A 72,089-nucleotide genomic window follows, 5' to 3' on the forward strand; every position below is an offset into this window, starting at 1 on the left:
TATTTAAAAATTTAATTTTGAATATTATAATCGAAGAGAGAAATTTGAATCATAAAAAAAAAAAAATCGGGTGTCATTGTCTAGGGTTAATATCCCGGTTATGCATTTTCAGATGTGTATTTGTATTTACCTCTCTCCATATCTGTGAGGTCGATTTTAAAAAGATCGTTGATGTGACGGTTACATATTTTTTTTAATTAACTTAATCCCTAAATCTTAAAATTTTAAATCTTAAATATATATAATATATTCCATTATTATCTATAATTTTTAATTTTGAATATTATAAGTTAAAAGGGAAGTCTGAACTCAGGAAAAAAATTTAATTGACCCAAATTTATTATAATCCAACTTTTAAATATTAAAATTTTAAATTTTAAATATATATAATATATCTAAAATAATAAAAAAATATCTTTGAGAGAGATTCATTTTAGGCACTGGACCAATTTACACACGGACGTCTGAATAAATTTCAAGCTCTCTAAGTTCAGTCCGGACAAAATTGCAAGCTACGTTCTGTGTCATATTATATATATATATATATATAAAATATGGTAAAGTAAGAGAAGTTTAATGGTAAGTTTAAAAGGTTTCCTTAATGAAATTTCCTTGCAATATGGTACTTCAACTTTACAAATTCTTTGAAAACAGCCTTGGAGTATCTTTTTCTACTTCTCATTTCATTAGTGGAAAAGAACGTGATTAAGAAATAGTAGTCCAATCGAATTCCCTCCCTTCCTCTAGTTCGGATCCTCGTCTCCAAGATTGTTTTTTTTTTTTCACTCCCTCTCTCGGAGGTTTCTAGCGTGTCAGTCGTAGCGGGAGGACGCTGCCGGCAGCGGTCGGCCGTGGGGGCGTTGGAGCGGTCTTCTTTGGGTTCGGATTTATTGTTTGCGTTTCGTTGGAGAATGAGGAGCGGCTCTCGTGAGATCCTCGGCGTCCCCGCGAAGTACTGTTTATGACGATAGAGGGTTGATTTTGTCTTAGAGTTTGGGGATTGTTTGATCATTGCAGGACGAGGAACAACGCATTGCTCCTTGTTTCTTGGACGCCAGTTTCATGGCGACCACCAAAAGGGCCTACAAACTACGTATCCTTTGTCCTCCTCGTATCTTTTGATTTGTTTTGGAACTAGGGTTTTTTCCCCTCCCTCTTTCTTTTTAACCTTGTGGGCTTCAATAAGAAATGCGAAACTATTTATTTATTTTTTAAATTTTGTTTGATGAGAAAGAAGAATATTTTGGGTAACGCATATGGACCAATCTTTCTTTTTTTGGTCTGCGTAACTTGATATGTTTTTGTCCCATGGGAAAAACGCGACTTTGATATCTTACCATGCCTGTAATTTGAAAGTGGGATTTACAAAACTTAACGATTAAATCTAGAGGAGTTTGTCGCTCATTCTTCCAATGTGAATTGCCTAAAGATTGGGAGGAAAACTTCAAGGGTTCTTGTGACGGGAGGGGAGGACCGCAAGGTCAATGTTTGGGCTATTGGAAAGCCCAATGCCATTTTGGTGTGCATCTCTTTTGCCCGTCGTATATTTGTAGTACATATTACATTTTTTTTTTAACTTTTGATTGATGGATATATAACTGCTTCGCACCTATTAAATGCTTTGTAGAGCCTAAGTGGTCATATGAGTGCAGTTGAATCGGTAAATTTTGATTCATCCGAGGTATTGGTTGCTGCTGGTGCAACTAGCGGGTCAATAAAATTATGGAATTTGGAAGAAGCAAAGAGTAAAGCACTTATTATATCTACAGTCTAAACCATCACATAATGAATAAAAAGCTACTTGTCATCTTTGGTTCTTTTGTTTTACTCTATGCAGTTGTTCGCACTCTAACGGGTCATAGGTCAAACTGTATAGCAGTTGATTTTCATCCCTTTGGCGAATTCTTTGCTTCTGGGTCACTAGATACAAATCTGAAAATATGGGATATCAGAAGAAAGGGATGCATCCATACCTACAAGGGCCATACAAGGGGGGTTAATGCTGTTAAGTTCACCCCTGATGGCCGATGGGTAGTTTCAGGCGGGGAAGACAATATTATAAAGGTTTGCCTCCATCTCTTGTTTGTGTTTTATTGTTCTCATATGATTAGGGATTGTTAATTTAAACTTCTTTCTTTGCTCTTGATTTACTGGAGAAGTTTTTCCTTTTTTAAACACGTTATTTTACCTGTTTAGCCATGCATAGCCCTAGTAAGTCAATCTAATATGCCTTTTTTATATTTTGTCAACAGCTATGGGATCTTACTGCTGGAAAACTTTTACATGAATTTAAGATCCATGAGGGTCAAATTCAGTGTATTGATTTCCATCCGCATGAGTTTCTTCTGGCATCAGGTTAGTGTCAATGTTAATTATGTTGCTGAGTTTACTTACAGGGGAGGGAATAGGAGAGAAAATAATTTAATAGAGGATTAAACTTACTTTCCCTCAGCTTTCATCTCATTTAGGTGAAACTAAAGTTGAGGAATTGGAGAAAATGAAATTCCTCACTCTTTGCATCTTCCAAGTAAATATAAGTAATTTAAATAAATTGATAAACACACTAGTACTAAGGACTGGGCATAATATAATATCTAAATGATTTTGACATGTTGGAAGTTTTTTCTCGGAAATTGTCATTCTAGGAATTAGAATGTTGCTATGTGCTTCGAGACTCGTTTTATATAAAGACTTGTTAGCTTAGTCATGTTGTGCATATCATATTTTCTTATTGAATGAGACATATGTCTATCTTCTTAGAATCTTTCATTTTTTACTATACTTTTATTTGGCACATCTTTTTGTTCCATGTTACTATGTTAAGTAGGACTTGTTTGATGATGCTTCTGTGTATCTGGTTGCTTTGAGTTCATCTGGATTCAGAAAGCAACAATGTGAGAGATGATCTATTGAGATAAACTGTGAATTAAGCATCACCAATAGGATAAGAATAGGTTGGTTAATGTGCAAATAGGTCTTTGTTCTGGGCAAGCAATAGTAGATGAAGGGGTTCTGTGGTTGGCTAGTCTTTCTTTCATGACAGGAGTAGGTAGAATTCATTTTCACAGATGTAGCTGCTTGACACAGTTTGCTGGACATGCAAATCTCTCAAACTCTCTACTTTACTGTTGAAACATTGCTGTGTTGTTAACAAGACACTCCTAGAAGAGAAGCATATATTCATATAGGGTGATTATCTTCTAAGTAATGGTGTTCATGCAGATTCTCATTCAAAATCACAAGCTTAAATTTGATTTCTGAAAAAAAAGGATCTTTGGGAACTAATTTTTACAGATGCTAACTTTCAAAGATGAAAAAGTATTCAACATAACATGTTGACAAATATGCAGCATTCTTTTTTAGATGCACATGAATGGAAAAGATAATTAAAATTCTAATAAGTTAACATTCCCTATTGTTCTGCAAACAGTTTTGAATGATGGGAACTCATCTTGCTGAGTAGTTACTATTATTGATGATCTCAGTATTATTTATCTATAAAGAATATTTCAAAGAAAAAGTTCAAGCATTGGCGTCACTGTTGATAGTTTGAAGTATATTATGCCAAAACAAAGAAAAAAGAAAAAAAAGGGAATTTTGACTTGTGTTAGTAGAGGCCGAATTTTTCTCACCCAATCTAGATACTGACACGTTCAATATCCAGTGTCTAACATTTCTATTTGGAGAGTTTGGATATGCCAAATCTTGATTGTTTGGTCCTTGATATATTTTGATGTCTTCTATGGGGTTATGCCCATTGGACACGGGGTGTTTTAGCTAGTAGGCCGGTGATATCTTGCAAAACTGTAGAAGCATTCCAACACTTGTTTCAGTTACTACAGCAAAGTCAGTCATGTAGTTGAATATGCTTTTTATTCAATAGAAAGCCTGCTCTTCAGTGGTTCTATATGGAAATATACAAAATTGATTTGCATACAAGTACAGGTAGAATATTTTTTTCATATGCATAGAGTAGCTTGCTAGGATGTCTTTTGCTCATGCATGCCTTGAATAAAATATAATTTGATCTTATTTTTTGGTGCAGATGTCCTCAGTTATCATGAACTAACATTGATTAATGATTTCCAGGTTCAGCTGATAAGACTGTCAAATTCTGGGATATTGAGACATTTGAGTTTATAGGGTCTTCTGGACCTGAGGTTTTTCCTACATATTGAAATTCTTTTGTTCATTTATATCTTCCCGTCTCCAATATTTGGTGTTGAACTCTTAAATAACATGTTAAATTGTTTCTCTTTAGTAGGCTACTTGTGTACATTTAATATATGGGTTTAGTGGTTCTTGTCAATAGTAGGAAGCATGCATTCATTTTTGTGGGAGTAGTGTCGATTTGGTTTGAAAAATCATCCAACTTTGGCTTTCATTGTTTTACTGTTTGCTTGAACTTTCTTTGAATAAGGTGAGATTTACCTCCTTCACATTAGCTAGAACAAGAAATTGCCATATGCTCAAGGACAATAGATTTCCTTGATGCATGGGAAGAGTCGGAAGAGTCGACTAAATTAGCTTGAACATCCCCTTGAAGAGCTGAAAGTGCACACATGCACTGTTAGTCTAGCTAAAACAGGGACTTGACATCTGCCCATCTGTGAAAAGAGCACAGGATGCCATTGATCATGGGCCGAATCCAAGAGTTGCCAACTAAGTTTAAGCTGGACCACCTCTTTGAAGATCTCAATTATGAAACTAGGTAGTTTTGGTTTCTTCCATGCCTTTATAATGGTGCAATTAAAAAATTGAAGATTAAAAATCTCCTTTTAAATTTTAGGGTTTAAAATTTTACATGTTTTTTAATTTCTATGAGTTAAAAGTTTTTTCTTATACTTTTTAAGGATAACTCAGGCCTTCTAAAAGTTGGTTATAGTTTTTAGAGATGAGATAAGTTTTTTTAGACTACTTAATCTTATTTTGAGTGTGCAAAAGATGTTAGCATGCCAAGTATAGTGTAATAATATTGTTCCTTTTTGGTGAGTTGAGTTGCTTAAGATTTTTATAACACAATTTTCATGCTACATCAATTGATATCAAAGCTTAAATTCCTATTTGGTTAGTGAATGAATTGCATCCTTATTGGATATGAGTTATGTTTCTAAATAACACATCACATCCACATCCACATCCGCTCCTTTTGTAGATCTCTAATCTTCAATCTTTAATCTTAAAAAATGTGGAATCGCCACTGATCCGGTGGTAAGGACGGGGAACCCTCGTTGGTGGAAGGTCAACGGCACGTGGAGGTCAAAGGTCAAGAGATTCAACCCTGAGATCCGACCGACTGGACTTAGAGGGCCAACCGGCCGTGAATCCCCTGAGCCGAATGAAAGACAACCCGACTAGGGGTCGGGTTTCCGATGCTCAAGGTAAAAAGATTTTAGGGCCGAGCGGGCTGTCCGTTCGGCCGGGGCACAAGGCAACAAAGACAGGCAGGAGCAATCTCATCCGAGCATACGACCGGGAGTCCTCCCAGTCGGACCGATACCTACAACCGGGGCAGAAGTGATATGCTTGTCGAGCGGCCGAACCGCTCGGCCTGGAACAGACAGGAGGTGCAAGAGGACAAAGGAGACAGGGGATAACATCATCCTCGAGACGTCTGCCGCCGACAGGTAACAGGGTTGGCGGCCGAGCTTCCACCGTCACATCCGGGATATGCTCGGACGATTGCGGAATGATGTCAGGGGTACTTTTCTGACATGGGCTCGTTAAGGTATGTTTGGGGAAGCGTGCACGCATCGAGAAGCGTGCCCACGCCTCCCCGGGGTCCTATATAAGGACCCCCAGATGTCGACGAAGGTATGCGCAATCCTCACTGTAGCCATAGTTACGCTGCCTCTCTCATTTCTCGTTGTTTAACTTGAGCGTCGGAGGGCCGCCGCCGAGAAACCCCTCCCGGCTCGGCTTCTTTGCAGGTTCGCCGGAGATCTACACCAATAGTCGGAGACAGCGGAGAGTGTCACATTCCCAGCGTCCGTCGACTCAGCGCTCGGATAGGATCAGCCACATTAATAGCCCCCTACAACGGCCCCATGTCTTATGAAGGGAGGTTCAACAGGAGCACAGGCTACAAGTGCATGACGGGTTTCAGGCGGTGAAACCCTGGGATCTACCCCTGTTCGATTCAAACAGAATACCATGCGCTTATCATCTGTGCCAAGCCCTGGGAGCTTCAATCTCTAATCTTAGCTTTAGTGCAAGTTGACAATCCTTGTCATTGATTGACTCCTATGAGTTCACAACTATACTACTTCAATGATGAGCATGGCTTGTAGCCCACCATCTACCTTCACTCGTGTGCTCTGCCCCTTGGAACTGACAAAGACATATTCACTGGTTGGCCTCCCAGCGCTGCCACTAAGGTGATGCTCGTCGACCACCCCCTCTTATCTTGGCTCTGCGTTCCACATCCATTTCCCTCGGTGAGAATACCATAAAAACCTCTCTCTTCATCTCTTCATCCTTACACACATATTGCTAATATTGCAATCATCCACAACTACACGGATACCCCTTTTAACACTAGATCTCTATTAAAAGCTTGCTCAGTGTCCTCCTTGAGCTTTGTCATCAATTGCTACTTCTCCAATATTTCCACATCACCATCGATTGTTAGGAACCACATAATTGATGTCCTGATTATCATTGATCCTTCGCTATGGGATTGGATGAACCTAGTGCTAATTTGTTGTTGCAGGAAAGCAACATTCGAGTAGTAAGGGCTTAGTCTTGAGATCAAGAACATTATTTTTGTGTTCCTAGACCTCTTCCTATTGAGAGCCAAATTCAGATTCTAAAATTTCATTGGATTCTAATTAATTTAGACTCAAATTCATTTTTTTTTCAAAAAATAACTGTATTTTTTTTAAAAAGAGAAAAATTTAAATTGTAGGCCTTTTGTTAGATGTGCTAGGAGACATTTTATCTGCCCCGAGGGCAGGATGTCATGGTTAGACCCTTCAGTGATAGATCAGTGATCTAGAGTTTGAGACTCAACTACATATTATTGGGAATTTTTCTTCTTAATGGGTAGCGGACTTGAGAATGTGGGTCTCTATATTTATTTCTCTGATTTACCCTGGTAGCCGGTGGGAAACTTCCGTGGAGCTGTCTCAGGTTCAACGTTACCTGGCCTGGTTAATCATTTTTGCCCCCGAGGGCAGGGTGCTAGGGGTAGGCCCTCCGATGAGTTCGAGACTCAGCTGCGGTATATTATTGGGAATATTTCTTCTTAATGGGTTGTGAACCTGAGAATGCTAGCTGTCAGGATGAGCTTCCATATGCACTTCCCCGATTTACCCTGGCGGCCAATGGAAAACTTCCGTGGGGTCGAGCCCGTCGCCTCAGGTTCGATGTTACCTGATCTGGTTAATCATTTTTTTTTATAGGACATTTTATTTAAGGCAAACCACAAAGTATCTAACTTAGACCTGGTACATGGTCATTGCAAAGAGAAATTTATAAGAATTTTTCCATAAAGTCATTACAATATTTCAAAGGAGCCACCATCTTATCCCAACTTCAGCATTGGAGAAGGCTTGTATAATTGTTTTACTATTTAGAAATTACTTTTATTTATTTAGTTAATAGTTTAAATTTATTGTATTTAATTAATTTCTTTCATTGGACTTTTTAAATATTTGTATTCTTTAAATTTTAAAAAAAAATACCATCATGCACTATTTTTTTGCACTAGTTTAACCAATATCTATTAAAAATGATATAGGTAGTTTAGCTTAATTATTATCCATAAAAAACAACTGTGCACACAATTCCTTTATTTGCATCATAATTAGATGTACACATTGTTATCCATCTGTTTTTTTACATTATATTTAATTTATCACACTATATTTTTTGTAAGCATCATTACTTTTTGATATGCATATTCAACATGATAAGAGGAAATGCTACTACCCTGAATACATAAGGTAGATTTTAGGAGTGGACCTTATAAAATTACATGTAGGATGAGTTCAAATTCATGGAAATAAAATGTACCATATGAATAGTTTTAATGAAGATTACCCTTTTTACACAGCTTTATAAATAATAAGAACCATCGTGGACAATCACATTAAGTCTTTTTTCTTAAAAATAATAATCACATACCTAATATAATGGCAAAGATATCGAACATAATATATTTCTTTGTTAGGTAATTGAAATAGAAAAGATTACTTTGATTATCTGGCATGACATGACAGATGAGCATAATTTACCAAATATAAAATGATTGGATGCAGTAGTTCTTTTATGTGCATCCTAATTAGACTTTATTGCCAATTCATTATTTTTTTTTTGTAAGGATAATGAGTTGTTGATATGCTCATGATGAGAGAAAACACTACTACTACTATTAATTATATAAGAGATTTTAGAAATTAGTATAACAAAAACTTCACTCACATGAAGATGAGCTTAAATTCATGGAAACTAAAGGAGACGAATAATTTGAATGGACATCCTTTGTGCATATATAACTCTATAAATAATAGGAATTATATCTAGTGAAATATTAAGGAAAAATAATAAAAATGATGGTCTATATAGGCCTAGACATAGTAGAGAAGAAGTTTCTTTGTTTGGAATTTCTTGATTAATTGAAATTGTTTGATAGAGCTTTATCGAACCATCATGATTTGCCAAATATAAATTTATTGGAGTTGCTAAAAAATTTTAACAAAGTATGTAGGCTAATTTGGATTAACATGGAAAATCACCTATTAAACATCTGCTTTAAATAAAAAAGTAAACTTAAAGAAAAATATGTGCTAAAAGGATTTGATAAGGAACTACTAAAGCTTATAAGGCTAAAACAATTATAGTTAAGTATAGAAGAATATTGATCATAATTTGAAAATTTATGTAGATGTATAATATTAAAAAGGAATTCAGATTGGCCTTTTCGTTTTGTAATGGACTTATGCCATAAATAAAAAGAATCTAGGTTGACCTTCTAATTAAATAATGGACTTGGACCATAAAAATTGACTTAGAGTAGAAATTTAAAGGGAGTGCAATTTATTTTCATTTACCTTATTAGAGATGTCAATTATATATAAAGCCAAAGGGACAATCTTGAGCATAAGAAAACTTTAGAGAATGATTACTATTCTATAGCTAGAACTTTGTAATTAAAAAAATAGCCTTAAGTTGAAAGGGAATTAGATATGCATGAACCTCCCTTTATATAGTGCCCCAATGGGCGACGTGTATGCTCCTCAAGGCACGAGCACGCTTTCCCAACTTTCCTATGAAAGGGCATGTCAGAAAAGTGTCTCTGACACTATACCTTAATAAGGCATGCGAATCCCGATTAGACAGTTAGAAGCTTTCGTCGTACAATTCGTCTATTGACCATGCCCTGTTGTCAGCAACATTATCTCCTAAAGGGATATTAAGAGATACAGGAATGGTTCCACTGTTCGACCGAGTGGGGTAGCCGCTGGACAGGGACTCCTCTCGGTCGACCTCTGCCGCTTTTCCCTGTAGTGACTTAGTTCAGTAGATTGTTTCCGCTCTGGTCACCTTAATGTTCCTTCAATCCGTAATGAGCATCTGATGTTTTTGCCGTAGTGCTTCTGGTCGGACGAACATTCTGCTCAAACAAGCCCATGGCTGATCGGACACTTCATGCCCGATCGGTAGTTGACGTCGATTTCCACTCGACCATCTTTGGTGGAACCGTTGACCATGCTGACCACCGTTGACTATCTTGACTTTGACTTCCACGTCGGCTGATGTCTCCGCCTTTGACCCACGATTGGTGGGCTCCCTTTATCGCCACATCAAGTCTAGTCGAAGGAGGCTATAAGTTCGACTGACTGGACAAGTAAGTAGTGTCTTCAATGACTTTCCCTTGATCGGGCATTCTATGTTTCCGAGCTTTCGATCGGCTCATATCATCTTTATAGTCGCCGTTCTGCTTTATCTTACTGACTTGAGCTTAGAGCCGCAACTCGGATATGGTGAACATTGAAGCCGATTTAAAGTCGTCGCTCGGCTAATTAATTTCGCACCTGACTTTAGAGCCGTTGCTCGGCTATCATTTATATCCCTAGGTTTCGGCTATCATTATATACACCTGGGTTTAGAGCCGCTGCTCGGCTATCATTTACATTCCTAGGTTTAGAGCTGTCGCTCAGCTATCCTTTACACACCTGAGTTTAAAGCTGCCGCTCGGCTATCCTTTACACACCTAAGTTTAAAGTCGCCGCTCGGCTATACTTTACATACCTGAGTTTAAAGCTATCGCTCGACTATTAATTAGTTAGAGATATGTGCCGGTTGGGATAGTTGGCGGCGACGCTTAACAATTTTTCCATTTCTCTTCGTTTCCGTAGATGCACGCCTTTTATTGGTTGCTGACGCCCTCCCGATTTCTGGAAGACTGTGCAAATCTCTAGTCATTATGGCTGAGCACGCTGCCCATGACTTTTAATTAAGCCCCATTAATGCTTCCCTATCGCCAGTTGCCATGTGTCTCGATCTCTGCCACTGCACGCTTGATGTGACAGACGGATATCTGCGACTGATGTGACAAGCGTCGCTTTGAATTCAACTATCAGATCTCGGCCTTGTTTTGCGTAACCCTTCATCGGACAGCCCAGAGCGACCTTCCCCTAGGTTTATAAGCCCTTTTTCACCGTCGTACTTCTCTTGCACCGCATCTCCTCTCCATCGCACAAGCTCTTTGTCGTCCTCCTTCTTCCTCGTTTTTCGCCATCGATATTCCGCAGTAAGCTCTTTCTCCCCCCTCCGTTTGCTCCTTGATTTTCGTCGACATTCTGTTTTTATTTCTTGCTTTTCTCCATGGCCGCCACTTCTCCTCCTCCGCCAGTCATCGGACTGTAGTATACATCCACCGAGTCCGACTTTAATGGTGACGAGATATTGCAAATGTAAATATCCTACCACATTCCTGATGACCATCAGATAATCATCCTCACTGCACATGATCGACCATATATGTCGCCGGATGACTACCTTACTTTTTTTAAGGACCAGTTTTTGGTCGATTTGCGCTTCTCGATCCACCCCTTCTTTTGTTTGTACCCTAGTTAGTGCCTAACTCCTTTAGGCTCCTATGTGGGGTAGTAATCTTATTTCGCCTATACGGCATCCCGCTCGTCCCTCGTATTTTTCATTATTTTTATTACCCCAAACTTTCCGAGGTGGGGACTTTTTGTTATAGGCCCGAGTGGGCTCTGTGTTCTTTGATAAGATATCTTCTTCTAACAAACACTTGAAGGAGCATTGCTTTTTTTTGTTCGCCTTCCCAAGCGACCATCATTCCAGACCGGCTGGCAGATGGAGCTGATGAGGCCTCCCGCTCTGCGCAAGTATCGCTAGGAGCCGACTTACCTAGAGGCGGTCGCTCATCTAGCTGATCAGAAATATCATATACACAAGCTACTACATGAAGGCGTTCTATACGTTTTTGGATTGAGTCCCCATCTCTTAAGGCTGCTTGGCTTACTAGGTAAACTGTTTCTTCCTCTGTCGCCTTAAAATCTAACTGATTTTACTTCTGTTTTTACAGCCGAAGTCATGTTGAAGTCCTTACTCAACGGCAAGAGCAAACTCTCTACCACTGAGATCAACGCTCGTGGCGTCGCTGAGCTAGAAAATCATGGGCTCGCGCCGATCGGCAGCTCAGCGGATCGGACTAATGAGACGAGCCGAGCGGCTGGAAGTAGTGCGGTCGCTAATACTGGTGAGCTTCCATTTGTGCAACCCACCATGGTCCCGGTGGCCGTGCCTGCCTCCTGAGTCGCAACCGACAGACTCGGTAGGTTCAGGCAAATCGCTGCTTTAGAGACAGAGGAGGAAAAGGCTCCGCTCAGAGGGGACCTCCTGCTCGGGCACCTCGACACCTGCGCCGATGGAAGTGCCTACTTCTCGGTCTCCGTCTGAGCGGGGCGAGAGCTTGTCTTCCGCCGTTCCCGAGAGGACGACCGTCTTACCAACACCCTCGTCATCCGATCGGACTCCATCAATTTTGGAACTGCCGACCGACCCCATTTTGGCATATCCGGTATCCTTCTTTCCACCACCTGCAAGTCTGGAGACCCTAGTTTCCACCATTCGTCCCTCGAAGTCCAACTCGTAGGGCCAGGCAACTTTAGAGCCCCACGATCCGGTTGACCAACGACACATCTCCGCTTTGATCCGCCTGCCCACTGACACTTGGCATTCCCCTGATGATGACATGCCCTGGGCGCTTGAGCACACGATCCACATTCAGGGTCCCTTGGCTTAAACTTGGTAGGACGCCCAACGCAGGGCATTGCCGATTAAGAAGCTGAGCTGAAGTCTCTGCAGGCTGAGCTGAAGGCGTCCAAGGTCCAACTGGCCAAGTATAAGGAGGATGAGCCTGCTCGACTTGAGGACTTCCGAGCCAAATACCTCCGCTCGGAGGGCTTCAACCAGCTCTTCTCCGATTGGATTCTGTGACTATTTGATTTGGGCATAGCGGGCACCGTCCAACAGCTAAAGGACGATGACCACTTATCGGCCGACATTTCCGTTAAATCCGTTTGAAAGGATGAGCTCGTGGCTTCACTCCTTGAGGAAGCTGTTGCAGATCTGGAGTAGTTTTTCTCCTATTTTTTGTCAGCTTTTCGCCCTCCTTTTGAGTTTTTGTAAAAATTTTGGAGTACGAGTCAATGTTCTTTCGTTCGGCTGGTAGGGTATGTTGCACTAATTGCTTAAGTTTGTCCAAGTCATTTTCCTCCCACTTGACTGTGTATAGAGTTTCCTTCCCGAGGTTTTCTGAGTACGATTCATTATGTCTTTGCTTGGGCGATTTATCGTGCTTTATTTAACACGGTTAACTCGTGCCATATTTCGAAACTCCCAAGCAGCGGCTGAACGACACATCGCTATAGAAGATAAGCATTGGCACTCGGCTCGATCGGGTCAGACGTCTTCTAATTCGGACGTTTTCATGCGAAGATCCCTCTTTCGCCCTCTTATGTTACACCCGGTCGGATTGTGAGCATCCAACATTTGTGTTTTTATGACGTTCAATAGGTTTTATAGCCGTCGCTCGACTGTTATGGTGCCAACTCTCGAGTTTTAGCCGCCGCTCAACTGGTGCATTCGTCGACTTATGGGTTTATAGTCGTCGCTCGACTTTTGATTCATAGACTCAAGGATTTATAGTCGCCTGTTGATTTGTAGACTCAAGGGTTTATAGTTGTCACTCGAGTGTTGTTGGCGTAGAGTCTCGGGTTTATAACCGCCGCTCGGCTGTTATTTTTGTGACTCAAGGATTTATAGTCGCCGCTTGACTGTTGTTGGTCTAGACTCTCGAGTGTATAGCCGCCGCTCGACTGTTGATTTTGTCGACTCAAGGGTTTATAGTCACCGGTTGACTGTAAATTGCATACACTCTCGGATTTATAGCCACCACTCGGTTGTTGATTTTGTCGACTCAAGGATTTATAGTCACCACTCGACTTTTGACCCAGGGTTTATAGTTGTCGCTCGATTGTTGATTCATTGACTCACAAGTTTATAGCTGCCACTCAACTTTTGACCTCGGGTTTATAGTCACCGCTCGACTGTTGATTGCGTAGACTTCCGGGTTTATAACTGCCGCTCGACTGTTGATTTCGTCGACTTAATGGTTTATAGTCGTCGCTCAACTGTTGATTGTATGGACTCCCTCGGTTTATAGCCCGCCGCTCGACTGTTGATTTCGTCGACTCAAGGGTTTATAGTCGTCGCTCGATTGTTGATTGCGTAGACTCTCATGTTTATAGCCGCTTCTGGCTGTTGATTTCGTTGACTCAAGGGAATATAGTCGCCGCTGGGAAGTCTTTGAAGTTGTGGATTGATCTGATCGACAGTCGCTTGAACCACCGTTGTGCTGATCAAGAAAGGGTGGTTAGAAAGACCCGACATTTTACTCCATCGGTGTACTGATAGAGCATGACTGTGTTGTCGAATGTGATCAGATCAGTCGTTCCATCATATTACTCGATCGTCAATGGGGTATAATGTCGCGGTAGTGGGTCGTCCTGAATCCCCTGAGAGAATTGCTGGTTGATCCGTTCGGGTGAATCATCGTTTCTTAGTGCTTTTCCTTTCCACGCATCCCGGACGGACGTGTCGTCTGAAGAGGATCCTGGCTCCCTGTTCGCTCGGCCTTGTTCCTCCGATGGAGTCTAGAACAACGCCTGATGAAAGGGGATCGACGCATTCGGCGCATCCTCGTACGTGCCGGTTGATTTCTTATTCTTCCCCCAAACGGATATGTTCTCCGCTCGATCTTTATATCCAGCTTGCTGTCCCGCTGCTAACGTCGCGAGTTTATTTACGTGTTGCTCGGCTATCGCCCGTTGTTGCTGCTCCAGCAATTTGGCCGCTCGACTTGTATCAGTATATCCAATTCCTCCTGCGTCAGTGTCACCATCGTGAGTTGTCCAGTGTCCTCTATCTCTACGTTTTGAATACAGGCTACGTTCCCACACGATGTCAATATGATTCTGTCCGAAAATCGTGAAGAAGGCTAATTGGGGATGTGGCTCCTTGGTTGACCGCTTGAAGACTCTGCCCCACTCTACAACTCAGGAAACGTCAATGTTGGGCTAGGTCCTCGGCGTTGGCCCTCCGATGCTCAAGTCAATCACCAGAATAGTAGAAAACGGAGCAACAGTGAAAGCACAAACGTGAATAGTGAATAGCACATACCTCTGCCGGTATATAGACGCCCTTTATATAATGGCCTAGTGAGCGATGTGCATGCTCCTCAAGGTGCGGGCACACTTTCCCAACCGTCCTATGAAAAGGCGTGTCAGAAAAGTATCTTTGACACCATACCTTAACAAGACATGCAAATCCCCGATGAGATAGTAGAAGCTTCAGTCATATGATTTGTCTATTGACCATGCCCTGTTGTCAGCGACATTACCTCCCAAAGAGATATTAAGAGATATGGGAATGACCCCACTGTTCGATAGCCGCTCGGTCGGGACTCCTCCGCTCGGTCGACCTCTGCTGCTTTTCCCCGCAGTGACTTGGTTCAGTAGATTGTTTCCGCCCAATCAAACAAGCGCTCCACTCACCTTAACATTCCTCCGATCCGTAATGAGCATCTGATGTTCTTGTCGTATTGCTCCTGGCCGGACGAGCGTTCTGCTCAGACAAGCCACATAGTCGATCAGACACTTCATGCCCGATCGACAGTTGGCGTCGATTTCTGTTCGGCCATCTTTGGTAGGATTGTTGACCACCACTGACCACCGTTGACCACCTTGACTTTCACTTCCACGTCGGTTGCTGTCTCCGCCTTTGACCTACGCTTGGTGGGCCCCCTTTATCGCCACATCACTATAATTGAACTACAAGATTTAACCTAAAAAAATTTCTTCAATTAATTTAACCAAAAAATTCTTCAATTAATTTAACATAAAAGATTCTCCCATTGATTTGACCATAAAAGACTTTGCTGATGACTTGATTATAGAAGATACTTTTTGACTTAAAGGTCCTCAACTGACACCTTAAGTGAGCCTTTTGATGTTGTAATTTTAGAACTTCTTGTTAATTTGTCTCCTTCAAAGGACATTCAACATACTGCTAATTAGAATAAATTCTCATAAATTGCAATACTGTCATACATCCTGAAAGACAAAACGAGGAAATGTAGCAAAACAAGAATAATGAAACAAGAATGCATAGCATCAATTTAAAATTTGAAAAATCAATTAAAACTTGAATTGAGTGTGAGAGCTGTACAAGTGTATGGGTGAACTTAAAGGTTATTATAACAATGGTTATAATACATGGATTAGCAAACTGAGAGCTATTTGCCTACTTTTATCCTCTAAACTGAGAGTTGTACTTATACTGTATGTATTTAATACATGGATTAGCAAAGAAATTGTATAAAATAACAATGGTTATTATAAAATAACTAACTAGATGATAGATTGCTCTCTTTCATGCATAAACTTAAATTTGGCTTATAGTTGCGTCCTAGAAGCACTCATTACACCATAAATGAGGAAATTTAATTTTAGTACTTATCTAATTTACCAAGTTATGTAAATTTTAGCTTAGATTTTAAACTAGAGAGTAAGTTAAACTAGTGAGAGATATTTGAGCCTTTATCATTACATCTTCATTTTGTCATAGAAGAGCCACAAAGTAGGTATTTAGTTCTAGATCACTCATACTATTTTATTACTCATTGGAAAAGGCCAACAATAACAACAACTAATCATTTATCCCATCGAGTGAATTCTCATTATATCATCATATATATTTAAATGAAATTTATCTTATTCTATCATTGCTAACTAAGCCTTTTTTGGTTTCTCTTCCTTGATGAAGGTGCATATTTGTCTCACCTCGCTCAATTGACATTTATTGGTCACCCAAGTACATGCCCATATTATCTTAAACATGTCTTCGAAGCTTTTCTTTAATAGGCGCAACCTTAATTTTCTTCTAATGTTCTCATTTCTTATGCTGTTTATTCTCGTATGTTTGCACATTTACCTTAACATCCCATTACTATGATTCTTATCTTTCACTCATGTGCTCGATTCATAGCCCAACATTTAACTCTATATAATATAGCAGGTATAACTGTCATTTTGTAAAACTTTGTTTTAAGTTTTAAAAATACCTTCAATCACGAAGAACACATGACACCCTTTATTTCAACCATCTTGCTTATATTCTATATACTACAACAACAACTAAGCCTTATCCCACTAGGTGGGGTTGGCTGTATGGATCCTTTTACGTCATTGACTTCTATCCCATACTATATCATCATCTATATTTAAATAAATTTTATCTTGTTTTATTATTGCTAACTAAGTCTTTTTTAGTCTTCCTCAGATGATGTGCGTATTTATCATAGTTTCACATCAGCTAAGTAGAGCATTTATTTGTGTCTAAGTATATATCCGTACCATCTTAAATGTGTCTTTTGGAATTTTCCTTAATAGATGCAACTCCGTCTTTCTCTCTAATGTTCTTATTTCTTATTCTGCGCATCCTCGCATATCCATACATTTACTTTAATATCCTCATCTTTGCAACTCTCATCTTCTGCTCTCGAGTCATAACCTAATATTCAATGTCATATAACATAGTAGATCTAACCGTAATTTTGTAAAACTAGTTTTAGAAGTACTTTATGATCATATAAAACACCCGACACTCTCATCCAAAGACATCTTTCTTAATCCCTCTATTATTTTGCAAAAATGATCTTAAATATTTAAAGCTCATTCTAGATAACTTGTCATCTCATATCTTAACAATTGTCTTATTACGCCTAATATTGCTAAATTTAAATTTCATATATTATGTATTAACCCTACTAAGCTTAAAATCTTTCACTTCTAGTGTTTTCCGTCAAGATTCTAGTTTAGCATTTACTCTTCACGTGTCTCATCTACCAAAACAATATCATCTGCAAACAACATATATTATGACACTGAATGTGTCTAGTGATTTTGCTCCCTTCACATAACCTGGGGACGACTGTGAGGGGCGCCTATTATGAGCATAATCACCTTTTGCTACAATGAATATGCCTAGTGAATTTGTCCATAATTAGTGTAAAAGATAGGACTTAGAACTGATCCTTGATGTAACCCTATTTTTATTGTAAATATTTCAGTTAATTCGCCTGAAGTCTTCACTCTGGTCATTACATTCTCAATACATATTCTTAATTAGTTCAATATATGTTATGCTAACACTTCTCTTTTTTAGAATTCTTCATATAATTTCTCTTGGACTCTATCATAAGCTTTTTCTAAGTCAAATACCATGTGCATATTTTGTTTTTGCTCCAATATTTTTCAATTAGATGCCAAAGAAGATGTATAGCTTCTATTATCGACCTTCCAAGCATAAATCCAAATTGATTTTCGTGGTCTCCTTTCTTAATTTTTTTCTATTACTCTTTCTTAAAGTTTTACGGTATGACAGTTTAATACACCTATAGTTTGTATATTTTGTATCCTTATTTTTTTATAAAGGAACTAGAGTTCTTGCATGCCATTGATCGAACATTTTTTTACGTTTTCAATATCATGTTAAATAATTGTTAGTTATTCAATACCTTATGTCTACTTCCATACCTTCATCGGAATATCATTTGGTCCAATAATTTTTCCATTGTGTTGAGTTATGGAGGGTTAGAGGCTGACTCCATATGCGACAGGAGATGTCCACTTTCAGATGGATCTCTTTCAGACGAGCTCTATGGGTGTTTGGGAGATGTTATTGTGGGAATAGGATATTAATGAAGGCTCAGTATTTGGCATTGTTTTCGTTAATACACATGTATGGAGAGCTAGAAATAAATGTATCTTTGAGAGTGAGCAATTGAATGTTGAGAGGATATTTAGGAGTGTGAGTATACATGTATACAAGTCTTTAGGGGTGTATTCTGATCTGATGTTGTGTTAGTCATAAGTAGCCACTATAGATCATTCTCTGTACTCTTGAACTATGATATGGAGTTAAAATTTCATATCCCTAACTGCGCCTACTTCTTTGTCCCTTAATAAACTATATACAATAATCCTTAGTCTATTTTTTGTTTTACTCTTTCCTATGTACCATAACTTAAAACTAGATTTTTTTTTTTTTTTTCATTTTTGTCTTCTCCCCTACTCATTTTGTCTTTTGTAAACACAAAATATTAATTTTTTTCATAATCATTGTATTCTTTACCTCTATTGCTTTGCTAGTGAGCGTTCTTTCCATACTCCAAATCTAAGACAATTGATATTAGTTATAATGTGTTCTTATCCTAACTAGGGTATGAAAATTCTTACATATATGACACTACACTCAAGTTTTCATGAAGATGTAGTGCTTCTTGTCGAGATGTTGTAGTCTGATCTAGCAATACGTTCCTTTTAGGGAACAACCAAGCATTAGTCCAAAGTTTGATTAATCCATAGATAATATTTGCCTATGTTGGCGAACAATCTAACACATTTCTTCTCCTTTATTCAGGCTTGGGATTGGATGTGCTAAAGTTTCTTTGCTATGAGCGGAGTTCTCATTGGAAAATGCCAATTGAAAAAAAAAAGAAAACTAAAATATAGTTTAATTCATCAAGAATTAGGATAAGATAGAAGATATAACTATTTCTTACTAGTTGGAAGGGGTGTTTGCATCTTGACAACAAAGAAAAGTTGAAGATTCACCAGTTCCTCACTCATTGGAGAGACAACCAAAGAAAATATATTGGACAATACCATGCTCAAAGTTCATCACAACTTATGCCTCAAAACAACTAAAGAAAATGGCATATAACTTGCTTGGAGTAAAATTTTTCTTGGTTGGAGAACGTGGCACAATTAAAAATCATGGATTAATTTAGAAATTGCATATCAAATTTTAGATTTTATTTTTTTTGATGTTTTTAAGTTTTTAAATGGTGTTAATAGTTTTTTAAAAATATTTTTTAAAGATAAATTAAGCCTTTTAATTGGTTATGATTTTTAGTATAACAACTTTTTTTGACAATTTGGTCTTGTTTTAAGTCTACAAAAGGCTATGATCCCATGTATTAGATTATTGTCTATTTTAATAATATTTTTTCTTGTTAGAGAGATGAGTTGTTCAAATATTTACGGTGTGATTTTTAGTGCTTCATTATAAAATTTCACCAATTTTGGGCTTGTCAATATTTGAATGTGACACTGCAACAGAAATTGCAATGAAATCTAGAATTGATACTGTAAGGCACAAATATGGAAACATTGCTGAAGTTGACCCATTTATTAATAAATTAACTTATTTTAGAATTAGCAACTTTTAACATCACATAGTTTGCCTTCTTCTAGAATTAAAAAAAAACAGGTCATATTTTTTTCATGATTTTATATTGATGTCGAATGGCATGGCTTGTTTATGACACAAGTAACATGATGTAACATTAATTGCTGACATCACATGTGATTGCAAGAATTCATCTTACAGGTTATTACTTTTTTACCTTTATTTTTTCCGAAACTGTTATGCTGTTTCTCACTTCTTCACTTTGATTACTGGAGTCATGAAGGAACATGAGCATTTCTCTCTTCTTAGTTGTTCTATGATCTTGACCAAACATGATGCTAGTTATAATTTTAAATCATTTTCTGCATTCTCTATTTCATTTGGTATCTCATTGTTTTGGTCATATTTGTTTCACCAGTCAACATACTCTAAGTTTGTCCAAATTTCCTTAAAGAAGTTTATTTGGATATTCAAAGACTTTTGACCTTGGTTTCTGACCGGATTATAATGAAGCTGGTGGAAGCTCCACATTGAGTTATGGTTCTGAATACTTGAACAGTTTTATTTTGTGTGGTTCACTTGTTCAAATTGCCTCCAGGCTTCCGGTATACGTTCGATGACATTTAATCCGGATGGGAGAACATTGCTATGTGGTTTGCATGAAAGTCTGAAGGTAGACTCAATTACTTCATTTTTCTAATGACACCTTTCACAAAAAGTACTAATACCAATTTTGTCTAGGTATTTTCCTGGGAACCAATAGTGTGCCATGATAATGTGGATGTGGGATGGTCTAGATTATCAGATATGAATATTCATGAGGGAAAACTTCTTGGATGTTCATACAATCAAAGTTGTGTTGGAGTATGGGTTGTGGACCTCTCTGTGCGTGTTCTAACTCATTCTATATGTCTAAGACTAGTTTTTTTTCTCATTGGAAAGACATTGAGCATGGCCACTAAATATGTCCATACAAAATTTAATATTAGCTGGTGTTATGAATTGCAGCGCATTGAACCATATGCTGTTGTTGCTAGCTCTAGATCAAATGGTAATTCAAGCCAAAAGTCTACATCGGTTGGTAATCCATCTATCCAAGCTGGTAACATAAAGTCTAGTATGAGGAGGCTATCAATATTACAGAGTTCTGAAACAAATTCTAAGGAGACGAATTTATTACCAGGTAGGTTATTAGAATAATTTTTACTGCATTTTTCATTTCATGCTTTTGAAAAAGTATGAGACTTGAAAAGTTTTCTGTTATGCTTTATATCTAAAGCAACAGCCAATCTTCCTGGTACCCCTCAAAGGAGCGGGGCATGTGCTAGCATGAGAGCACCTGTGACGGCACCAGAATTTGCTGCTTCATCTGTAAAAAGAAGTTTATCAAAAGTTCAGTCTACATCCAACCTTCAGACCAACAGAGCAGATTTAGTACCTGTGATTGTTCCAAGAACTAGCATGAGGATAGAGTTGCCTTCTGATTCTATCAATGACTCTGGGATTGGTAGAACAATGTCATTTGATATCCAAGCAAAATTTACTGAATTTTGGAAGGTATCAAACATCAGACAGAATTCTGATAAAATAGATATATCCATTCAATCTGGATTTTTGGGTAGTAGAAATATTGAACAAAATGAACTTTTGGACCAAACTTCTGTTTCTTCTGGCAATGCTGGAACTCATTTGACAGTCGAAGAAAAAAATCTGGATGGTGCTAAACACATGGTTAAAGGAAGGATCAGATCCAATTCATTCAGAGAGCCACATTTGCACTTTGATCAGGAAAACTGTAAGTCTGATTCTTTAAGTTTGTAGTTAAATCAGCTATCCATTTTTCGTTCTTAATTTTGCACTTTATAACCTCATCATGTTTTGTTGGATTATCAACTTATCGAGATTTGTTATTGGATGTGTTGTTCCTTATAGGATATTCTAACGCAACACATTGTCATTTGTCTGTATTATTTTGTATTTCCTCTTGGGATGAACTATACTACTAGTGTATTTGGTGATTATGAGTGTAAATAGTACTTTGTAAATCTTGGCATAGAGCTAAGTACTGAAGAGAATTTCAATGGTAAAAATTTAGCATTGATGATTTGCAATCTGGGTTGAATTGGTATGGAACTGTTGAGTTGGATCTAAACAAATTTTGACGCTCTCTTTTGTGTGAGATTAAGTGTTAAAGGGAGAATCTTTGAAGGTATAAGAAGCTTGACATTTAAAGAAACTGGTTAGATAAGGTGGATTTTATTGGACATGGGAGGAAATCAATTAAAAATTTGATCATATTGGTGTTTTTTTAGAAAAAATGGTCAAATCTAGTTAATATATGGCTGATTTGCACATTTGTAAGAAAGATGTCCATGCTGTTATTTTGGACAAATTCACCACATTAAACTTTGACCTTTTGGTAAAGGTCTATGACCTATTTTTTCAATTATCTAAATTAGTTAAAGAGCATAAACTCTGGGAATGTTTCACTATTATTACACTGATATATGATAAGTCAATCTAGGCTAATTATCAAATTGATATATCATAGGTTGATTATTGAACTAATGTATCAATGAACAAATGCAATTTTGATCAATGATCACTCAACCAAGGAAGCTATGAGCCTATGACACTCATGAATTTGTGCCAACAGCTAATCATCATGGAACTGCAAAAGCAGAATAATAAAATAGAACTTTGATCCAAATATCTTTTTAGACTTGAATCCAATGTATCATAATGCTTATACTGCAAATTTAGAAATTCCTAACATGTTTTATTGCTCAACAGATTCAGAAGCTAGAACAACGCAGCAAAACCACTGAATAACTTACAAAATAAAGCCCATGGATTAATGAATCCAACATTTATCTACAATACAACTCCAACAGTAGTGTTCTGAATATGGATCACTATATAGATTTGAGAAACAATAACAGATGATAAAGCCCTAACCAGATCAATACTGTGGTCTCCAAATTTGTAATAAGATCATTATTAATATAATTGAAAGAGATCAACAACTGAATTTAAACCATTTAGCAATGTTGTTACCTCCTTCCTTCAGATGCTTTCTCCTACTCCGTTTTAAACAAATAGAATTGAACTATAAATGCAATTTTACGGATACTTTAAGCTTATTCAACGAATTGAAACCTTATTTCAATTTGAGGTTATAACACTATTAGGTGGTGTTTGGTTTAAGGGTTTGGGAATGAGGGAATGAATTCATTTCCAAATCTTGTGTTTGGTTGATGGGAATGGAATCAAGATTTTAGAATGAAATCCAAAAACTTGAATATTGATGAAACCCACCTCTTCCCCTGGGTTTTGATAGGAATGGGAATGAAAATTAAGTTTTGGATAAAAATACTCTTAATATATTTGTTCAATTTTTCTTTCATATCACTTTCTCTCTCCTCATTCTCTCTCATCATACATTCTCTACCATTATCTCCTTGTATTCTCTCTCATCACCCACTCTCTTCTCATTTTCTCTCTCTTCATTCTCTTCCATCACACTTTCTCTCTCATCATACTTTCTCTCTTCTCAATCTCTCCTATCATACTCTCTCTCCTCATTTTCTCTCATCACACTTCCCCTCTCTTTATTCTCTCCATCACACTCTCTCTCCTCATTTTCTCTCATCACATTTTCCCTCTCAGCACACTTTCTCTATCATCATTCTCTCTCATCATACTTTCTCTCTTCTCAATCTTTCCTCATTTTCTCTTATCACACTTTCCTTCTCTTCTTTTTTTCCCATAATATTTTCTCTCTCAGCACACTTTCTCTCTCATCATACTTTTTCTCTTCTCAATCTCTCCTATCACGCTCTCTCTCCTCATTTTCTCTCACTATACTTTCTCTCTCTATATTTTTTCGCATCATACTTTCTCTCTCATCATACTCTCTCATATTTTTTTCTCACATTCAACTTTCTCTCACATCTAATTTTTTCTCTTATTTTCCTCTAAGGGTAAAAAAAGAAATTTAGGTTCATTTCGATTGAAAATATTCTAACTAACCAAACATTATTTTTAAGAATGATACTTAAGCTCATATCCATTCCCATTCCATAATATTATGATATCCATTCCCATTCCGATTCTTTGGAGTGAGCCAAACGCTACCTTAGTTTTTAACTACATATTTTTGTTAGTGTTGCTGACTAGTTATTTATTTATTTGGTATTAAATGATAAATAGTGCTTAACTAGGCAATAGAATTTTGAATTTGTTAATTATACTAACGTTTTTGAACTAATTAAAATTTATAATAGTAATTTTTGTTATCAATATTTTGAATGTCCTTATTTTTTTAGAGTTATACTTGATTATTGAATCATTTAATCCGTGGAAGTAATGCTCTTTCATGTCTTTGAGATGTCTTATATCAAACAAATTTATTTTTGTTTGTACCCTTTTTAATGTTTTTAAGTTTAGAATTATTGTTATCTCAATCCTGATCTTACGTATATGATACTATCAAAATTGAGGGTTTTGGCCTAGTTGATCAACTACTGATTATATAAATGTAGCATAGACATACAATACCTAAAAGAAGGCCAAATTAAGACTATTTTTTTCCCCCTCTATGAGAGAGGCCAAACCTACTCTTCTATCTAAATGATTTCAGCCAAGGTTTAATGCATCATTCCAAGTTAGGGTATCCTTCTCAATTGGAATGTTATAATGACATTGTTGTGCCAACATGCCACTAAAGGAAGGAATCAAGAAATAGGAGGAAGGCAGCTTACTTTATGAAGCTAGGGGAACACTCATCTTCTTCCTCTAGTGCGTGTCTCACAAGTCTTAAAATTTTGAGTTGGTTTCGATACTATCGTGCTATGCCAATATAGTTTTGGTTCTTTTTTTAATTTAAATATATTAATTAAAAAATATTTTTATTAATATTTGATTGTTATAGATGCTTACTATTAAGATATATTTGAGATGTTGAATGTTAAATTCAAGTTTTGATATTATCTAATGAAATGTTTGATGCTTATTGAATAAAAGTTAATTCAGCTGAAGTCTAACAAGTAACAAGTAGATATGGCAAGATCAAGTAGGTTTAAATTAGATTTAATTTGGATTTATTTTGATCAATTTAAAATGAAATCAAATTTATACATGCAATAATTTAATTCATAACAGTATATTTTATAAGATTAGAAATTGTATTATATTTATTTTTTAACGTTTCTAAAAGTTTATTTTCTCCATCTGTATGTGTTTTTCTTCCTTGTTTACCTCGTGAATATATGGAGGGAAAACAAAATCCTTTAAAACCTTTTTGTTTTATTTTTATTTATCTCGTGGATGGATGAAGGAGGGGAAAAAAATTAATCATCCTCTTTTAAAGAGGTAAAGAAGTTTTTTCTTTGTATTTTTACCCTCATGGTGGACAGATGGAGGAAAAAAAAATAATGTAGGAGGAAAAAAGTTAGCGGAAGGGAAAAAAATTAAGAAAGGGAAAGGAATAAGATAGAAATTGGAATTACTAATTTAAAAAATTTCAAAAACAAACAAAAAAAAGCTGCTGCGAGCTGCGAATTTGTGTTGTACCATGTCCATAAGCGGGTAGAATGGTAAATTCAATTGTGCCAACTGGCACAACTCGCTATTGTATACCATGGTGTCTAGATGTATCAATTGTGAAAAGTTGTGGACTGCAAAATCTCACATAAGTTGAAAAAGTTGTCAGAACCATTGTCAGGACTGTCAGTGGAGCTGTTTCCATTAAAATATCAGCAAGTGAAGATCTGCCAGGTATTGCATCCTGTATATTTGCCGCATCTTGTCTCCCAAGAAGTCGAGTTGCATAGATTTTAAGTTTCAACTTGCTGTTTCAGATTTTAATTGGTTACTTGGAACTTTCTCTGGATCAGCAGATCTAGCATGAAATTTCCTTATTTAACTGCTCAAAGTAGACACAAGTAGTATAGACAGTTCCATATGGCACACAGTTCTACCTTCATTTCCACGATCCCTGCTATAGTATATAATTTTCTGCTTTAATCACCAAGTTTAGACTTGAATCAAACTTCATCTTGGTATGTGATTCAACTGGTGAATGAGGATTTTGAAATTATTCACGTTTCTGCACAAATTATTCATGTCTGCAAGTGTTTGTGCTATGGCTGATTATAAAGTCCATAAGTGACTTCCTCTAGGAAAATGAGTGAATATAATAAATTTAGAAAAATTGCATTAATTTGTAAGTGAAACCTCCATGAATGCAGATTGATTATTTTCCTATTAATTGTGTATGGTGTTCTATTAATGGCAATGGTATTTGTGTTCAAGCACAAGATAGAGTTTAAAAACACGAACCATGTAAAATTAGTGGTTCTGGAATTAACAGTTTTGAATTTGTACATGCCTATTTGTCATGCAATCTTTGTACTTGCTGCTAATCAGCATGCTAGCTTTTTTTATTTCTTACTCTGTGATATGGAATCCTCACTAATTGGTTGAATATAAAATTATTGCACAGTTTGAAAAGTTTACTAAAACATTTAGTTCAAAAAAATTCTATGGAACAAGGAAAATTTTCCTTAAACTTTGATGTGGGTATGGGCTTACACTATGCAAAATAGAAAGGAAAGACATTGACATTATCAGAATATCAACATATGTGGGGGTATGAAGTGTTTAGTTATAATTCATTACAAAATTTAAGTAATCATCAAGAACATGTTGTGTACCGAATGCTATAAAAGAAAATTAAGGAAAGGAACTCAACGTTCTAATGGGTGAAGGTGATATTATTACTTTGGTTTGATAATTCTATAATTTGATCCTCAATTAGCTGCCTAAATAACATGTCTTGTTTATTTCTGTAATGCCCAGTATCAAATAGTAACAGGTGGGTTTACTAATGCTTTTGTGTTGCATTGGTGCCTCTGGATAATTCCTTCAGGGCAATTTTAGTTGCTTCCATAAATGGTAGTGTAATCTTTACTATGTTATGGCCTAGAATTTAATCAGGGCCTAATTGAATTGACCTGAGCTTATAAATAACATATTTCATTTACTGGCCATCTTAGTCAATCAGAGTTTTTGTCAACTAAAACATTATGATGATATTTCAATGTTTGCCAGTGTTTTACTCTTAATATAACATTGATGAAGTTCTTAACTTGTATTTTTTGTTCTTTATTTTGTTTTTTCATTATCAATAAGAAGTCATTATTTCTTTTGGATGCTGACATGTAATTCTGTTATGATAAGCAGTTTGTATGTTAAATTTGTACTGAGTGGCTCCAATATTATGATGCATACTGACAGTACTTCTTTGTGTTATTTAGTCCATAAACCAAAGGAAACATTCTCTTCTAGTGTTTCACGACGAGGTACATATTCCCTGCTTATCTTAAATGGTCCTTACAATAATAATGGTCCATAATAATTTTTCTAAGCATTTGCAGGAAGAACAAAGTCACTTATAAACTGGGAAGGAATGGAACCTTCTCCAAGCTATGATCATCCAACATCAAGCAGTGCTTCTGAGAAGACAGTTGTTTCTCGCTCCTCGTACTCTTTGGTGAATCCTTTTTTATAGAACAATAGATCACATTTAAATACCAAAAGTGACTATTATGAGTATTCATATAATAGTTATTATTACATTGTCATCATTGGTCTAGTTTTGGGTACTCTTTTGAAAATGGAACTATTATGATATCACTTGCCAATGATTTGTTGATATTCTTGATAAATTGAGCATCTTCATTAGCTAAAGATCTGAGTAGTACCCATCTCATTCACTATTGCTATAGCAATTTATTCCCTTTCTGTCTTTGATTATTTTTTTTACTGCTTGATTGTTTTCTTCTTACGATCATGTGCATTCTCTTCTAAATACCCCCTGATATTGTAGCTTCTATTTTATTGATCAGAGAAGTTACAAGAAGAATACTGAAATTGAAACTCTACCTGTTTCTGATGAGGATTCTATACAAATTATATTGAGGAGTCATGACCAATTCTTAAACTCAATGCAATCTCGATTAACCAAATTACAGGTAAAACTTGTATCATGTAATTGATTAATTCGTTGGCAGAGAATATCTTAACTGCAACAGTGATAAACAGTCTAAAAAGTACACTCTGTATTGAGACAAATGCAGTTCTTGAGTTTGTTTTGTACAATTGGAGTTTACTTGCTTAAGATTTAACATGCTTTTAGTTATAAAATTGATCTGTTTTTTCATAATGCCTAAGCCTCAGAAAATAGCAATCTATTATCATATTTATGTCAAAAAGGTCTATTTTTAGTCTCACATCTCGAGAATGAAGGTTTCTTAAATATACTTAACAGAAAGTAATCCTCCACCTAAGGAAACCTAAGTTTCTTGGCATTTAGGTTAATATTGATATCTCTCTTAGGCTTTGACACGGTATCAAAGTGAAACCTTCACCTCTAAGAAAAATGATGTTGAGCCTAAGGGGGCATGTTAAAAGGAGTAGATGTGAGAGGAGATAGATTTCACCCTTTAGTCTCACTTCCTGTAAACAAGGATTATTAAACATTAAGAGATTCTCCACCTAAGAGAGTGGCTTGACATTTTGAGTTGGATTGAGCTCTCTCTTGGTCTTCAATAGATAAATTCTGGCTTCTATAACAACTATTCCCCCTCCTTAATTTCTCAAATTAATTTGTATTGTAATCCTCCCTTTGCTAATAAGCCAAGTGGATAATGAGTGTTCTGACTAATAAAATGCAATTGATAATTGCCTTTTTTTGTCCATACAAGTAACAGCATTTACTTCAAATAGTTTTATTTTTTCTTGGTTATGCTGCTATTCTACTTTTAAGGTTCAGTTTTTCATTTTGTAGAAACTGAATTTGGTTTTGAGTTGCACTCAAGATTTTGGTATCTTGTCTATTACTTCAACTCTTTGGTTTCAGCTCTCATATTAGTGTCGACTCTACATAACCTTGCTGAGGATATGATGTGGCGGACACCCATGTTGGATATTTCTACTTGAATCCAAGAAACATAGCTGCCTCCAAGAGCAGCATGGAAAAAAATATAGGATCCTATTGCCTCACTGAATTTATATAAAGATTTTCTCATATGCGATTTTTTGAAAGGGGAAAACCCTGAATAATGTCCATGTTGTTTCTAAAACATCCAAACAAGACCCCCTACTCTAAAACTCTCTAGTAAAGGACCTTCTTGTGCATTGTTGTGGAGGTATTTTATTCATTTGATTTACTGGGGCCTTGGTAGGAAGCTTCTACAAAAGGACCTTGTTTTTTTTTAAAGGGTAGAGTCTTTGTTTGGGATTTTGTCCTTGTGAAATTTTACCAATCTGGTATATGGCGTTTTTCTACAATTCACAGGTAGTTCAGCGGCTATGGGAAAGAAATGATGTCAAAGGTGTCATCAGTGCACTTGAAAGAATGTCTGATCATGGTGTATGCTCCCAAATTCAGCACTTTCTGATAAGGAGGATCCAGTATCTTAACTATTGTGATAATAAATGCAGGTGTCTGCTGACGTATTGTGCTCTCTGAAAGATAAAAGTGATGTTATTACTCTGGATATCTTCACTTCTCTCCTGCCACTTTTAACAAGCCTTCTTGAAAGTAAGAGGGATAGGTAGGTTTTCTAGCAGTTCCAGTAATGTGTTCTGCCTTAAATTTTTTGCTTTGTTTCAAAGCATCATGAACCTCCTGAAAATTTTGGTAAAGCTGACATATTTCTAATCTTCAGTTCTCTTCTTCTGTTAATGAGTCAAGCGAAAATTGACTTCTCATGCAATTAAACTTCCCTTATCTTTGTGTTTCTCATACTTTGGCAATCTCTTATTGCAACTTATTCTTCTGTTTCTGTTTTCTTAAAATATTTGAGGGGTTATTGTTTGGTTGTTTCTTCTTTTTTTCTCTCAAAATATTTGAAGGGGTTATTTGAGAAGTTTGAGCTATCGAAAGATGATTATTACAATTTACTACCGCCATCATATTGTTGTCTCACGTAATATTGACATCATATTTATAACATTGTTTTGCATGCACATCCTTTTTTAGCAAAATTATCCAAGTGCCTTTCAACAGTATGTAAGCTTGTCATTTCATATACAATTGAGTGTGAGGATTCTCATTTCACATGATTTGACATTGCTTGCTCTTGCTCTCTACTATAGGCATTTAAGTGTCACTCTAGAAATGCTGCTGAAGCTTGTAAGGATTTTCAGTCCTGTAATCCATTCAACCATATCGGCAGGTCCATCTGTTGGTGTTGATCTTCAAGCAGAACAGAGGTTTACATTCGTTTTCAAGTTGCCTTTTCTTCTTACAACTTCTATAGCTATTCTACGACTACCCAGAGTTTTCGCCTTCTACTTCCATTTTCTTGGTTGATGCCAGGATGGAAAGGTGCAATCTCTGCTTCATTGAGCTGGAAAAGGTCAAGCATAGTATTTCTTCCCTGACGAGGTGAGTCTGCTTTTCTTTTCTTTGCTTTTTTGAATCAACGAAATGAAACTTTGGCTGGTTTTGCTTTTGATAGAAGAGGAGGGTCTATTGCAAAGGATGCAGGAGAGTTGAATCTTGCTCTCCAGGAAGTGCTGTGACTAACATATACCTCATTTATAGTGGAATTGCCATTCTTTTTCCTCCATAGAAAGCTGGTCATTTAGCTGCTCAATAGGGACCCAACCAGATGAGCATCGAAGCTAAACTCTCCAAGTCTCCGAAATCTTATCTTTAGTTATTAGCTAACCTAAGTATTGTCAGACTTCCGTTGGATTGCTGCAGCTGAGTTCATTTCCAGGATAACACTCCAGGAGTAAGAATTTCATTATCATTTCTTTGGAATCGAGTAGAATCCAACTGCTATGCTTCTGTTAGCTGAGTTGCTTTCCTCTGTTGCACAAGGCGCGGCGCTGCACTTGGCTTGGCTTGGTGAAATTACTGTTCATAGAATAAATACTATTATTTTTTTTAAAAAAAATGTTTAACTAGGTAATACTGATTTGACTCCTTGGAAATTTTCCACCGATCGTTAGGATAAATTAGAAAGTACTCGTGGTGAGTGGTTCAAAAGTTCAATATCCCGTGATTGTGTGTTCCATTTGGAAATTTTTTTTTAACAAATATGCTGTAATTGGGGACTACAGATGTCTGGGTGACACTCTTCTATTGCACCGTAGTCCTGGGACATAGATGCTATTATTTTAGAAATTAGATGATGTTCTAGCCGGTTATAACTTAATTTTTTATTTTATCCAAGAGTATTCTCTTGGTGTGTCATAAGACATTTGTATGAAACTTAAGCTAGGTTAAGTGTGTATATGCCTTTTTTCTTATCTCCTAATAAGGTCAAGTTTGGTTCTTCAATGACTCAGTTAAAAGACATTTTGTTTTATAGCTACTATTGCACAACTTATTCATGCTAAGTAAATTAGACCAAGAATTTTCAACATACAAAGTTTTCTAAATAAATAAATTCAAATTTAAAGGATGTTATTTGACTCAATTTCCTTTAACTTTCTTTGTTCGGATTCTAACTTAGGTTCGAGTTCTAATTTAGGCTCGGATTTTGACTTAGGTTGAGCTTCGTTTGTTGAGTCCTTGGAGTTTGGTTTAGCCATAAGAGCAGTGTAGTTTATTTGTTTTGATTTACCATCTTCATTTTTAGCACTTGGCTTTTCCCAAAACTCTTTTGTTCTTTAAATGGTTCAACTTTCTTAAGTTGAGCTTGAGTTAGACCATAAAGAATTATGGTACTTGCTTTTGCATTTGATTGGGCTGCTTCTTTCAAGCTGCTTATACATGATTCGAACTTGTATAGTACACCTTTTGTGTCCCTTGACAAGTTGGTTCCATTTAGATACTTTCTCAACATTCTGAATTAATTTTAAGAATGTCTTCCATCTTTTTCTTTTAATTGGAAAAATTTTTATAGTTGAAGAGTGCTGGGTGGGTTGTGCTACATCCTTCTTGCAAAGATGTATCTCAAGAGTAAATTTATTCAAGTTGTATTAAGGCTTAGGATAATATATGATTTTGATTTGAGTTTGGTATGATTGTAATTAGGGGTTGGATTTGGGTATGGGCAAGACTCAGATTATTAATTAATTTAATTGTTTGTCCCTAATTTGAGCGCAGATTTTGATCTAGATTAGATTCAGGTTTTGTTTTAGGTGAATTTAGCAAAAGTTTTAAAAATTGGCTTCTAGGTTGTTGTAAGACATATAATCTTCTTGAGTATCAGAGTAATGGTCGCTTCCTATACAAAGTTTTTTTTAAAAATCAAGAGTTAAATTAATTTTAATACAAAATCTTGGTCTAACTAATTTAGAGTGAGGTGAGATAATTTCTACTAGTTCCACTTGACTAGAAGCACTAAGTAACCAAGTAGGGAAACTCAGCTTAAACATATAATTATCTAAGCTTTCATAGTTTTTATCAGCTCAACTCGCTCTGATACCAAATGAATTAATCAGAGTTAGCACAACGAAAATAATAAATTAAGCTAAACTAATTCAATCAAGTAAGATAAAGGCTATATTGAAATCTAACAGTATAAATATGTAAATTGATCAATCAAGTCAGAAGTATAGATACGTAGTAGTTTAAAAAATTGATTCTTATTTCTAATTTCTCCTAAGTAGAGAAATCTTATAAAAAAAGAATTTAAAAATTAAGCACAATAAAAAAAAATTAAAGAAACATAAAATCTATGAAAATGTTATTCTAAGTGTGTTGTTGATAGTAATGTAGACTTCCATGTCGACGATGGTGCTACTCAGCCTCTTGGAGTCCAGCCAACTCATAGTCTTGGGCTACGGCAATTGGTGTGATGAGTCCATCAATAACAATGTTCCTCGCCAAGGTTTTTACCAAACCTTAGCGAGGTGTCTAGCTAGATGTGAACTAGTATCATGATTAACATTATGCAGCATGGTTCATAAAAACATCAACTCACTTTGACGGACTACACCGTTGCTATCTCTATGACAAAAAATAGTGTGTGCCATAATACAATAGAGATATCGAAAATAGAGGTTTCAAAGGGCGGTGGCTTGTGCTTCAGAAGGATCATACCTTCCTTCTTTAGTAATCTCTGGCCAAAAATAACGATCATTTAAAGTATTGGGTTCCCTCCTCTCCTTTCCCCATGGTAACTTAAAAATCGAGTTAAACTACTCGTTCAAGCGGTGTTCATTGTTAAACAGACTCAAGGTAATATGACCTTCATTGCATCCCTCCCCATTCAAGATATTATCTTCAATAGAACTTAAAAACTCTAGGGTGATTCTAAGGTAGGTAGGAAATTTCATGTTCAAGAATGCGGTCCATCCAATATACATCATCCCTAAAATCTAAGGCAGTTAAGACATGATCATCCATGTAGAGAGTATTAATAATCTTTCGTTTAGCAAGCATGCCATATCTAGTTTTGTGATTTCCATCTCGAAAATAATACCAAAGGGATTGGAATTGTTAATAAATAAATAAATTAAGGAGATTGAAATTAGATTTTTATTTGATATTGGAGATAATAGGAATTAAAACTATTAATATTGACCTAATTGAATTTAATTACAATATCTAAGTTTGGCGCTGCCAACCTCTTTGCACACTCACGATGCCCCTGTGGCCGTTGCTGTGGTGGCTGCTCATAAGCCCCACCACTGGCGCCTCGATTCCCCACTGCCGAATCCCACTACCTGACCATCCCTCCCCTCTCGGGCACCATTGTTGGGTGTCGAAGACTGCCATTCTGTTCAAACGGCTGAGATAGAAATCCTTCACTAATATGTTGCTCGAGTTTCCGCTAATCCAGACCTCCGTCGTTGGTTGACAACTCCTCATCGTTGCCAAGATCCGCCCGATTAGATGAGGAAGCAACTACCTTCCTCCTTCACCATTGACTGAGAACAGAGGTCGCAGGTTCTCTATTTCCCCACCTCAAGCTTCCATTGTAGTAGATGCCTCCGCTAGTAGCAATCGAAGCCGGTGTTCTGTCGATATCCAATCTTACCCCATGCCATTGTTGCTCGCGTGTCTTCACGAAGACCCGGCCGCCACTTAGAGTTGTTGCTGCTGTGCCGCCAAGAATGAAACACTGCCATCGTCACTATCCTCCCCACTACTCTCTCCTGTGGAGCTTGTTCTGTTAGCCGACTATCGTTGATAACAGATAGGTAATAGTAATATTGATTATCAAGTTAAGCATCATTCAAATTGAATAATTTGGATTACTAGTTATCAATTTGATAATTTGGTTTGGCTTGATTGATAAAGGTAAGTAGAGTCTGTTTCAACCCATTGTTAAAATGGATTAACTAATGAATGGGTGATTAATTAAGAGGATTAGGGTTCCATTAAATTAACTAAAATTGATTAGTTAATTGAATAATAGTTTGAATAAATTAATTGATTGATTAATAAGTTAGATAATAGATTGATCAAATGGATAGGTGGATTAATGGATTAATCTTTGAATTAAACAATAGATCGATTCAACTTTATTATTAGGATTACTTGAGTACTTAGATTGACTTCATGATCTATACGGGTAGGATTTGAACTCGAGTTAGATCCTCTAACTAGAAGACAGTAAGCACATTCTATAGTTGAGGTGGGTAATTCTTCTTTGACCTCTACAATTTCTTTAATCTTACTGTATGATTTTTCTTTTATTTATGTTGCTTAGGTAGCATTTACTTGTTTACCATGACTCCACTCTATTTGTTTCTTGAGTTGATACTTAGTTACTTGCCCTTATATTTATTCTATTTGATATGTATGTAGTCCTTTGTTCTTCATGCTTAATTGTTTACATACGTACAATATGATTATACCATAGTGTAACTAGCAGAATTTAATCTTAGATAGGATTGTTATTGTTTACTGGTCATTATTGGTTGATATGCTTATATATCACGACTACCCACAAGACATATGTGGTAGCGAGTTCGCATACAGTCTGTAGCTAGATAACTATCTATATACCCTGGCCGTTGATGATGGAGCAATCTATGTGACCCTAAGTTTGATGTTTGGGCAAATGTTTAAGTTAGGATTATTGTTGTATTTGATATGCGTTGTGAGTATGTAAGATATAGGTACAACAAAGGCAAAGTCCAAGTGTGATCTTGGCAATGACAAAGTCCAAGTGGGATCTTGGTAAAGGTGAACGTCCAAGTGGAGTCTTGGTGGTGTAAGTCCAACTATATAGTGTTGGTTCCTTGGAGGCCGACAAGAGGGGATGAATTTCCTTGCAAAAAAAATTAACACCGTTCTCGATCTTTATAGTTTGATTAAAACTAAAACTTGTATAAATAGAGTTAAATAGCTAATTAAAGAGAGAAAGTGGTATAGAGGTTTTACTTAGTTTGTAATAAGAGGATTGCTAATCCAAGACGAGTAAAACTCACTATCAAATCTCTTTTAAGTGGAGAAACCTCTTACAACAGTTGACACATTGAATTACAAAGCTAAACTCAAATATAATTGATTAAAAGTGTTGTATTTAGCTTCTGGGATTAGGGTTGTATTTATAGCCCTGATTTGGGTGCTTGGAAGGGTTCCAATGCTTGGACGTGGATAAAATTTTCTCCAGGTCGCAATAGATCACGACACATTGAATTGAGATTTGATAAACTTTCTATTCCGGGTGCCTAAAGGGTTTCGGGCTCCTGGACGATGTCGATATAGCCCCTGCTGGGTAAGGCGCTTCGGGGGCACCTAGGTGATCCGGGCGCCCGGACCAGGTTAGGGCACCCTAATCGTCCGGGCGCCTGGACTTGGTCCAAGCGCCCGGACTAAAGTCAACCTCCCTATTGACTTTTTGATCCGGGCTTTTGCTCAAGTTCCGCTCTCTTGGGTGATTTTGGCCATCTGGAATAGAGCTCACTTGAACCCATTTTTCGGCCTTCTCGAGCAATCTTCCGCTCCAGCTTCTCGTCCCTCGAAACCGTCGTGCATTTCCTTCTCATCCGCTAGTGTACCCGCAGCACCTCATCCCTTAGACGCACGAAACCCGTCGACTCTCTCCTATGCCGTCCTTCTCGCTAGCTGCGTCTTTCACTCGCCTTCCTGTGCTCCTAAGTTCCTGCATACTTAGACACAGGACATTAAAACATAACAAAACCTAACTTGACTTGGTTGATCACATCAAAACTACCACAAGGTACTTATAATCTCTCCCTTTTTGATGTGAGCAACCCAAGTTAAGTTAGGGTAAATCAAGAAACAAATAACAAGGTAATAAATTTTGCAAGTATAAAATGTGCAAAAAATTAGATAAATTACCCTCTCCCTAGACTTAATCTCCACTTCTTGTTAGGATGTATACTAAAAGCCTAGATTTTTGTATAAACATTTATTTTGAAATAAGATCACATTGGTCAAAGGTCTGTATTTATGTTAAATGTAGTTGTCCATTTAATTTATATTGTAGATAACATGGTGTGTGATGTCACACAGAAGATCATGTTATCAGTTTCTTCTAAATTATAAATAGTAGCTCACGACCAAAATGGATAGGGACAAACAATTGAAACGGTCGTAGTGTGATTTAGTATTAGTTTATCTTGACTATAAAATTACACTAGTACATTCTGAGTGTATTGAGCAGGACCATTTGAGGTTGTTCTTTTTATATTGATTGTATAAAAGAACAGGACCTCTGTTATTATGGGAGTGTGTACTCTTAATCCTGATATAATGACAAACACATATATTTAGTATTTATTTCTTTAATTTATCAATGGGTGAGATTTAGTTCATTAAATCAATAGGCCCGATAAGTTGGGAAATAATATTATTTATATGATGTATTGTTGATTATAAAAGGAAACTGTATCCTAGTTATCTAGGTTGATGATGTCCCCTCAAGGAACTCATAAGGATTGCCATGTAAACCTTGCAAGTGGACTTAGTCCGACATCACAATAAAGTTGAGTGGTACTACTCTTGGAGCTAGTTGTTAATTAAGTGAGTGTTAGTAACTCATTTAATTAATGGACATTCGATATTTTAAATATAGGGAGATTAACGCATTCATGATAAGAAGGAGCCCGTAATATAATTTGGGAAAAGTGCGGTAGTTCAATAATAACTCTTTAGTAGTATGAGTTATTATTGATGAACTTGAGTTAGGTGTTCGGGGCGAACACGGGAAGCTCAAAGCTCATCGGGAGACTAAAGCCAATTCCTCCTCTAGGTCCCTATTGTAGCCTCTTATATAAAACCTTATATCCACCCAAAGCCTAGCTTCATAAATCCTAAGTTAGGGTCGGCCAAGCCTTGCTTGGTGTCCAAGCAAGGGGCCGGCCAAGCCAACCTTGGAGCCCAAGCTAGGGCCGGCTATGCCTTGCTTGGTGCCCAAGCAAGGGGCCGACCACACATAGAAAAGAAAGTTTTGTTTTTTTGTAAAATATTTCCTTTTATAGAGATCCATAAAAAGGATTTAAAAGAATGATTTTAATTATAAAACTTTCATTTTTTAAATTGGTCACAAAAGGAAATAAAAGGAGTTTTTATCTTGTTAAATCTATTCTTTTATAGAGATCCACAAAAGAATTTAAAAGAGAGATTTTAATTATTGAACTCTTTTCTTTTATAGACATCCACAAAAGGATTTAAAAGAGAGATTTTAATTTTATAAAACATTCCTTTTATAGCTATTCACAAAAGGAATTTAAAAGATAGATTTTAATTTTTGTTTAAAATCTTTCCTTGTTTGATTAAGAGGGTATGACCGGCCATGATAAAGGAATTAAAGGAAATTTTAATTTTGTTTTTAAAACTTTCATTTTTTGCATTCACCAAGGATTATAAAAGAAGAGGAGGTGGTGCCTTATGATTTAACATATCTTCTATTCTCCTCTTCTCTTCCTTGGTGGCTGGCCCCTTTCATCATCTTCTTCCTTTCTTCTTTTTCCTTGTGGCCGACGACATCTAGCTTGGAGTTCTAATTGGTGGCCGGATACTTGGAGGTGAAGAAGAAGAGAAAGGAAGCTCTCTAGTTGTGACATCCCTTGGTGGCTGAAAGCTTGGAAGGAAGAAGAAGGTTTGGGTGGATTTCATCTTGGTAGATCGTCACCCACACGACGTCCAAAAAGAGGAGAGGAATACAATAGAAGATCGAGAGGTTATTAAATCTTCAAAGAAAGGTATAACTAATTATAAGTTTCCGCATCATAATTAGTTCATATTCTTTGAATGGATCCTGAAATACCAACACAAGAGGCTATTGATTTTAGGCTATCGGTTTTATGTTATCGATTTTGTGTTTCAATTTCATGTTTCGATCTTGTGCTTCTATTGAGGGCTCTTTAGTTAAACCGAGGGTTACTGTAAGAAGTTTACACATCGAATTTCTTTGAAAGGTTTTGTCTAGGAAGTGGTGGATGATCCCATACCCAAGAAGGCCTAGTGCCTCACCATGTTTAACCTGGAAGCCGATCTTTGAAATAAATGTTTAATCATCTTTTGTAATATGGTTTAACTTAGGAAGATCACATCGGTTAAATTTGGAGTAAAAATGTTAAGTATCGTTTCCAATCCAAGTTTAACTTCTGAAGAGTAATTTGGATTAATAATATTAAGCATCGTTTGTAATCCAAGTTTAACTTCAGTAGAGCACATGATTAGCTAGGAAAAGTTCTGTGTTTGTACAAAATTTTTATACAGGGGAACAGAACAGAATCTAGGTGCAGCAACCAACACTTCTCCCCCTTTAATCACATTAAAAATAGGGGTTATCCATGAAAACAACTTGACATAAATATAAAATAGAGTCTAAGGGTAAAAAAAACTGATTATCATCCAAAAAAAGATCAAGAAGTTTAAGTTTCAGAAATCTGAATAAACTATTTTTGAAAAAATTAATTAAAAAAAATTTAGACTTGAAAAAATCCTGAAAATTACTATAACAGTTGAACGATCATATATAAAGTAGATATATATATTTTTTTAAAAAATTATATTATTTTAAGTAGAAATTAAATAAATTCTTTTCTACATAAAGACATATTTTTCAAAAAATACTTAAAAGTTAGTTATTAACCTCGAAAGATCTTGAAATATTTTTTGAGAATGTATAATAGCAAGTAATTTTATAGAAAAAATTAAATTTCAAAAATTAAATTTTCAAGAGTTTTTAATATTAAATTTTTTTATTTAGATAAATAAATTATAGAGAATTCATCAACAGTCAAAAATTTTTGAAAAAATTATCTTAGATAGAGAAAAATGATAAAGTTCCACACAAAAATAAATTTTACAAAAATAAATTTTACAAAAATAAAATTTTGAAATATTTTTAAATGGAAAAATATAATTTTCTTAAACAATTTATACAAAATAATTTAATGGTCAAAAAAATTTAAAATTTTCTGATGAAATTCTCTTTCTCAGAAAAATTAAATTCTAATTAATTTCTGACAAAAATTATGTAAAATAATTTATTTGTAAACAAAAAAAACTTTTAAAAATAAGGCATGCATAACAATTTAGCCTAAGTATGATCTTGGAATCCAAAATAGATTCCTTCCTACTGAATTAATAAGAAATTTTCTTAGAATATTATTTTTGATAATTTTATGATTTGGACCTTGTTATATCTAAAGTGCCAATTTAGTCTTTGATCGTTTTTAAAATTTGAATTCAAATATGTAGTATTTAACTTCTCTATTTGTTCTTGTAATTTTTCATTTTCTAATTTTATTTTGTCAAAATCTTCTAATCACAAGATATAGCTAGAATTCCTTTTAATTCATTGTTTTTTAAAATACTTTTTTTATTATTTTCTAATTGACAAGATTTTTTTGATAAAATTTTAATAAATTTAAATAATTGGTCAGGAGGTAAAGACCGTACCTGACTTACCTTGTTGATCTCTGATGCTCCCCCTGAAGTGCTACTTCCTTATGATGTTACTCCCCTTCATCGATGCTTTCGATACTCATTTCGAATGAGTTTGCTTCGTCTTCTTTTTCTAGGTGACTTGCCACTAGTGGAAGTCCGATTAGGGCTTTGATCTCCGACTCGGACGATGTTTCATCCCACATCGACTTTAGATTTTTATGCTTTGTCTGGATTGACTTCTTTTTCTTCTCTTTGTTCTTCAATTTTGGACAGTTGTTTTTGACGTGCCCTTCTTCATCATATTGGTAGCATCATACATTTCTTTTTCTTCTTTTACCCTGCACTTGATTGGATTTATTAGTTTTAAAAAACTTTTTAAATTTCTTTACTATGAACGTCATTTTGTCATCGTGAAGGAAAGTTTCGGATTCTTGTTTATCCATTTTAGCCTTTAAGTCAATGTTGTGCTTGAGCTCCTTCTTCAGATTTGCACATCTTGTTTCATGAACTTCAAATGTCAAAAATAACTTTTCTAAAATACTTACCTTTAGATCCTTAGAGATATAATAAGCATCTACTAAGGATACCCATTCAGGAGTCTTAGGAAATGCATTAAGCATGTACCTTAGTGAATCTCAGTTGATTACCTTTTCTCCAAAATTCATGAGTCTGGTGATGACTTCCTTGATCTTTGAGTGGAGGTGTGCGACGGTTTCACCTTCTTCTAATCGAAGGTTGCTGATATGGTTCCGGAGCAAATCTCGTCTTGCGAGTTTTGCCTCTGAGGTCCTTTCATGTAGTTCCAAGAATTTCTCCTAGAGCTCCTTGGCTGACTCGTAGACTCCGATCTGGTTGACTTCTTGAGGCGGTAAAATGCTAATTATTTTTAAAAATCTTAATTAATTTTCAAATATTAATTAATTTTAAAATCTTAAATTAACTTTCAAAACTTGAATTGATTTTCCAAAACATAACTATTTTTCAAAAATTTAAATTTAACATAATTATCTTTCAAAAATTCAAATTTAACTTAAAATTAACTTACCTCTATCTCACACAAATTCATAAGTTTAACATATTTTAAACAAATTACTTAATTTTTTTTAAAAGCATTAATCAAGGGGGAGAGAAAAAGGAGATTAAAATTTAAGTATTTTTAGTATTTGCAAAATCTAAGTATTTTTCAAAGAAAATTTCAAGTCAATTTTTTTTAAAAGGCTAATTTTTACAAAAACTTAAATATTTTTAAAAATTAAGTTTTTTTTTAAAAGGGGGAAAAGGATATTTCAAAAGAAGGTTTATAAGTTAAGCTCCTTCAAGATTAATTATTTTTTTCAAAATTTTAAAGAAATTCTTTTTAAAACAAAAAATTCAGCTAAGTTTTTTTTTTTTTTATAAAAAGTTAAGTATTTATCTAAATATTTTTTTTCAAAAAAATTCTTTTTAAAGATAAGTACTTAGCTAAGTATTTTTTATGATTTTTTTTTAAAGCTAAGTAAGAAGTCCTTTTCAAAGCTAAGTATTTAATTAACTTTTTTTTTAGAAAATTATTTTTAAATTTAAATATTTAGCTAAGTATTATTCAAAGAAATTATTTTTAAAATTAAGTAAGAAATTATTTTCAAAGCTAAGTATTTAACTGAATAATATTCAAAGATTTTTTTTTTCAAAGCTAAGTAAAGGAAGTTAAGTGATACTTTTTAGGGGAACTTAAAGTCAAATTTTTTTGAAAAAGATTAAAAGTTAGTTTTTCAAATTTAAGTAATATTGTTTTTGTAAGTTAATAACCTTTCTCTCTAATTAGTAATTTTTTGATATATATCAAAGAGGGAGAAATGTTTAAAGTAAATTAAAAAATTTTATTTTAAGAAAGAGTAACATTTAAGGGGGAATAAGTAACATTTTATTTAATTTATTTCTATGTCTTGAAAAATGTTACTTGAAAACACACTTGTTACTTGTTCTACATATCTTACTATTTAGAATATTTTTACTTAACTTTGAACTAGATTGACATAAATAAAAAATGGGGAGATTGTTGGTGCTGGAAGCACAAGCTAATCAAATTTATGTTTTGATATTGGCAAAGGTTCAAAGTTCACTACAACAAATATGACTTTTTACAGTATGTCATTAACGATGCACAGTTCAAGTGCACTGTTAATAATAATTTTTGTGGCACGCCTAATTAAATAGGCTACAAATAATATTATATTTAAAAAAATGACAATGTGTACTGTAAAATATACTTTTAACGACACATAATGTGCGTTGTGAAAAAAAATATGTCTATAAAAAAAATACTTTTGACAGCGCTTTACACGCTAATAAAACTTAATATTAACAACAGTTCATTATTATGATTTATATCAAATCGTGATCACCCCACCTCGTTTCCCTTTTTTCTCTCTGCCGAAACCTCAATGAGCGCCAAATTCCTGAATCCCCCCCTTCACTTTTTTTCTATCCACCAAAACATCAACGATAGCCAAATCCCCAAATCCCTTTCACTTTTTTCACTCTAGCCACCGAGTCCGTCGAGGGTTCTTTGTCGCCTCTTCGTTGATGCAGATCTAATCCTTGTCGCGGGGATCTCATCGACAAAGTACACAAGAAGAGTCCAACGCCCCCTCGTGTCCTCGACACTAATATCTAGGCTCAGGCCTGAATCGGAGGCACATGTCGCCGAGCCCACATCAGATGGATCTCATGTGCTTTCTTGTCATGATGTGTATTGCAAGTTGACTTTTGTTACTAAAAGTGGAGTTTTATGGAGAAATTTTTATTCTTGCTATTAGTGTAGCCAAAGATATTATTAGATTGGTACAAATAGGGTCGGGCAAGACATGAGCGTTTACATTGCCAATTCTTCAATCTTTGTTGGGCACTCCACAAAGATTGTTTGCTTGTATGCTTTCACCTACTAGGTTTTATTTTGATTTCCTCCAGGAACTCTTATTGACAGTTCTTAGTTGATGATCTTATCTGGGGTTGAGAAAATGTATTCCTTTTATTGTTAAGGCTTCTATCATATCAGTGACAGATACTTTAAAATGATTGTACATATGATTTATTATTTTTCCCAGAAAAATAATATCAAGTTGAAGATTATCACCTTTAAATTGGTCATATCCTTTACATTGAATGTGGATTTGAATATGTTTGACAAAATCTCGGATGGTCATATTAAAATTTGGGCATAAGTAAGAAATACCTAATTGGCATTCATATCAACTTTGATAAGTCCAATAATAGCTTTCTCCATATCACAGAAACAAGTATCATGTAAGACTAGTAAGACTTTTCCTCCAAACTTAGCTCTAGTTAGTCCTCTTAAACCAAACACAATAGTCCCAGATGGATATAATTATGTTTTCGCATATGTAGGGTTCATGACTTCTTTAGTCATTAAACCTAGTTTAACAACTCCTCCATTAGGAAGATGAAGAGCTTCTTGTCTGTGATGTTTATACACAAAAGTAGAGAAATGTAAAATCCCTTAGCTATATAATTTCTTAGGATTTAAAGTATTTAATTATTCATTTGAAAAGATTGTTAAATCTTTATCAACATCAATGATCTCTTCTAAACAAGGAGGGGCTAACGAGGAAGTATTATTTCATTTAGATAACAAATCTAGCCAAGAAGTTATGTTGGCTTCTGTGGATCTTACAGAGTAAGAAGGACCAGTAAAAGCTTCCGTTTTTGTGAGACTCATTAAGTTGACTATAAGTTAAAAATTTTGAAGTGATAGGTGGAGTTTTAAGAAGTGACTTTCCTAAAGATAACTGACTTAAGTCTCTATTAATTTGGCAAAGGCTTCTTTAAAATCACTAGAATAAAAACCTCCTAAAGTATGATGTTCTAGTTGAAAAAGTTTTATTTCGATCAAAGTTAATCGATAATGGACTGAAGTGATAAGGGCTATAATAGTGTTGTTTTGTTGTACCTGGATTTGATCTCCTTTTCTAGTAAGTTCATGATGACAATATTTGTCGTCTTTTATAGTAGAAAATTGTTTTGTATATTCAATAACTTCCTCATAATGAGAGTTTTCATATTTTAGTTTGTTCATTTATATTTAAGTTCCTCAAGTAAATATTGTAGTAGATCTAGTTTTTCATACAATTGAGTTTTGTTACTTACTATGACTTCTTTTGACTAAAGTAATAACTGTTTAAAGCCTGTTTCTAACTTCTGGGTTTCCTTATTTCCCTGTAATTTTGTTTGTACTTTTTGTGTTACTATGTTTTGGGATGCTTTTAAGTAGTCAAGATTTCGTAATACTTCTGATAAAAGTTTTTACTGTTGAATTTGATTTGTAAGTAAGTTTTCCACTTTTAGTTCTAGTAATTGACAGTGAGATTCCAATGATAAAGCTAGTCTTAAGAGTACGTCTGTTAAGGAATTTAAATATGGTTGTTAAGAATGTAAAGTATGAGCTACTAATTTACTTCTGATATAACAAGTATGTTTTGTATGATCCAAGGTTACGATAGTTCTAGGATGGACAGCAAGATCTAAATGATCAAATTTTATAGAAGTCGAAGGTGTATTCATACAAAATAGGGAACAAAAAAAGAACTAGCTTTGATACCAAGTTTAAGCTTCAATTTTCATGTTTGGGTTTTTGGTTTTTGGATCTTCTAGATCTGGGTAGTATTGCTCTAAACTTGAGGGTTTTGTTTCTTTTCTTTTAATTTCACTAGTGAGCCTCACCTAGTAGAGAACCTCTAGAATGATTTAGTAGTCCTTAGTTTCTAACCCCCGTTATCTTCAGGTCTTACGGTAGCCTCCTGCTGATTGCCTTACTTAGTCAGCACAGGTTTTACAGAAATAAAGGTCTACAATTTTGTCTTCTCTCTTGCTAGTTACATTTCTATAAAAGTATACTCTAAGAAGGACTGAGGACTTTTGATTGAAAGGTAAAGAAAAAAAAGCCCTAAGGCTTAGAGACAATATATTTACGCAACCATAAAACTAGTTTACATAACCATATAATTTTACAGAGGTGCAGAAAGAAAATTCTAACTACTACTTACAGAGCTAGTAGGGAATTACACACTTAGAGCTTAGAGAGGAGATGAGAGAAGAGAGGAGAGGAGAGTTTCAGAGGTGCTTCTTCTAACTTGTGCTGCGTTGCCTTCTTGCTTGCTTCGAAGGGGAGAGGAAAGGGGCTTTTATAGAACTGAGAAGAGAGTTTTGGAGGTTGGAGATAAGTGCTTTGAGTCATCATGGGTGACATCATTTTACCATAAGTGCTTGATGATGTCGCTGCTTACGTTTTTGGGATGAAAGTCATCTTTGCTTTCGTTAGCTTTCCATCATATTGATTAGATTAGCTTCTTCAATCGATCCCATAGAGGAAGGTAGAGTGGAGGTAAATGCTGCTAATGGTGTTTTTGTCTTTTGTTTTTCAAACCAAGCCATATTTTAGTTTTTTCAACCATCTGGGTACCTGAACCACTTTGGTGCCAAAAGGGAGCCTCATCACAGTGGATCAATTTTGGGTCCACATTAGTAGCAGTCTGGGCGCTTGATAGTGGATAAATTCTTATTCCTTTATCGTTGTGAAGAGGATTGAGACGACCAACTATGTGACCAGCTGGGGCCACCTGGATCGGTGGAAAGTCACTTCGACCAGTACCTTATAAAAGGAGCCCTAGTGCTCAAGATTTATTACAACACTTTCTGTATTTCAAATTATTTATTCTTCTTTTAATTTATGCACTTTTAATGCTTGTAAGAGGCTTCTCCACCTATGATGAAAGGAGAATTTTTGTGTGCTTCATTCGTCTTGGATTAATAACCTCCCCAGTTATAACCAAGTAAAATCCAGTAGTCTCTTTTATTTTTATGCTATCTAGTCTTGCTTTTTATTGTGTTTGTCTTACTTAAGTCAGAAGCTTCAAGAAAGAGTATCTTGTTTTTTCAGGGCAATTCACTCCCTCTTACCATCCGCAGGGATCTACAAGAAAGATGTTCACTAGAAGAAAGAAGAACTTTACAAGAAAAGATATACAAAAGGTAATCAAGTCCATATCCAACGATGTAAAGGCAAATATTACTTACTTCGGAAGCAACTGTAGGATCGAAAACTAGCGACTGAGGGGGAGGGGGTGAATATCACTTGTCAAAAATACTTTTCTTTTACTCGTAAAAATAGAAGTGGTGCAACAGAAAATAAAGAACTCGTGTGGTTACTTGGTTCAGAGCCTGCGTCGACTTCTACTCCAAGACCCTGCGATCCTTGATCGTACCGTTGGGCAATCCACTAATATTCTTCTTTCCAAAACCTTCGGAAAGAAGCAATGCATACAGTATGCAAGAATATAAGATAGTAACAACCTACTATCTTATGTGAATTTAGGTACAATGCAAGCTTTAAAGTAAATGTATACCGACACTATGTGAGAGATGAAGCTTGGTCGACACTTGAATGAAAAAGACGCTTGCTTGAAGACGGGTTGTAGAGTAGCAGCACGAAGAGAGAGTTTCCACAAAGATGAACAGACAACTTCATTTTCGCCTCAGACCTCGAGCTCCACTTTTATAAGAATCGGTACCGTTCGACCCATTGATCCTTTGGTTCAGTCGACCGAACTCGCTCCTTGCCTTCTTCGCTGAGATCTGATGCTCGAGCATTAATGATGTTTAATGGTTTGGTCGATCGATCACTCTGTTTGGTCGACCAAACGGTGAGCTTTCCCCATTCGTCGAGATTCTTCATTAATGCGGCTTTATGCGATGATCATTCGGTCGACTGATCCCCAGGTTCAGTCGACCGATCAATCAATCTTCCATATGTGCTTCTAATTGATCTGATAGGTGCCACATCATTAGGGTTCAGTCGACTAATCATTGGTTCGGTCAACCAATCATTAGTTCGGTCAACCGATCAGGCCTTGATCAGATGTTGCTCTGCTTTGGTCTGAACTTGTCTCTAATCCGAGTTAACCTTGTTCGGTCGACCGATCCTCCTATTCGGTCGACCGATTAGGCCATACCTTCAAAATAAAGTTATACATAATATTCCTGCAAAATAGAGATTAACATAGTAATAATATATTTGATGCATGAGTAGTATTAGACAGTAGAACTATCTTGATCTCAACTTGGAAACCTTTTCGATTTCTTCAGTTGGATTAACGACCTTAGGTTGTTCCTTTCAGGAACATAATCTCACTGTCGCTCCTCCAGTTGCTTACCTCAACCTACCTACCAAACATGGTCCTCCAGATTTGTTTGAACTTTCTCTGCTTAATGTCTGATCACCTAATGCACTAAGACTTTTCCTGCAATACTACATTAGCTAGCAGCAATAATAGTAATACAGAATGCTATGGTAAAACTAAACTTAGAATCACCAAGATCCCTTGCTTGGAGTTCACTCCTTTAAGACTTCTCGTTACCTAAGGTTATCTCCCCCTAGGATTTTCATCATCTGGCTTCACTCACCAGAACCTAAGGTTACCACCCCCCTAGGGTTTTCTCCACCTGGCTTCACTCACTAAGACTCAGTATTCGGCTACCCAGGGATCCGGTCCTCCAAACCTATCGAATCCACCTGACTTCCATGACCTATTGAGATTTCCCTTTCCTAGCCTACAACTAGGACTTTCCATGCATAACAAAGACTCAATATTCGACTACCCAGGGATCAAGTCCTTTAGACCTATCGAATCCACCTGGCTTCCATAATCTACTGAGTTTTCCCTTGCCTAGTTTACAACTAGGACTTTACATGATCAAACTCTTAAACATATTTGTCGGACACTAAAACCTTGGAGGTCGATTGCACCAACAGCAACAAGAAGAGACATTTCGAGCATGAGTGTCCAAACCGAAAGGAAGACAAATCTAGGAAGACAAAGAAGAAGAAGACACTAAAGCCACCTGGGATGAATCTTCCAAATGGAAAACCTATTAACCTTAAATATTATAGAATTGTCATAGGTAGTCTATTATACCTAACTACAAGCTAACCCGATATTTTATTTACAGTTAGTATGTGTGCAAGATACTAAATCTGTGCTAAGAAATCTCACTTAACTAATGTTAAAAGAACCTTTAGATATCAAAAAGTCATAATTAATGTAGGAATATGGTACCTTAGGACAATAAACTTTGAACTTATAGAATTTTCTGACTTAGATTATGTTGGTGCGGGAAGCATTCGACGATCGAACCTATGTTTTGATTATGTCAAAGGGATCAAAGTTAAGGTGTTTTGTTTTATGATGTGTTGAATGAGCTTTACAGGGAAAGTCCTAGCTGCGGTTAGGCAAGTGGAAAACCCTAGGGGGTAGTAACCCTAGGTCATAGGGGGTGGTAACCCTATGTGGAAAGCCTTGGCGGGTCGGAGCTTCGGGCAAAAATCCTAGGGGGTGGAAACCCGAGGTTAAAATCCTGGTGTCGCGAACCGGGTAGAAGTCTGGACGGGTCATGGACCGAACACCCAGCATGAAGACCGGAAGCATCGGACGCTGAGCAAAAGTCCAGTCGGTCTGGAGGACCGAACTGGTAAAAGGTAAACTCTCCTGAGTGGAGTAGGTGAGGATGCGTTCCCCGGAAGAGGGAACAGTATGCGTCGATTCGACCTAGGGTTTCCGGTAGAAAATTCGAAGTTAGAACCGGACAGCCCGAAGGTTGTCAAACATTTTATTATGTTTATTCTGTTCTAACTTTGTCTTGCAGGATATGTTGTTGTTTTGGGGCTAACGTGTCTTGCAGGTACAAAAGAAACAAACTAAGCCTCGGATGAACAATGTCCGAGGCGCCTTCATGGAGCTTGGAGGTGCCTCGGGTGCAAAGCAGAAGTTGGTTGAGAAGAGGAGCTGGAGGTGCCTCAGACCAAGGCTTGGAGGCGCCTTGGAGTGACCATGGAGGTGCCTCAAGCAGGATAAGAGGAGAAGATTTCAACGCTGATCCACGTGGCTGACTCGGCAACTTGGAGGCGCCTTGAACGGGGTTTGAGGCGCCTCAAGCAGGCTATATAAGGAGACTCGAACAACAGCCTTAAGATAACAATACACTAGTGATCTAGTCATTGTTCGCTGCTCAAGAGACACCCTGAAGTGCTGTTACAAGTCACCGACGACCCGGAGCTTCGAGATTCCTAATTTGTGTTGTCGGTATAAATTTTTATTTGCACTTATTGTAATACACACTTGTAACCGTTTTGCACCATTATAGTTGTTTCCCACCGAAAGCGATCAACGATCGCGGGCCTTAGAGTAGAAATCCCCCTAGGCTCCGAACCGAGTAAACCCTTGGTGTCTTTCTGTGTTTGTGCTTACTTCGTTTATCATTTCCGCTGCTTTAACTCGAACGTTTTCCGAATACGAAAAAGTGAAAGCCACAAGCGCTATTCACCCCTCCTCTAGCGCGGTCTCGATCTAACAGATTATGCTGACTGTAAACTAGACCAAAAAAGTATATGTGGTGGATGTCATCTCCTTTGACCATAACTTGTCTGCTGTTATGCAACCGCAAGTGCACGATTTCGTCGTCAGTAATAAAAAGATATTGAATCCACAGGGACTGGATATAAGCACTAGAGATGTCTCACAACTAATTAGCTAAACAATCGACAATGGAAGTGAATGTACTGACTAGCAACTAGAAATAGAAATAGAAATAGAAATAGAAAAGCAAATGTAAGAACTTGGTTTTTGTGAGAGTTCTAGGAGTCTGATTTTATTATGATATTTATCAATGTAAGGTGATCTATGATAACCATGATTTTACTGCATTATTTTGATTCATATATGCATGGTTTGATGTTGATTTCATAGTTTAAATCATGGTTACATCACATTTTGTGCATAGTGTGTATTTTTAGATTTAATTACAAATTATCTTATTTTGATGTTATTTGATGCTAATATTTAATTCTTATTTTATAGGCATCAAAGAATCTTAGATTTAGATCTATTTGGACTGAAATTGGGCTCGAATCAGAGTCCAACTGAGAAGATCAAGCTTTGAAGCATTATGTGTCGTTTATCAAGAATATGACAGATCTTGACCATCCGTTGAAGATCTGGCTGATCCAACTTAATGGGGAGCAGATCTGAGCCATTGATGAAGATCCAGAAGTTTTGATCCAAATCTGAGTTCATCTAGCCATTGATCATGCCGAATTAATCTGGGCCGTTCATTGAAAACTAGGCGGATCTGGGCCATCCAGTGATGATCTGATCGATCCGACCTACGGGAGAGTAGATCCAGAACCTAGATCAACATCAGTACCTTCGGATCGGATTTTGGATGACTTTTTACCGTTGATTTAGCCCGGAATCATTTCAGCCATCCGATCAGATCCAGATCTGATTTAAAACACAGAAGCTGCAGTACAGCTTCTACGTCGATTCCTCCACGCACAGTAGCTTCGTCCCGGCGCGGTTTTCTCCGGATTTCGACCCCTTTCTCTTCTCCAATCATCTTCTCAAGCTTCTACCTCGGTGATAATCTCTACGGCAGCTCATCCCGATCATCTGGAGCCTCCGGTGGGTGTTTCTTCCGGCGAATTTTGCATTTCTGTTCTTCTCTGTTCTAGCGCCGATTTGGAGGTGGTCTTCCAATCGGCGACTCCGATTCCCATCAGAGACGATTGGAGGTGGTCCGCCGGTGTTCCTGAGCTTCATCCGATGCCCATCCGCAATCCACAGTGCCCATTCCGATCCAGAGTTTTAGTTTGCAAATTTCCAGCATTTTCGGCACTTGAGTGGGTTCCGGGATGCTTTTAGCTCGCCGGGGGTGGTCCGTCGGTGTAGTTGAGCACTCCTTGAGCTGATATGCCATTGAGGTTCTTCATTGAGGTCCAAAGTTGGGTGGTCTCGACTTTGGCACTCTTGTGTGACGGCTTGAGTGTGAAGTTTGGTGAGATTGGTTGTGAGTTAGATCGGTTAGGGTTTATTTCGTTTTGTTATTGTTTTTACAGCTTAGCACAGATTACTTTTATGTTTTGTTATATTTTTATGCAAGTAGTTAACATTTCTTTCCTTGTTGAAGCTTAGTTTAAGTTATAGTTGATGCTTGGTTACTTGTTTAGTATTTAAATTCTATGTTAGGGTTTACATCTTGCTTTAGATCAGATTTACTTGAGTCTTGTTATTTCAATCTTAGTTTAATGTGTGATAATGATTTAATTATAATGTAGGGTGACAATGCATTATGGTTTGATTGTTGGCACACAAGTAGATTTCATTTGTTTAGGTTTCACTCTTGTTTTAGATTAATTTCTTTACCGTTGTGTTTTTCCTCTGTTAGATTTAGATTTAAAGCTTTTAAACCCCCAACTCCATTATTTGATGCTAATATTTAATTCTTATTTTGTAGGCATCAAAGAATCTTAGATTTGGATCTATTTGAACTGAAATTGGGCTCGAATCAGAGTCCAAATGAGAAGATCAAGCTTTGAAGCATTATGTGCCGTTTATCAAGAATAGGACAAATCTGGACCATCCGTTGAAGATCTGGCTGATCCAACTTAATGGGGAGCAGATCTGAGCCATTGATGAAGATCCAGAAGTTTTGATCCAGATCTAAGTTCATCTAGCCATTGATCACGTCGAATTAATTTGGGCCGTTCATTGAAAACTAGGCGGATCTGGGCCATCCAGTGATGATCTGATCGATCCGACCTACGGGAGAGTAGATCCAGACCCTAGATCAACATCAGTACCTTCGGATCGGATTTTGGATGACTTTTTACCGTTGATTTAGCCCGGAATCATTTCAGCCGTTCGATCAGATCCAGATCTGATTTAAAACACAGAAGCTACAGTACAGCTTCTTCGTCGATTCCTCCACGCACAACAGCTTCATCTCGGCGCGGTTTTCTCCGGATTTCGACCCCTTTCTCTTCTCCAATCATCTTATCAAGCTTCTACCTCGGTGATAATCTCTACGGCAGCTCATCCCGATCATCTGGAGCCTCCGGTGGGTGTTTCTTTCGGCGAATTTTGCATTTCTGTTCTTCTCTGTTCTAGCGCCGATTTGGAGGTGGTCTTCCAATCGGCGACTCCGATTCCCATCAGAGACGCTTGGAGGTGGTCCGCCGGCGTTCCTGAGCTTCATCCGATGCCCATCCGCAATCCACAGTGCTCATTCCGATCCAGAGTTTTAGATTTGCAAATTTCCAGCATTTTCGGCACTTGAGTGGGTTCCGGGATGTTCTTAGTGTTGGTTGCTACTCGGAAAGCCTAGAGGTTCCGCTATACAAAAAATTTGTACAAAGATCTGAACCTTTTCCTAGCTACCATGTGTTCTTTTAAATTAAATTTTGGATCGCCTACGGAACTTAACACGTTTGATCCAAAACTTAATCTATTTGTTCTATTAGGTTTTGACTTGGATCTCCTGCGGAACTTAATGTTAGGATCCTTCGTACGGAGGCTAGAGAGGGGGGGGGGGGTGTGAATAGCCGACCCCAAATTCGCTTTCTTTCAACAAATCGAGTTAGCAGCGGAAATAAGACAGTAGAAAGAAAACGGTGAGAAGATCAAACCTCAAACTCGATGGATGTAACGAGGTTCGGAGATGAACTCCTACTCCTCGGCGTGTCCGTAAGGTGGACGAAGCCTACCAATCCGTCGGTGGATGAATCCCCGGAGAACCGGCTAATACAATATACTCCTTCTGCGTGGAGAAACCTCGCCACAATGTTTCTTGCACAAGCAAGATAGGAGTACAACAGATACAAGAAAGCAAAAGACAATATGAAACACTTGCTTGCCTTTCTTGTTGACTGGAGTGATGAAGCAGCAGCTTCACACCAGTAGCAGCTGACGAGAATCCAGCCGTTGCGTCGCAACGGCTAGTTCTCTGATCGGTCCACAGACCGATCAGCGCTTTCTCCCGAACTCCGCTAGCTACTGATCGTGCTCTGATCGGTCTGGGGACCAATCAGGGTATGGCCTGACCGATCAGGGCTTATTGAGTGCGGTTCCTCGCACTCCTCAAGATCGTCACCTGATCGGTCGGCAGACCGATCAGGATATCGCCTGATCGGTCCCCAGACCGATCAGTAAGCTCACAGAATCCTTCTGTTTGTTATCTGATCGGTCACCAGACCGATCAAATACACAAGCGTATCACTGGATCGGTCTGGTGACCGATCCAGAGCTTGGTTTTTGCCCAAACCAAGTACCAAGTCTCCCAAACCAACATCCGGTCAACCTTGACCTGTTGGTACATCATGCTTAGCATCCGGTCACTCCCTTGACCTGCTAAGACTCCCTACCAAGTGTCCGGTCAATCCCTTTGACCCACTTGGACTTTCCTCTTTGTGTCAAGTATCCGGTCACTCCCTTGACCTACTTGACCTTCTCAACACCAGATGTCCGATCACCCTTGATCCATCTGGATTTTCCCTTGCCCGGCTTCACTTACCGGGACTTTCACCTAGCTTCACTCACTAGGGTTTTCCCGCTTCACTCACTAGGATTTCCGGCTTCACTCACGGGACTTTCACATGCCTGGCTTCATTCACCGTGACTTCCACTTTCACCTAGCTTCACTTACTAGGATTTTCACCGCTTCACTTACTGTGATTTCCGCTGGCTTCACTCACGGACTTCTTCACCGGCTTCACTCACGGGACTTTTCCCGTGCCAAACTCCTGTTTGGACTTTCCCATGCCAAGTCTCCATACTTGGACTTTCCGTGTGCTACTTGGACTTTTCCCGTGCCAAGTCTCCGTACTTGGACTTTTCCCAAGTCTCCATACTTGGACTTTTCGCGTGCCAAGCTCCCTGCTTGGACTTTTCCCGAATCAGGTCAACCAGGTCAACCTTGACCTAAGGTTGCACCTACAATCTCCCAAACACCTATTCTTGTCAAACATCAAGAATACAACTCTCTTCTCGTCAAACATCATCAAACATCAAAACACAACTCGAGTCAGGTCAACTCGAGTCAGGTCAACCAGGTCAACCTTGACCTAAGGTTGCACCAACAATCTCCCCCTTTTTGATGTTTGACAAAATCCAAAATCAAGTTAGGTTAACCCGATAACCTAACTTAGGTTTTCCAATGTTCTTCCTTGAACATTCTTCCAAAACCTACACTCTCCCCCTTGGGACATCTCTCCCCCTTTTTGACACACATCAAAAAGAGGGAATCAAGGTCAAGAGTTTCTTCCTAATGAAAGTCCCATACCTTTCATTGAAACCCTTAATTTCCCCCTTGATACTAAACTCAACACTCAACTTAGTGACAATCCCATATCACTGATCCTCAAAAGTCTTAAAAACTCCCCCTAAAAGTCAACTCCCCCTTGACCATTGCACCAACAATGTCTTGGAGAGTTTCAAACCTTTAGAAACCCGAAACTCAACTCCCACAGCTGAAATTTCAGACCACAGTCGAAATTCAGCAAATTCAGCACTCCTGATCGGTCACCGGACCGATCAGGACCCCTCTGGATCGGTCCTCAGACCGATCCAGCCTTCCCTGGATCGGTCCAGTGACCGATCCAAGTTCAGATCAGGCGGTTTCTGATTTCTTCTCTCCCGAAATTCAGAAACTCACAATAAATTCTAGAAAATTCGAAAAATTGTGAAATTTTGAGGATACATTCCTCATATCATATACTGTCAAGGAAAAATAGTTTTCTATGAAAATAACTTCCATTTTTCAATCTTGATACAAAGTTCAAAAGACTTTGAAATAGTTCAAAGTTAAGTAAACTTTGTATCACAATGTTCAATGATGAATGCTATCACTAGAATGGCTTCATCAAGGTTTCTCAAATCAATTTTGAAATGATTTTTAACCCTTTAATTTAGGACCACAATCTTAGGGCTAAATGTACATGACTTGTACATAAGCTTTCCCTATGATCCTCAATTTCTTGAATTAGGCTCATCTAGGTACAAGAACTATGCACCTTGATCCTAACTCATGATCCTAATATCTCACACACATCTAAAGTGTATCAAACACTTCCAAGTCAATTTTGATGTGAGATATGGGTTTAGGTCATCTTAGGCTAAGTTCTCATGCATTTTCTAAACACCAATTTGATCTCAATATCAAATTGTGTTTCTATCCTTAAATCAATTTAAATTGATCATTAATGCAAGAGATGATGACATGACATGAAATAATATCATAAATAGAAGCATGTGCCAATGTCATGATGTCATGGCATAAAGTTTGAAACTTAACTAAAGCGTGACATATAAAGAACCTAAGCTTTATCATGACATATCAAATGATAAAATTAAACATGATGTCATGACATGTGAGGGCAAATAATCATGGCAAGATTTAGCATGAATAAGACATACCTAGATTACCTATCTAAGTATCCTTAGCCTTAGCTAATACTTAAGCTTTAACCCTTGATTGCCCTAATATGCCAAAATCCTAATTTTGACACTTCTTGAACTCTAGATTCATCCATGCCACTTAAAGATCAAATTTATCCTCAAATCTTGGCATGTTTCATTTTTTCTCAAGAGTTCTCTAGATTTTCCCAAATTGTGCCAATTGAAATTAACATCATCATTTTCCATGATGACACATTTTACTCTTCCAAGGAGTAAATATTCCATTTCATTGTCAAAGGTTCCCAAAAACCTTGAAAATGCTCCTTGAGCGTCAATTTCCTCAAAGTTGGGTTAACTACCCTTCTAATCGGAGTTGACACTCTCTAACCCATCTATGGGGTAGAGAAGATGCTCCTAGGAACCCAATACCTATTTGAGCTCATTGGGTTCACTAAATATTTACTAGGGATAACTTCCCTAGCAACCCTCCTAATGACCCTCTTAGGCTTTAAAGCCTTGGTCATTTGGGACTCATCAAGATCAACTCTAGGGGTGACTCCCCTTGTGACCTTGGTGATGGTCTTCCTAGCCCTAGATTTTGTTCCATAATTGAATGGAACATTATGATAAGTGGGCTTGACCACTTGGGACTTAGGTTTGTGACTCAAACCTTTCTTGTCCTTGGACATTGGTTTTTGACCCTTAAACCCTAGAGATGACTTCTCCAAGTTCTTAAGAGCCTTTTCCAAAGTATCAAGTCTTGACCTCAAGACTTGATTCTCCTTCTCTAATACCTCAAGTTTTAATTTGTCATTGTTCTTTGAGGCATTCCTAGGCATGTGTCTAGTTGATTTAGGATTCCTACCTAGGTTTTCCTTAGCCTTAGATGAGTTAATTCTAGGGTTGGCTTTCCTAGTGTTATCCTTATCTAGGCTCACATGTTTGGCACCTAAGCACATATATTGATTCCTAAGATTATCATGCTTATCATTCTTGACAATTGCAATAAAACTACTAGCATGAGTCTTATTATTATTGCAAGAATGTGCCTTAAATGTTACCTTAGGGTTTGCCTTAGCTCCCCCTATCGACGTGCTCGGTCTCTTGTCCTTGTGAGATTGCCTCCCCCTCGGACATTGACTCCGATAATCTTCGCTTGCATTGAAAGCACACCACGTGCTCTTTGCCTTTGCGTATCGGGACTTTGGCGCCGGTGGAGTCTTCCTAACCCTCTTTGGACACTTACTCTTGTAGTGCCCAAATTCCCTACACTCAAAGCACATTATGTGTAATTTGCTAGAAATTAAAATGCTTGAGTTACCTAGGTTTGAGGATGGATGAACGCTCTCTCCTTCATCCCTTCCGGAGGTAGAAGCTTCTTCTTTTTGCTCCGAACTTGAAGAAGAACTCTCCTCTTCTTCTTTAGATGTTGAGTGGCCCTCAACTTCTAAATCCATTCCTCCATGATGTGAACTCCTTGGCTCACTTGACTCCTCTTCATGACTTGAAGTGGAGTTCTCCTCATGGAACTTTGCCAAGTTATTCCACAACTCCTTGGCATCGTTATATCCACCTATCCTACACAAAACATCATTAGGTAAAGAGAATTCAATGATTTTCGTTACCTCATCATTGATGGTTGATTGGCGGATTTGCTCCTTGGTCCACTCCTTCTTCTCTAGGGTTTCTCCTTTCTTGTCCATCGGAGACTTGAAACCTAATTGAACACAACTCCAATTTTCAAGGTTAGTCATAAGAAAATACCTCATTCTTACCTTCCAATACGCGAAGTCGCAGCACTCGTAGAAGGGTGGAAACGTGATGTCTTCTCTGAGTCGATCCATTCTCTAGCTTGTGCTCCCACGGGTGTTAATCCGACGAAGAGCGCGCCTCGCTCTGATACCACTTGTTAGGATCCTTCGTACAGAGGCTAGAGAGGGGGGGGTGTGAATAGCCGACACCAAATTCGCTTTCTTTCTACAAATCGAGTTAGCAGCGGAAATAAGACAGTAGAAAGAAAACGGTGAGAAGATCAAACCTCAAACTCGATGGATGTAACGAGGTTCGGAGATGAACTCCTACTCCTCGGCGTGTCCGTAAGGTGGACGAAGTCTACCAATCCGTCGGTGGATGAGTCCCCGGAGAACCGGCTAATACAATATACTCCTTCTGGGTGGAGAAACCTCGCCACAATGTTTCTTGCACAAGCAAGATAGGAGTACAACAGATACAAGAAAGCAAAAGACAATATGAAACACTTGCTTGCCTTTCTTGTTGACTGGAGTGATGAAGCAGCAGCTTCACACCAGTAGCAGCTGACGAGACGTGAAGCTTCAGCTGCGAGGAGCTCAGCAAAGCTCTGATAGCAGGTAAGAGCAGAAGCTCTAGAGCACAAGAACAGAAGTTCTAAGCCGGAAGCCGTAGCAGCAACGAAGCCCTGTAGCTTCTTTTATACCTGCGAAGAAAAACACGAAGGAATATAGCCGTTGCGTCGCAACGGCTAGTGCCCTGATCGGTCGTGGGGACCAATCAGGGTATGGCCTGATCGGTCTGCTGACCGATCAGGGCTTATTGAGTGCGGTTCCTCGCACTCCTCAAGATCGTCACCTGATCGGTCTGCCGACCGATCAGGATATCGCCTGATTGGTCTTGCAGACCGATCAGGCTCTATGCTGATCGGTCCCCAGACCGATCAGTAAGCTCACAGAATCGATGCGTGCCTTCTGTTTGTTATCTGATCGGTCAGCAGACCGATCAAATACACAAGCGTATCACTGGATCGGTCTGGTGACCGATCCAGAGCTTGGTTTTTGCCCAAACCAAGTCCCAAGTCTCCCAAACCAACATCCGGTCAACCTTGACCTGTTGGTACATCATGCTTAGCATCCAGTCACTCCCTTGACCTGCTAAGACTCTCTACCAAGTGTCCGGTCAATCCCTTTGACCCACTTGGACTTTCCTCTTTGTGTCAAGTATCCGGTCACTCCCTTGACCTACTTGACCTTCTCAACACCAGAAGTCCGATCACCCTTGATCCATCTTGATTTTCCCTTGCCCGACTTCACTCACCAGGACTTTCACCTAGCTTCACTCACTAGGGTTTTCACCTGGCTTCACTCACCAGTATTTCCAATCTGCCTGGCTTCACTCACCAGGACTTCCAAACTGCCTGGCTTCACTCACCAGAACTTTCCCGAATGCCTGGCTTCACTCACCAGGACTTCCACTTTCACCTAGCTTCACTTACTAGGATTTTCACCTGGCTTCACTTACCAGGATTTCCCGACTGCCTGGCTTCACTCACCAGGACTTCTCCGACTGCCTGGCTTCACTCACCAGGACTTTTCCCTGTGCCAAACTCCTTGTTTGGACTTTCCCCGTGCCAAGTCTCCATACTTGGACTTTCCGCATGCCAAGCTACCTGCTTGGACTTTTCCCCGTGCCAAGTCTCCGTACTTGGACTTTTCCAGTGCCAAGTCTCCATACTTGGACTTTTCGCGTGCCAAGCTCCCTGCTTGGACTTTTCCCGAATCAGGTCAACCAGGTCAACCTTGACCTAAGGTTGCACCTACAATCTCCCAAACACCTATTCTTGTCAAACATCAAGAATACAATTCTCTTCTCGTCAAACATCGTCAAACATCAAAACACAACTCGAGTCAGGTCAACTCGAGTCAGGTCAACCAGGTCAACCTTGACCTAAGGTTGCACCAACACTTAACACGTTCGACCCAAATCACCTTAAGTTATTAATTCCATTAAATATTAATTTTCATAATTGGTTCCCAGTACTGACGTGGCGAGGCACATGGCCTTCTTGGATATGGGAGCAACCACCACCGACTAGACAAAACCTTTTATAGAAATCTAATATTTAATTTCCTAAAATAACTTTAGGTTAACCGAAAAGAACAATCAAATCACAAGGAAAAATAAAACAAAAGAACACAACTTCAAAAAATATATTTTAAATACTAGAATCGTAAGCCTCTTGTATTTGGTATTATTTTCATAAATAACTAGCATGATGCGGAAAGAAAAATTACTAGTTATACCTTCTAGAAAGACCTCTTGATCTTCTACCGTATTCCTCTTCTAACCTCGGACGTTGTGTGGGCAACGATCTTCCGAGATGAGAAACCACCAAGCACCTTCTTCTCCTCCTAGCTAGGTTCGGCCAACACAAAGAAACTTCACCAAGGACGAAGAACAAAACACCAACCAAGCTCCAAGGGATACAAGCTTTCTCTCCTTCTTCTTCTTCTTCTCCAAGTAGTATCCGGCCACCACAAGAGCTCCAAGCCAATAGAGAAGGTTTGGCCACCACCAAGAGGAAGAGAGGAAGAGAGATTGGCCGGCCACAACACCAAGGAAAAGAGAAAGAAAAATAGAATAGAGTCGTTAGCCTTGAAACCTCCTCTACCCCCTCTTTTATAATCCTTGGTCTTGGCAAATAAGGAAAATTTAATAAAAACTTCCTTAATTCTTTTGCCATTGAAAAGGAAAATTTATTTAATTAAAACAATTTTCTCTTTTCAAATTTTAATGGCCGGCCACAACAAATAAATTCTCCAAGCAAATAAAATTTTAAACACCAATTAAAACTTTCTTATTTGCTTCCGGAAATTTATAAAAATTTCTCCAACAATTTTATCCCTTCATGATTGGTTTATAAAAAGGAAATTTAATAAATTAAAATCTTTCTTTTAAACATGTGGATAAAAAGAAAGTTATCTCTAAAAATTAAAATCTCTTTTAATCTACAAATAAGGAAATATATCAAATCTTTTCTTAATCTTTTGTAGAAACTTATAAAAGAGAATATTTAATTTTAAACTCTCTTTTAAATCATGAACATGGTTAAAAAGGAAAGTTTTCTTAAAATTTAAAATCCTCCTTTAATCAACAAATAAGGAAAGATTTCAAATTTTAAACTCTCTTTTAAACATGTAGATGATTTACAAATAAGGAAAGTTTTTACCAAAAAATTAAAATCATCCTTTTAAACTACAAATAAGGAAAGAGATTAATCTCTTCTCTTAATCTTTTGTAGAAAGCTATAAAAGGAAATTTTTTTATTTTTAAACTCTCTTTTAAAATCATGATATCCACATAAGAAATAATTTTAATAAAAATCCTTTTTAATATTTTAGTGGCCGGCCACCTAAGCTTGGGACCCATGCTTTGGCCGGCCACCTACATGGCTCATCCACTTGGACTTGGCCGACCCTAGCTTGGGTTCCAAGCTAGCTTGGCAGGTCCCATTGGATGGGTAAGAAGGTGGGTATGCGGTGGGTATAAATCTCTATATACTAGAGGCTACGATAGGGACCGAGAGGAGGAATTGGTTTTGGTCTCCCGATGAAATTAAGCATCCCGTGTTCGCCCCGAACACACAACTTAATTTCATCAATAATAATTCATTCCACTAAAGAACTATTATTGAACTACCACACCAATCCCAAATTATATTTTGGGCTCCTACTTATTATGAGTGTGTTAGTCTCCCTGTGTTTAAGATAACAAATGTCCACTAATTAAGTAAGTTACTGACAACTCACTTAACTAATATCTAGCTCCAAGAGTAGTACCACTCAACTTCATCGTCATGTCGGACTAAGTCCACCTGCAGGGTTTAACATGACAATCCTTATGAGCTCCTCTTGGGGACATTCTCAACCTAGATCACTAGGACACAGTTTCCTTCTATAATCAACAACACACACTATAAGTGATATCATTTCCCAACTTATCGGGCTTATTGATTCATCGAACTAAATCTCGCCCATTGATAAATTAAAGAAATAAATATCAAATATATGTGCTTGTTATTATATTAGGATTAAGAGCACACACTTCCATAATAACTGAGGTCTTTGTTTCTTTATAAAGTCAGTATAAAAGAAACAACCTCTAATGGTCCTACTCAATACACTCTAAGTGTACTAGTGTAATTATATAATTAAGATAAACTAATACCTAATTACACTACGACCTTCCAATGGTTTGTTCATTTCCATTATGGTCGTGAGCTACTGTTTATAATTTATAAGGTACTGATAACATGATCCTCTGTGTGTGACACCACACACCATGTTATCTACAATATAAATTAATTAAACAACTACATTTATCATAAATGTAGACATTTGACCAATGTGATTCTTGTTTATACCAAAAGCTAGGCTTTTAGTATACATTCTAACAATCTCCCACTTATACTAAAAGACTAAGCTGCCATATCTGCTGTAACGACCCGATTTTCCCTATTTCAAGTTCCAAATGTCCATAAAAATATTTGGAAATGCTTTTAAAATATTCTAGAGATTTTTAGAAATTTTTAGAGTATTTTTACGCAATTTTTGGAGGTCGTTTAGTATGTTTACAAAAAGAAAGAAATTTTGACAAAAAACCGTTGAAGGCGAGGTTCGAACCTACGACCTCGGGTCGGACTGACCCAACCGAACCTGGCCTGACCAGTTGAGCTACGCTCGTTCTGTTAACTAGGTATGGAGAGAAAAATATTTAAAGTAAAGTTATATGGAAACCCTAGAGATAATAAGAGGGAAAAACTTAAGTGATTTTTCGGAAAAGGATCTTTTCCTCCCGAAATTCTTTCTCTCCTCACCTCTCTCGCGCGACAGCGGCGGCTCGGGCGGAAAACACATCGAGGAGACGGCGCTAGGGTTCCTCTCCGGTGCCGGCGAAAGGACTCTTCCGGCCAATCTCCAAGCTTCATCGTGCGTGGTCATCCCGACGGAAGGAGCTCGGAAGCACAAAGGAGAAGCTTCGGCCGAAACCCTAGAATCTCTTCCTCTCTTCGGTTGTAAGTCCAAGAACCGGCAGTAAGTACTACTCTCACCTGTGGTAGGAGTTGCTTCGATCTTTCGGTTTGTTTCCTTGTTTCCCGAGTTCCTTGAATCCGAACCATGTTATAAAGATTTTTGGCTTTGGGTGTTTTGCCGTGGGTTTCAAAGGGAGACCAAGAACTGGTTTTTTTTAATGGAGCATGTAGGATAACTCTGAATCTCTTTTGTTCTTCCCTTTGCTTCTATTGTAGTTGGATTCAGTGGTTAAGAGTAGTTGGTTGTGGTTTTACCTTGCTGTGAAGATTGCTGCCATTTAATACTGCCGTGAGTTTCCTATGCATAGAAGTGTTCTGGGAACAAATTCCTTGTTCATTCGTTTAAGGATTTCGGATTTGATGTTTCCTTGTGCTTAAAACTGCCGAGAGTTTTCCATGCTTAGAGGTGCTCTGTTGAAGAATATAGCATTCTCTATTTGTGCTATTAGCTCCTCGTTTATGATATTTGTTTATGCTATTAGTTCAAGTTTATGCTATCACAGAATTGAGGTCCTTATACCAAGTAGATTTTGAGCATTTCTTACATAGAAACTCTATTTCGAACTCCTGGTTAAACTGGACAGCCTTAATTTCAGCTTATAGTTGTCTCTTTGGCATGCCTACAGCCTTAAATGTAGTATTCGTGTAGGCCTAATTGCTGCCATAGATTCCAGCAAATGGATTTAGAGTTTTTACAACATGATAAGAGGCGTAAAGTTGCATTCTTTTACTTTTATTGCAGCATGCTAAAACGTCTAGAATTAGCTTCCTTTTTGCTTTATTTACAGCATGATTAGAATCACTAAAGTAGCATTCTTTGCCTATATTTACAGTATGATTGGAATTAGTTTACTCCCATGCTACTACCATGTTTTAGAATTCCTGAAACCATTTTTCTGGAAGTAGTTTAGGATTAAAAGAACACTAAAGCTTAATTAAATGCCAGGGCATTTTTAATATCAGAATAAGAAAGATAACAAGTAAGCAAAGCAAGAGGCTAGTACCCGACATCCAAGAGCTTGTCGTTAAACAAATCCAGGTGACCATTTCCGAGGTCTTGGCCCTGGTAGACCGAGGTATGCTCTTTTAGGATTGGTGGCTCGCAACCCCAACCTATTAGGGAACGCGCATGAGATGGTACTAAGCCTGGGCCTAAAGAAAAGAAAAGTTAAGTAAGAAGGAAGAAAGAAAAGAAAAGTTAAGTAAGAAGGAAGAAAGAAAAGAAAAGTTAAGTAAGAAGGAAGAAAGAAAGAAGAAGAAAGTAAAAGCTAGAAATTAAAAGATTAATTTCTAACACAAGGATACAAGAAATGAAATAAGTTCCAAGCTTAGAATAAATAAGAATGGTTAGTTTTCTTTGATTCTAAGTTTACATTGTTAGTTTCTTGTTATCCTACTTGATATTGAGTATGATTTGTATTCTGTTCATTTTCTGTATACCATGAGCACATGCAGATAGCTTTATTATTTCAGTATCAGCACTTATGCATTTCATTTATGCATTTCGAGTTTTGTGAGATAGATTAGTACTTACTAAGCGTTTTCGCTTATAGATCTTGTCTTCTTTCCTCCTACTGCAGATAAAGGAAAAGCTAAGATATGAAGGGAGGCGACAGGGTGGTGGTGATGATGGATGTGTGTGGTGACTGAACTATGGAGAGGTCCAGAGGGGACTAGCAAGACTTATTTATTTAGAGTTTATGTCTAGTTCATTTTCCTTATTTCTGTTATGAAATTATGAGTTTATGATTGAGTTTGATGTGCATTGTAGCTTATTATGCTTCATTCTGGGAGCTTGAGTTTAGTTCATGTTGCTAGATTAGTTGTTGATTATGATATGATTTATTACTGCGTGGTTGTGAATAAATTGTGATCCAGCCGCATGTGGCTATGTGTATATCTTGTGTATTATAGATTTGGTCACCGGTACAGGGGAGACTCTGCCGAAATTTTTCGGTAGGAATTTCTCTGAACCGTGATAAATCTAAGTGTCGCTAATAGTAGCGTAAGTGACACTAGTAAGTAGGGTAGGAGTTAGGTAACGGTCGCCCTTAGAGAGTAGTAGTAAGAAGGGTGGTTGTTACAGTTGGTATCAGAGCACTGTTCCATTCTCCAGCATCACACACACATCAGCATCATCCTCGCCGTCTCCAAGTAAGAAAGTATTTAAATTCTTTCTTTATTCTGCTTTCCTTATTATTAACTGCAGTATAGAGTACTTGTTTTTTTTTTGAGTACTAAAGTAAGATAGAAGATTTAGTTTCCCTTGTCTCTATTCGTATTTATGTATGATTAGAAGGGTTAAAGTAAGATATCAAGCCTTTACCTTGCATAATTGGATGTTAAGAAAAAGAATGTTCCCGTACCGTTTGTACTGAGAACCAAGATCAGGAGAACGAAGAGCCCAGAACCCTTGGGTCTATTCTCTCTGAAATTGTTACTCAACTTCAGAGACAAGTAGCGAGCACTGCAGCAAGTGATTGCCAATCTAATGGCCAATCAGAAACCAGCTCCTCCCACTTCCCCAACCATTAATGTGGAGACCCCAGTAGTGACTGAAGTCCTATCAGTTGCCCTAGAAGTCGCCACAACACCTAGAAGGCAGGAAGCATACCTCATCCAGTGGCTGAAGCTGAAACCAGAAAGCTTTTCAGGCACGGCTGAGCCCTGGGATGTCCAGGCTTGGTTTAAAACACTGGAGAGCACTATAGAGCTTCTTGACTGGCCAGAAGTTGAGAAGGTCAAGTGCGCCTCTTTCTGCCTGTCTGGAGATGCTCGTATGTGGTGGGAGAGGATAAAGACCAAGAGAGCAGCCGATCAGATGAGCTGGGCAGATTTTCAGTTAGAGTTCTATGGAGAGTTCAAGTCAGCCAAGATAGAAGACAAGACAGTGGGAAAACAGAGACCCCAGTCAAGTAAGTGTAGAAGAACAGAAAGAAAGTAAGAAAGAGGGGGTTCGGGTGGTCTATGAATATCCCGAGGTATTCCCAACAGATCTACCTGGACTACCTCCCAATAAATGAATGGATTTGAGATTGAATTGGTTCTTGGAACCGGTCCAATTTCAAAAGCTCCGTATCGCATGTCTCCAGCAGAGTTGAAGGAGTTACAAGAACAACTACAGGAGTTACTTGACAAAGGCTTCATTCGTCCTAGTCATTCACCCGGGGAGCCCCAGAGTTGTTCGTTAAGAAGAAAGATGGATCCATGCTAATATGCATAGATTTTAGAACGCTGAGCAAAGCAGCAGTTAAGGACAAGTACCCCCTTCCCAGGATCGACGACTTATTTGATCAGCTGAGAGGGGCAACAGTATTCTCGAAGATAGACCTGTGCCTTGGGTACCATCAGCTGAAGGTGAAAGAAAGAGACATACCTAGAACAACTTTCAGAACCAGATGCGGACACTACGAGTTTGTAGTCATGCCTTTTGGTGTGACTAATGCACCAGCGGTCTTCATGGACTTAATGAACAGAGTGTTCAGAGAATACTTTGACAAATTTTTCATCGTATTCATTGACGACATTCTGGTTTATTCAAGGACTCCAGAGGAGCATGACACGTACTTGAGGATAGTACTGCAGACTCTTCAGCAAAAGCAGCTTTACGCTAAGTTCTCAAAGTGCGAGTTCTGGTTAAATCAGGTGGCGTTTTTAGGTCACATTATTTCTAAAGAAGGTATTCAAGTGGACCCAGCCAAAGTGGAAGCGGTCAACAACTGGAGTAGACCCAAGAACGTCAAAGAGATCAGAAGCTTCCTTGGTTTAGCTGGGTACTACAGGAAGTTCGTGGAGGACTTTTCCAGGATAGCCTCTCCACTAGCATCCCTCACCAGAAGGAACAAGAGATTCGAATGGTCAGATAAATGTGAGCAGAGTTTCCAAGAGCTAAAGAAGAGATTGATCAGTGCTCCAATTCTGACTGTTCCACAGAGCGACAAGAGTTTCGATATCTACAGTGATGCTTCCAAGATGGGCTTAGGAGCTGTACTTATGCAAGAAGGAAAAGTCATAGCTTATGCTTCCAGACAACTCAAAGATTATGAGAAGAACTACCCTACTCATGATCTTGAGCTGGCAGCTGTGGTTGTTGCACTTTAACTCTGGCGACATTATTTGTATGGAGTTCAGTGTAGAATCTTCACAGATCATCAGAGTTTTAAGTACTTCTTCACTCAGAAGGACTTAAACATGAGATAGCGCAGGTGGCTGGAGTTGGTTAAAGATTACGACTATGAAATCCTCTACCACCCAGGCAAAGCTAACAAAGTGGCAGATGCACTCAGCAGAAAATCCAGTGCATCCCTGATGTCTTTGTCATCATTAGCCCTGCCACTGCAGAAGGAGTTGTCGGATTTTGGACTTGAAATTATTGAAGGGCAACTCTCTGCATTGACCTTAGAGTCCACATTGCTTGTGGAGATACAGAGAAAGCAAAGTGAAGATCCGGACATCCAGAAGATTAAGCAAGGGATACAGAAAGAAGACAACTCAGAGTTTAGAGGGACAGATAGCGGAATTCTTTATCAGGGGAGTCGCATTTGCGTGCCCAATGATGAGGAACTGAGAAAGAAGATCTTAGAGGAAGCTCACAGTACACCATATTCCATGCATCCTGGTTCTTCCAAGATGTACCAAGATGTGAAACAGAGGTTTTGGTGGTCAGGACTCAAAAGAGATGTAGCTAAGTATGTCAGTACCTGCTTGACATGCCAGAGAGTCAAAGCAGAACACCAGAGACCAGGAGGAGTTCTTCAGCCTCTTCCAATACCAGAATGGAAATGGGAAGACATTTCCATGGACTTCATAATAGGTTTTCCAAGAACCACCAATGGATATGATGCGATATGGGTAATAGTAGACCGATTGACCAAGTCTGCTCATTTCCTAGCCATCAAGGTGTACCACTCCATAGAGCAGTTGGCCTAGCTATATGTTAAAGAGGTAATCAGACTTCATGGAGTTCCTAAATCTATCATTTCTGATAGAGATGGGCGCTTCACCTCACACTTTTGGGAGTGCGTTCAGAATGCACTAGGCACCAAACTCAAGTTCAGCACAGCTTTCCATCCGCAGACTGATGGACAGACAGAGCGAGTGAATCAGGTATTAGAAGACATGCTCAGAGCTTGTGCGCTAGATTTCAAAGGAAGTTGGTGCAAGTATTTGTGCTTAGCTGAATTCGCTTACAACAATAGCTATCAGGCTACCATTAAGATGGCACCTTATGAAACACTATATGGCAGGAAATGCAGATCACCCATATGCTGGTAAGAAGCAGGAGAGAGAAAAAAGATAGAAGCAGAGTTGGGCATTCAGACAGAGGTGATAGATGAGACTACTCAAGTAATCCAGAAAATCAGACAGAGAATTGAGACTGCCCAGAGCAGACAGAAGAGTTATGCTGACACACGCCGTAGGCCATTGGAATTCCAAGTAGGAGATTCGGTTTTCCTCAAGGTCGCTCCTATGAAGGGAGTGATGAGATTTGGCAAGAAGGGCAAATTAAGTCCTCGCTACGTAGGACCTTACCTAATCATAGAGAGGATTGGGAAAGTAGCTTACAGGCTGGACTTACCACAAGACATGTCAGCAATACACAATGTATTTCATGTCTCCATGCTAAAGAAGTGTCTCCATGACCCGAGCCAAGTGATTCAGCCTCAGTCAGTGCAGATCCAAGAGGATCTTAGTTATGAGAGCAGACCTACACAGATAGTGGACAGAGCAGTCAAGAGATTGAGAAACAAAGAAGTACCACTAGTGAAGGTCGTCTGGCAGAACCAGAAGCACGAGGAAATCACTTGGGAGCGGGAGGACAGTATGAGACAGAAGTATCCAGAGCTATTCTAAGTTCGAGGACGAACTTTTTATAAGGTATGGGGGATTGTAACGACCCGATTTTCCCTATTTCGAGTTCCAAATGTCCATAAAAATATTTGGAAATGCTTTTAAAATATTCTAGAGATTTTTAGAAATTTTTAGAGTATTTTTACGCAATTTTTGGAGGTCGTTTAGTATGTTTACAAAAAGAAAGAAATTTTGACAAAAAACCGTTGAAGGCGAGGTTTGAACCTACGACCTCGGGTCGGACTGACCCAACCGAACCTAGCCTGACCAGCTGAGCTACGCTCGTTCTGTTAACTAGGTATGGAGAGAAAAATATTTAAAGTAAAGTTATATGGAAACCCTAGAGATAATAAGAGGGAAAAACTTAAGTGATTTTTCGGAAAAGGATCTTTTCCTCCCGAAATTCTTTCTCTCCTCACCTCTCTCGCGCGACAGCGGCGGCTCGGGCGGAAAACACATCGAGGAGACGACGCTAGGGTTCCTCTCCGGTGCCGGAGAAAGGACTCTTCTGGCCAATCTCCAAGCTTCATCGTGCGTGGTCATCCCGACGGAAGGAGCTCGGAAGCACAAAGGAGAAGCTTCGGCCGAAACCCTAGAATCTCTTCCTCTCTTCGGTTGTAAGTCCAAGAACCGGCAGTAAGTACTACTCTCACCTGTGGTAGGAGTTGCTCCGATCTTTCGGTTTGTTTCCTTGTTTCCCGAGTTCCTTGAATCCGAACCATGTTATAAAGATTTTTGGCTTTGGGTGTTTTGCCGTGGGTTTCAAAGGGAGACCAAGAACTAGTTTTGTTTAATGGAGCATGTAGGATAACACCGAATCTCTTTTGTTCTTCCCTTTGCTTCTATTGTAGTTGGATTCAGTGGTTAAGAGTAGTTGGTTGTGATTTTACGTTGCTGTGAAGATTGCTGCCATTTAATACTGCCGTGAGTTTCCTATGCATAGAAGTGTTCTGGGAACAAATTCCTTGTTCATTCGTTTAAGGATTTCGGATTTGATGTTTCCTTGTGCTTAAAACTGCCGAGAGTTTTCCATGCTTAGAGGTGCTCTGTTGAAGAATATAGCATTCTCTGTTTGTGCTATTAGCTCCTCGTTTATGATATTTGTTTATGCTATTAGTTCAAGTTTATGCTATCATAGAATTGAGGTCCTTATACCAAGTAGATTTTGAGCATTTCTTACATAGAAACTCTATTTCGAACTCCTGGTTAAACTGGACAGCCTTAATTTCAGCTTATAGTTGTCTCTTTGGCATGCCTACAGCCTTAAATGTAGTATTCGTGTAGGCCTAATTGCTGCCATAGATTCCAGCAAATGGATTTAGAGTTTTTACAACATGATAAGAGGCGTAAAGTTGCATTCTTTTACTTTTATTGCAGCATGCTAAAACGTCTAGAATTAGCTTCCTTTTTGCTTTATTTACAGCATGATTGGAATCACTAAAGTAGCATTCTTTGCCTATATTTACAGTATGATTGGAATTAGTTTACTCCCATGCTACTACCATGTTTTAGAATTCCTGAAACCATTTTTCTGGAAGTAGTTTAGGATTAAAAGAACACTAAAGCTTAATTAAATGCCAGGGCATTTTTAATATCAGAATAAGAAAGATAACAAGTAAGCAAAGCAAGAGGCTAGTACCCGACATCCAAGAGCTTGTCGTTAAACAAATCCAGGTGACCATTTCCGAGGTCTTGGCCCTGGTAGACCGAGGTCTGCTCTTTTAGGATTGGTGACTCGCAACCCCAACCTATTAGGGAACGCGCATGAGATGGTACTAAGCCTGGGCCCAAAGAAAAGAAAAGTTAAGTAAGAAGGAAGAAAGAAAAGAAAAGTTAAGTAAGAAGGAAGAAAGAAAGAAGAAGAAAGTAAAAGCTAGAAATTAAAAGATTAATTTCTAACACAAGGATACAAGAAATGAAATAAGTTCCAAGCTTAGAATAAATAAGAATGGTTAGTTTTCTTTGATTCTAAGTTTACATTGTTAGTTTCTTGTTATCCTACTTGATATTGAGTATGATTTGTATTCTGTTCATTTTCTGTATACCATGAGCACATGCAGATAGCTTTATTATTTCAGTATCAGCACTTATGCATTTCATTTATGCATTTCGAGTTTTGTGAGATAGATTAGTACTTACTAAGCGTTTTCGCTTATAGATCTTGTCTTCTTTCCTCCTACTGCAGATAAAGGAAAAGCTAAGATATGAAGGGAGGCGACAGGGTGGTGGTGATGATGGATGTGTGTGGTGACTGAACTATGGAGAGGTCCAGAGGGGACTAGCAAGACTTATTTATTTAGAGTTTATGTCTAGTTCATTTTCCTTATTTCTGTTATGAAATTATGAGTTTATGATTGAGTTTGATGTGCATTGTAGCTTATTATGCTTCATTCTGGGAGCTTGAGTTTAGTTCATGTTGCTAGATTAGTTGTTGATTATGATATGATTTATTACTGCGTGGTTGTGAATAAATTGTGATCCAGCCGCATGTGGCTGTGTATATATCTTGTGTATTATAGATTTGGTCACCGGTACAGGGGAGACTCTGCCGAAATTTTTCGGTAGGAATTTCTCTGAACCGTGATAAATCTAAGTGTCGCTAATAGTAGCGTAAGTGACACTAGTAAGTAGGGTAGGAGTTAGGTAACGGTCGCCCTTAGTGAGTAGTAGTAAGAAGGGTGGTTATTACATCTGCTGCCATACATCTGATTCCCAACCCTTCAACATGTCCATCAAAAGCTCTCGCCTTAAGGACCTTAGTGAAAAGATCTATAGGTCATCATCTGATGCATTCTAGGCGGCAACAACTTCTCCTCGTTTATACGATTTCTCGTATTGGGTGGTACTTGCGCTCTATTGTGTTTACTTTCCTTATAGACTTATGGTTTCTTCGAGTTTGCTACTGCACCAACATTATTACAATAAATTTGTAATAATCTTTGGACAAACCAGAAATCATATCTAAGTCTATCTTGAGGTTATTGAGTCATTCAGCTTTTATGACTACCTCAAAGGCTTGCCATATACTAAGCTTCTATGGTGGAGTCCAGAAAAACACATATGCTTATCACTCTTCCATAGTTATGACTTTACCTCCTAAAATAAACACAAAACCCCGAGGTTGACTTATTATTGTCCCTATCCGATTGGAAGTCAAAATCCATGCAACCCACAAGGACCAAATTAATTGCCTTGTAATCTAGCATATAATCTCTAGTACCTCTAAGGTACTTCAATATATGCTTTACTGCAATCCACTGTCCTTGTCCAGGGTTACTTTGATATCTGCTAACTATGCCCTTGGCAAAACAGATTTCTTATCTCGTACATAGCATACATTAGGCTTCCGACAGCCGAAGCATAAAGAACTGCCTTTATTTCCTTTATCTCCTTTGATGTCTACAGAGACATATCTTTAGATAAAGTTACTCCATCCTGAAAAGGTAAGAAACCTTTCTTGGAGTTTTGCATGCTTAAAACGAGCAAGGATTTTTCTGATATATGAAGCTTGGGATAAGTAAAATATTCTTTTCTTGCGATCACTTATTACTTTGATCTTAAGAATATATACATTCTCCCAAGTCCTTTATATCGAATTGTTTGAACAACCATACCCTTACTTCTGACAACATTTTGATATTGTTTCCAACTACCAAAAATGTTATCTACGTATAGTACAAAAAATACCACCACGCTTTCATCACACCTTTTGTATACACAAGACTTATCCGGTTACTAAATCCATAGATCTGGATTACTTTGATAAACCGGATGTTCCAAGACCTTGAAGCTTTACCTCAGTCCATAGACTGATTGAGCTTGCACACAAGATGCTCTTAGCCCTTTGCAATGAACCCTTCTGGTTGCTTTATATGGATGCTTTCTTCAAGACTTCCATTAAGGAATGCTGTCTTGACATCCACTTGCCAAATAGATAAAAGAATCCGGATAGACTTAAGCATGGCTACCAGTGAAAAAATTTCCTTTTTTATCAAGCCTTGCTTTGAAAGTTACTACCTTCCTGTCTATCCCTCTTTTCCTATTATAGACCTTTTTACACCCAACGGCTTTTACACCATTTGGTGATTCTACAAGCTTCCAGATTTTATTAGAATACATATATTCTAATTCTGTTATTCATTACTCTTTGCCAAGATGCTGCATCTTTATCTTGGAGTACTTCATCATATGACCGGAGATCAGGTTCATGTCCTCCAGGGATCGAATCCAAAAACTCTCCCAAAACATGAACCTATTTAGGTTGCCTAACAACCCTCCCACTACGATAAGGCACTTTCTGCAATTGTGTATCATTTGTGATACGTGTTTCAGTTTTCTTGTGGTATCTCATCTTGTACAGTTGGTACTAGGTTAGACATGTCCTTTATTATTTCCTTAAGAACAAATTTACTTATGAGCACGTGGTTCATTATATAGTCCTTTTCTAAAAATCAGTCATTGATGCTAACAATGACCT

The 72,089-nt window shown here is 37.7% G+C and overlaps 1 protein-coding gene across 4 annotated transcripts; it reads left to right on the forward strand.

Moving 5' to 3' along the window:
- Positions 1-707: 707 nt before the first annotated feature.
- LOC122030160 (katanin p80 WD40 repeat-containing subunit B1 homolog KTN80.4-like) lies at positions 708-30,985 on the forward strand. Of its 4 annotated transcripts, XM_042589327.1 has the most exons (19): positions 708-927; positions 1,018-1,093; positions 1,389-1,519; positions 1,628-1,745; positions 1,838-2,064; positions 2,253-2,355; positions 4,090-4,160; positions 20,390-20,464; positions 20,533-20,676; positions 20,800-20,974; positions 21,071-21,586; positions 27,111-27,155; positions 27,231-27,346; positions 27,702-27,827; positions 29,153-29,227; positions 29,299-29,411; positions 29,956-30,072; positions 30,179-30,247; positions 30,321-30,985. In XM_042589327.1, the coding sequence occupies exons 2-19, from the start codon at positions 1,063-1,065 to the stop codon at positions 30,382-30,384; spliced, it is 2,316 nt and encodes a 771-aa protein (XP_042445261.1). In that variant the 5' UTR covers positions 708-927; positions 1,018-1,062; the 3' UTR covers positions 30,385-30,985. The 4 variants fall into 4 exon arrangements, with proteins under 4 accessions (XP_042445261.1, XP_042445260.1, XP_042445263.1 ...); XM_042589326.1 differs by having other exon boundaries at positions 708-1,093; XM_042589329.1 differs by having other exon boundaries at positions 708-1,093; positions 21,077-21,586.
- Positions 30,986-72,089: the final 41,104 nt, after the last annotated feature.

Source organism: Zingiber officinale, chromosome 10B, assembly GCF_018446385.1.
Source record: "Zingiber officinale cultivar Zhangliang chromosome 10B, Zo_v1.1, whole genome shotgun sequence".
Taxonomy (NCBI): Eukaryota; Viridiplantae; Streptophyta; class Magnoliopsida; order Zingiberales; family Zingiberaceae; genus Zingiber; species Zingiber officinale.

What these genes read in the sequence shown, in the direction of transcription:
- LOC122030160 (XM_042589326.1), top strand. Translation starts at nt 1,063, where the DNA reads ATGGCGACCACCAAAAGGGCCTACAAACTAC. An exon ending in TAGGGTCTTCTGGACCTGAG is followed by an intron (nt 4,161 to 20,389) that starts GTTTTTCCTACA and finishes AATTGCCTCCAG; the next exon opens with GCTTCCGGTATACGTTCGAT. An exon ending in CTTGAAAGTAAGAGGGATAG is followed by an intron (nt 29,412 to 29,955) that starts GTAGGTTTTCTA and finishes TCTCTACTATAG; the next exon opens with GCATTTAAGTGTCACTCTAG.